Source organism: Castanea sativa, chromosome 4 (genome assembly GCF_040712315.1).
Source record: "Castanea sativa cultivar Marrone di Chiusa Pesio chromosome 4, ASM4071231v1".
Classification (NCBI taxonomy): domain Eukaryota; kingdom Viridiplantae; phylum Streptophyta; class Magnoliopsida; order Fagales; family Fagaceae; genus Castanea; species Castanea sativa.
In genome coordinates, this window is record NC_134016.1 from 5174265 (window position 1) to 5246353 (window position 72089).

The following is a 72089-nucleotide window of genomic DNA, read 5'->3' on the forward strand; positions in this document are numbered from 1 at the left end:
GCGCTAGACAAACAAAGAGGAGCGAGATTCTCATGGGGATAGAAGACGTGTGTGATACATGAAAGCCCATGAATAATATACTAGTGAAGGGAAAGGCCCATTGGACCCAACAAGTTTGATATTGCCTCAATTAAGAGAACTTTACACAATAATTTGATAAAGTAAGAGCATTCACAACAGTGGAGCTAAAATTTTAGCAATTTAGTTCCACAAAAATTAATTTATCTACTCATTTTACAAAACATGCTGCAGCAGTGAATCTATTTTAGCTTTCAACACAATAAAATAATATAAATATCACAATAAAATAATATATCTACTATAATAAAATAATATATCCCACTACCCAAAAAATATTCAATCACAATTTAATTGGAAAGGTGAATAATTTTTTTTTTTATAGCTCTCAGCTACAGTGCTCATGTATTGATACATGAGCACTGTAGTACTTTAGCTAAATTTTTTTGCTTTACCTCCACTACTGCAGGAAGATTTTTTGTGTTTGAGTGAAGCTAAAATAGCTATATAGCTATTTAGCTCCACTGCTGCGATTGCTCTAACAACTAAAGGAAATTTATACTCAAATGAATGAAGACTTACAATAATTTACTTTTGAATAAGACAAACTCAGCAAGAGATCTCACTCGATCTTTCACTACAATAGTCAAAGTAACTGTTATACCATTCCCCAGTTGAATTCAATAAGGTTACTTGTTTTTGTTTGATTCCAGAATCATTACACCACATAATCTTGGGTTTTGAAAAGAATAAGATAGGAACTTATTAGCAACCCAAGTTTGTTGACTCTCAAGGTATTCACCTTTTTCCCTCTTTTACTTTTAGGGTTTTGCAAACTACTGCAATACGCCAATACCATCCAATTGTTCTGATGGCCAAACACTGATGTGATTCTAATTTATAAGACCTTAGTAAAACCTTAGAAAAAGATTGGATGTGGAATCCTTAAGGATCTCAACATTCACCCGTGGGATAAAACAAATACCTGGAAACTCTTTCCAATTTTATTCACTAGTCATCTTAATAATATAAAAAAAATATTTGGGATTCTACAATTACAATGATATCCATCAACACAATGCAATTGAAACTTGAAGATTAGAGAATTACGAGTTCCCTTTACTTGCAATTTATTTCCACCACATTACATTCTACATAGATGTATTCATTAAAATCACCAAGAAAAGGCCAGTTGAGTTACATGATTCCACATAGATGCCCTTAAGAACACAATAATAATCTGAACTTTACATCTCATGTCAAACTACGTTGCTTTATAAGACATTTTGTTTTTGGTTTTTTAATGGATACAACAAAATTTGAAACCTATGATACTTGTTTCATAATTTGCTCTTACTATAGGGCAAAGGCATTAATCTGTTTCTTTTTGATGTAAATGCAATTTGAATTTAGAATCTTAGATTCCTTATTCAATGATATATATATATATATTTTTTTTTATCAATTCAACTAATTGAAACTAAAGTAAATGGGATGAATACGTGTAAGTGTAAGAAGGGCACAATGCTACAAATAATTGTGTATCCTAAATGAAATTTTATTTTAGTGTAGAGTTTTATTTATTTATTATATTTTTTATTGAGAAGAGTGAAGAGTTATTTAAGATTGATAATGAGTTGTCAATACAAGACTTGATGAAGAGGTTTTATGGTAGGCCAAGGACCTCTAGAAGATTTGATTTTGAGCATTGGTTGAGAATAGTTTATATAGCTGAAATTTAAAATTTATTACTGAAAATATTATAAATAAAAGTAAAAGTTAGCTAAAATTGTACACTGAGACCCATGAATAGTACCAAAAAGTGTAGTAGGACTCATAAATAGTAACAAAAATAAGCTGAATAGTAAAATAAGCTGACAAAAATAATCAATGCCAAACATACATTGAATAAAGGTGGAAGCTATCCACTGATATGTTGTTAAATGAGAGTTAAGTTTCAAACTTGTTATAAGTTTTAACTTAGGTAAAGAAAGGAGCTGATTTAGTCACAATTGAGGAAATTCGTTAACTAAATCTGATTGACTGAACTTATGAAATAAATCGGCACACCTAGGGAAGAAGCTAATGTGTGGCAACTTCATTATAAGTAAATAAATGAAGCCACATGTTTTTTTTTGGGGAAAATATGAATACATTTGTGATTAAAATTTTTTTTTTCTAGGAGTTCATTTGCGACTGTAGTAAGCATAGAGTAAAGCAAACATGATTTCATTTGCGTAGAAGTGGCTAATTTGTGATTTCCTTCATGGATCTTCATGTTTTGCAAGTGGTCCTAATCCACTAAACAAAACCTATGCTTTGGGTCAAAAAAGAAAATCTAAAATAAGTCAATTTAAAAAATAAAAAAAAAATTATCCAACCACACCTTTTTTCCTTTTTCTTTTTCATTCAAAACACCGCACTCTCTTGAATCTCAGTTTTTTTTTTTGGTTGCCCACAGTGTATCCTCTTGAATCTCAGTTATATCTATCAAATTATTATTATTTATTTTGTCACCAATTAAAAAGTTTTTTTATTTTACTTACACCAATTAAAAAGTTATAGGGCTATGTTTTTTATAAAAAAAAAAAAAAAAAAGGCTATAGGGCTATTTATGGATATTCGGATTTTCCCCCTCATTTTTTATTTATTAATTTTTATAACACGGTACTCGTCGCAAAAAGTTGCAGTGAACTAAAAGCGCACCGCGCTCACAGAAGATCTCACTGTTCGACGTCGTTTAGTGCCTCTCCAATTCCCGTTGATTTTCCGCCGGAGCTTCGACTCTGGCATCACTCTCTCCGGCTCCATCCTCCGATCCCGGTACCTCTCTCTCTCTCTCTCTCTCTCTCTTCTTAAACCCTCGATGTTTAACTTCTATGATTAAACCCCGTTTGGTTACTGAGAAAACGTAGGAAAAGAAAAGAAAGTGAAAATCTTTTGAATATTATACTACTTCATTTTGTAGTATTTGAGGATTCAGAAGCTCACAAAATGAGTCCGTTTCGATTTTCTGGCTTAGCCACTTAATGTAATATAATTTATTTATTGGAATTGTAGAATTTAGGCTATGAAATTCATGCTTAATTTGAGAGTGAATGCTTGAAATAAGCCCATTGAAGATTGCAATGGCAGGGAAATATGTTTAAGAGGTAATATGGATTTGAAGAAAACCTTGTGTTCTCTTTGTGGTTTTAGAAGTGATAGAATTTGAACAAGTTTTGTATTGGTTACTTGTTGTTTGTTATAAAAGGATTGATTTTGATGCCGAATGTGAGTTATATTTTGATGTTTTGTTTTTCTTTGTGGTCTGGTTTTAGTTCTATGGATGAGTTATAAATTTAGTTTAGTTGGTTGTTTATCTTTTGAGGCCTTTTTTTTTTATTTTAAATTATTGGTAAGTTAAATGCACACCCGGTGGGTTTTGAACCTAGGATGGACCGACCCTACACCTTTTCTTATGGGAGGAGGAAGTGGCATTTGTGACTTTAGAAGTAATAGAAAGAAAGAGAGAATTTAAATGAGTGTGTATTTGGTTACTTGTTTTTTTTTAATATAAAAAGGGTTGTTTTTGATGCCGGATGTGAGCTATTTTTTGGAGCTGTGTTTTTTCATTGTATAAATTTAGTTTAGTTGGTTATTTATCTTTTGAGGCCTTTCTTTTTGATTTGTAAGTTAAACAAACACCCATTGGGTTTTGAACTTAGGACGGACCTACCCTCCACCTGTTCTTATGGGAGGCAGAAGTGGCATTTGTGATTTTAGAAGTAATAGAAAGAAAGATAGAATTTATACAAGTGTGTTTTGGTTCCTCATTGTTTTTTTTATAAAAGGACTGTTTTTATGCCGAATTTGGGTTATTTTTTATGCTACGTTTTCATTGTCTGGTTTCAGTTCCATGGATGAGGTATAAATTTAGTTTAGTTTTTTATTTGTCTTTTTTTATTATTGGTAAGTTAAATGCGCACCCGGTGGGTTTTGAACCTAGGATGGACCAACCCTACTTTGTTCTTATGGTAGGAGGAAGTGGCATTTGTGATTTTAGAAGTAATAGAAAGAAAGAGAGAATTTAAAAGAGTGAGTATTTGGTTACTTGCTTTTTTTTTATTAAAAAAGGGTAGTTTTTGACGCCGAATGTGAGTTATTTTTTGGTGCTATGTTTTTTCATTGTGGTCTGTTTTTAGTTCTATGGATGAGTTATAAATTTAGTTTAGTTTTTTATTTGTCTTTTGAGGCCTTTCTTTTTGATTGGTAAGTTAAAGGTGCACCCATTGGGTTTTGAACTTAGGGCGGACCTATCCTCCACCAGTTCTTATGGGAGGAGGAAGTGGCATTTGAGTTAGAGCTCACTAGCCCTTTCCGAAATGGTATGATAACCTCTGACCCAATAATTCTTGTGCACTTGAATTTATACCTCCACTTTAGATGGAAGAGAAGTACCGCTAGGTTCAGGGTCATTGACCTGTCTTAAGCTGAATTCTCTGCCTTTTTGTGCGTGTTGGGGGGGGGGGGTTGGTTGGGGTTGGTAGGTTTCATGTGTAATTATGCGCACCAAATAATTGAGTAGGAATATTAATGTTAGTGGCGGTAAACCAAGAACAGGATGAGAGAAATGATAAAAGAAACATGCCTGAATACCAAATTGGATTGGAAATGAGATGCTTATGTTGTTCGAGATGGTATAGTTTTATTTAAAAGAAGTTACTTCATGTGTCTTCGAGGCCAGGAGACAGTTGTTTGGTTCTGTGCTAAATTTCACAGAAAGTAATGGGATATTTTAGCCCTAGGATAACAGTTGAAGTAACAAATACTCACTTAATGGGATATTTTAGCCCTAGGATAGCAGTTGAAGTAACAAATACTCACTTGATGGGAATATTGTCTGTGGGCTCAAACTGATTCAGTGGAAAGCTTTTTAATATTATCTTTGCTGAAGCAAAATTGTTTTTGAAACATATGTGCCTAACTCTGTCTTTTGCAGTCATTTTATCAACAAGGTAGCCTCTCCTTCACATATACCTCTGTCAGCTTGCTATGGCTGCCATTGACCGTTCACCGTCTTTGAAGATTTTAGGTAACTAGTTATATTTTCCCGAATAATTAGCTGTATATTATTTCTCTCTCTTACTCTTTTTTCCTCTTCTCCCAGTTCGGGGACCAGAAGGGTTCTCGCTCTGGAACGGGCCCCCATTCAGCAATGGTGAACCTGGTATCAAGATTGAAAAGGTTCCTTGCTCAAACGTCAATTTCAGTGAAGATGGATCCAGACTCATGGTGTTGAAGCCTGACTCTGTGATTAGCATAAATGATTGCAGCAGCTACAAAGAAATCAGATCTTTTCAAATCCCCAATTTATCTGCAGCCTCTTTGTCTCCATGTGGGACCTTTCTTCAGACCTTTCAGAAGGCCTCAACACCACAGGAAAAAAATGTGATCTTATGGAATACGGAGACTGGGGATCCTGTTTATCATCAATTTCAAAAGAACGTGACAAAAGCCACATGGTACATCTAGTAATTTTCAAGGCCTAACATTGTCATAAATTCAAAATGTTTTGCTTAGTTCCGACTCTTTTCCTGTGCACAAGTCATGGTATACAATATGATTTTACTATTGTAACCAATAGGACATTTAAGCTCAACTTTTGAGCAAAATGGAGTTCATGTATGTTTTAAATTCAGGTTTGTTTTACGTTTAGTATTTTCAATAGTTAATTGTTCTGTCTTTCAGGCCCTCAATTCGATTTAGCTCTGATGAAGTTGTTGCATGTCGGTTGGCAACTAATGAGATCCAATTCTTTGATGCTCAAGATTTCTCCAAGGGAGTTGTCCATCGGATAAGAGTTCCTGGTCTGGCTGCAATTGAGCTTTCTAAGACACCTGGGTCCCATGTGGCAGCATTTGTTCCAGAATCTAAGGTGTGTGCTCCACAAGCGCAGGCTGAATTTGGGTATCTTTTCTAAAGGGATAATTTGGAATCATACAAGAATGTTTGGCGCAGTACACTTATAAGCATATTTTGCTTACCTTCCCATAGATGGTTGCAGACTAGAGTTACTGCCTTATCGGATCCCCCTTCCCACCATACAAACTGCAAACTGGATCATGTGTCCTAATTTGTGGCAGTTCCACATTTCAATCCCCCATAGCTGGTGCTCCTGGCCCAATGTACCATGTATTGGGTATCTGAGCATACCTGTGCTAAAACCCAAACATATCATGTTCCAGAAATTTTATTGCTGAATGTGGTTTCTGAATTTATTCACTTCATTGGATCATAGCCATGTCACTATTGAAAATATTGATTCCTTTGTCACATTTATTCCCAGTAGAAATTTGATTTCTTTGTCACATTCATTTGGCATCTAGAAATACTACTGATATTTAGCATTCATATTCAAGGTTTTCTTTTATTATTATTTCATTCTGAAGTTAGATTTTCTACCCATATAGGGGGTTCCGGGTAGTATTCAGATATTTTCTTGCGGAAAAGATTCAGAGAGTCAACCTATTGCTCGTCGAAGTTTTTTTCGATGTTCAACTGTTCAATTGAATTGGAACCGTGGCTCGACTGGGCTTCTTGCTGTTGTGCAATCTGATGTCGATAAAACCAACCAAAGTTACTATGGAGAATCAAAGCTAAACTACTTGACAACAGACGGCACCTATGAAGGAGTTGTATCTCTTCGTATGTTCTAAATTTAATTGTAAATCAAATTTTGATTCTAAGTGAGTGCAAGCAACTGATTGTTGAATTAATTGGCAGGTAAAGAGGGGCCGGTTCATGATGTTCAGTGGTCTTATTCTGGTTCAGAATTTGCTGTTGTTTATGGATGTATCCTTTTTCTCTGTAAGATTACATATTTTAGAGAGTCAACTGTCCAATAAGCAGATTTGGTGAACCTATTAACCATATCTTTGAGTTTCTTTCATATATTTTTATTAACAATGTCTGGCGTGCTGATGATTAGTAGATTTTCACTGCCTTTCAATGGTCTAGCTTTTGATTAAATTATGATCTTGTTCGGGGTTTTTGTTTGAGATTTTCTAAAAAATTTCTTAGGCCTGATGGCACGAAATAAATTCATAAATCTCTGGATTGAGTAAATGCAGGATTTTTATTTTTTAATTATATTTTATTATGATTTTTTTTTTTCATTTAAATTCTTGTGGGGCAAAGATGATATCTGGGGTGAGGTGCCTCCACTAGTGGATCCTCATGTTACATGCCATGCATCATTGCATCTGCTAATAAATATTTCTAGTCGATGCAATGGACCAAGGTTATGAACTCTCTGGAAGGATTTCCTTTTCTTTATTTTGGATGCCTATTGTTATGCATATGTTTGGATCCTTATGTTCTGCTTTCAGCTGTTTATGATCTTCTTTTGCAATTGCTGGCATGATTATTCTACCCCTTAACTTATTATAGTTATGCCTGCTAAGGCAACTGTGTTTGACAAGAAGTGTAATCCTCTACTTGAGCTCGGAACAGGACCTTACAATACTATCCGGTGGAACCCAAAAGGGAAATGTATCCTCCAGTGAAAAGAAAGATCTCATATACTTCTTCAGAATATCAAATTTATATATTTTTTCAGATTTCAGAAAAGCTTGTTCTTCCTTTTAATATATGTATTTGTCAAAAATTGAAAAATACTTTTTACATAAGTGGCCTTAACTCTCTGGTTTGTAGTTCTATGTTTGGCAGGTTTTGGTAACTTACCTGGTGACATGGTATGTATTCTTAGATGCTTTCGCTTTCTTTTCTTGCTCTTTTGTCGGCTGTGATAAAAATTAGTTTGATTTTGTCTTTCCCACGACTTGGGACACTTTTTCTTCCAAAATAACCTAATGTTCCATGATATCTTCTTCTTTGTACTTTTTTATTTTTCAAACAATTTTCACAATCTTCCCTGGGCTTAAAAAAGATTCTAAAATAGAATTCTTAATATTGACCAATGTAATCAGTTATATTGGCAGGAAATGTGATTGGTCAATAACTGTTACATTTACTTGTTTATTTTTTGGGAGCCTTTGTGGTGAAAGGATGGCTAGATCTTTTTACTAGTCTTCAATGAAGATATCAGAGTTGAGGTGAAAGAATATTATGTTTCTGGTTTCCGAGACTCAGGATTCTGCTTCTAGTGATATTTCGGAGATTCTTCATCCTGGGACTGTGACTTTGGGAAGCCAATTATTCTCCTGTTGTCTCTCTTACTTGTTTCCCCCATTTGGTGCTTTTCCAGATTTTCCCCTCCCCCCGTCCCCCTCTTCAAATTGTGTTTTCCCTCATCAATAAGTTAAAAGCAAAAGAAAGGTTGAAAACTAGAATATTGTTTCTACAAAAACGCCATACATAGGCACCCATAATGTCAAAAGGTTATTTTTCCTTTTTCTTTTTGGCTGAGAGAGAGGATAATCAGATAATGGTTCTCAGATCTGGAGTTCATTTATGTATTTGTTTACCCTCTAGGCATTTTGGGACTATAAAGAGAAAAAGCAGCTTGGAACAACTAAGGCTGAATGGTCTGTGACAAGTGAATGGTCCCCAGATGGACGCTATTTCATGACTGCAACTACAGCTCCAAGACTACAAGTTGACAATGGGTATGTTAACCTTTGTTATATTTTGGCATTTTGTTGATTGGAAAGAGGGGGGTTATTGGGTAGTAGGTACGTGTCACAAATTTTTGGTAAAAGTCTGGAAATTTAGTGAAGACGTAGCTTGTATTTTAGTTATTTGAGAGTACTTTTCTAGATTCTCCCAATTATCATTGTGAAAGAGCATTTGTCCATGCATGGGCATAAAATTCTGTTCTTGCTTGTAAAGACCATTCAGATGGCTGGCCTTATATTGATTTTTTTTTTTTTGGTGAGAAACTGGCCTTATATTGATTTGATTGTTCTATTTGGTTGGTCATAAATTAATGACACGCCAATAGAATTATTGAAATACCCTTGCTGATTGGTTACAGTTTCAATTTATATTATTTTCTTTGGAGGGGGGGGGGGGGTGGGTTTGTATTTCCAGAAATTTATGATGCTTAAACTACAAGGTCAGCGCTCAGGCATTTGTTCTAAGCCTTGTGATTGCCTGTAGAAAGTAGTCCTTTTGTTATTTGAAAGGAAACCTTGGATTATTTCTACTTTTAAAGCATCATAAGGATGTCTTAGCATATATATTTTTTTCCATACTGGGTTTTTTATGTACATGCGATCCTCTAGGTGGATGGGATTCAGTATGATGATCTGGTCCTCAGACACTTATTGCAATTGAATCATTTTGTGATTTTCTTGTTCTTATTGAAGGATTAAAATTTTCCACCACAATGGATCTCTATACTTCAAGAGGATGTTTGACAAGTTGTATCAGGTCAGTGTTGATTGCGACCCTTTAGATGTTCTTATATCCATTAGCTATACTCAATTGATTTTTCAAGGGAACTATCTGTACAGGTTGATTGGAAACCAGAGTCACCTGAAAGGTTTGCTGAAATTGTTGATCTCATCAAGTCTATTGACTCTCTAAAGGTTGAAGAAAAAAAATCACAAGGTTCTGTCTCATGCTTAGTGCTTTGAATATCTATTTTTTTCTGGATTTTTACTTGTATAATTTTTTCTCTTTTTAATTGAAGAGTCAACTATTTTCAGGACAAGGGTCAAAATCCTCCCAGGCTTCCACAAAAACCACCTCCGCTAACCCTCCTGCACAGAAGCCTGCTGCATATCGGCCACCACATGCTAAGAATTCTGCTGCCATTCAGGCAGAGGTATACATGATCCATGTCTTGTTTCTCAATCATTAATTGTTTTGTTTCCTGACATCAAGGGTCAGGCTCTTCATATAGTTGCATTTGGCATTCTTGCTTGGACCAAATTCTTCCCTGCATTTGGTATCAGATTTGATAAAAAATGTTCTTCTTTCTTATTTATAATACTGGAGATAATTTTATTTTGTATTTAATGAAATTAAAACATGTTTCTTTGGTAAATAAAAATAGGGTAAAAATTAAAACAAGCTTTAATTGCGTACACTGAATTTCAGTTGGATTATGTTAATTGCTCTATGTGGTTCTGATGATTTTAATTATTTTGTATGCAGCTGTTTGGAGAGGCTCCTAAAGAGTAAGTACCCTACTTATCTGTTTGTTTGTTCTTTATGTTCATGGTTTGGATTTTATAAAACTGATTCGGTCATCAAAATGCTTATTCGTTGATTAATTTAGAGCAATGAGCAAGAATGCACTGCGAAACAAGAAAAAAAGGGAGAAACAAAAGGAGAAAAAGGCTAGTGAGGATGCTGGGGGTTCATAATTGAATGCGGGAGTGTTGTTAAATGGCTCCTAAATCCATTATATACGATTGATGCACCTGAACATGGACTTTGAGGCTCCTGTGTGAATCTTCCTGCAGTTGATCCTTGAACAGGTCTAAGCGTATACTGGTTCTTGTGCGAGATTTTGGCTTGCATTTTCCCAAACAAATTTGAGGCGGTCAAAGTATTTTAACATTAAGAGTGTAACTTTGTTTATGATAGTACATGCTTTGTAAGTTTTAATTGGAAATATAATGATAAGGGGGGGGGGGGGGGGCGACAAGGGGATGCCCCCGTTTTGGAAGACATGGAGCATTAGACTATAGGAATGCGTTTGGATTCAGCGTTTTGCCACTTTTTTTTTTTTTTCCCAGCCGCACTTGTTGACTGTCCTACGTTTCTCCTCTTTTTTTTTTTTTTTTTTCCTACAACAACACGCTTCTCAGGGACAAACGGCTACTGTTCATGAATAGTAGCCGTATATATCTGACTTTTTAGCTGCTTTCTGCCGTGAACAGTGCATTCGTGTACTATTTACGGACCCACAAATTTTATTTTCAGTTATTTTTTTTATTCAAAATGGGTCCTACAATATTATTTATACATTTAAAAATTAATTTACTACAGTGTTTTCAGTTTTCAGTTTTCAGCAATAAGTTCTATCCAAACGGACCCTAGATAATGGATGTAGTTCTTTTTGGTAATAGCAAAGTTGATATTTAATGTTTTTTTTTTTGTTGATAATTTAATAATTGGGGAAAGGGGAAATTTGAATGCTTTAGGGCTGTTTGGTACATGTGTTTAAAACCTGAAAATTGTTATTTGAAAACATTTATGAAGATACGTGTGGGTGAAAAAGTGTGAAAATACGTGTAATGTTTAAAAATTGAAAATTGTTATTTGAAAATACAAATCAAACACCTCTTAATGTCTTATTTGGAAATTGAAAGCTAAGATTTGTGCAAAAAACACGAGTTTGTTTAGACTCCCAAATTAAAATTACGGCTAGATAGCTTTTACTTTAACTTATACTAAGTGCGAAACAAAAGGTAAATAAGCGCAAATAACCGTTATTGCTTCCCTTAAGCCATATTCATCCATTATTAACAATAAAAAGAGTAGGAAAGAGATGCAAACAAAAGATAACACCAAAACGTGTTATCGAAAAGGAAACTGAAGAACTCGGTAAAAAACCTCTCCGCGACCTTCCAAGTCGAAATTGATCCACTAGAGAATAAAGTTAGAGTATACGAATAACAAAAGACCCTCCAAGTTTCATCTACCTTATGTACTTGAGCTTTTCAAGCTCTTGCTACTAACTGACTTATCGGATCTTTGTCTTCTCTAACTTTTCGGATCTTGCAATTCAACCTGATTGTATCTGCCAATGAATGGCTCTTTCCAATACTTCTTAACAGCACTAAAATCTCACTTTACACTCAGAATATGTGTGGTAGGTATTTGGGCTAGCAACTTCGCAAGGATGTAGAGATAGAGAGGTAGGAGTTGAGGAAAACCACAAGAAAATGTGTAGATGATTGTGAGTATAACAATTTCTAATTCTCAAGTGTATTTTCTACGGTTTTCTCTCTGAAAAACACACTATACAATTTGTGGGTAATGAGGGTATATATGTGGGTAAAGATATGGTAAAGCAAAATATAACTTTTTGCCAAACAGAGAGTTTCGCAAGTCCTTCGCGGGTTGGCCTTACCCGCGAGACACTTGTGAAATCGTACAGCTTGACATGACTCTTCATCTTCTAGTCATGTGCTCTACATGTGGCTTTTTTCACGAGTAAACTTCTCGCAAAACACTCGCGAAATCTACTTGTTCATCCTTTGAAGCTTGAGTCTTCACAATCTCTCATACTCATCTTTTATAATTAAAAATCCATATACATATAAGGAAAAATGATTGAAAAAATTACAATAAAATTTGGTACGGAATTAAAACGAACATAACATAATTGGAAATATCAGGAAACATTTTTGGCGGTATTTAATGATTTCAAATTAGAGCTGCATTGATAAATGATGGTTTGCCAGCTAAGATTGTGTTGTCACTTGTCATCATCTGGTTCCTGTTATAAATTACTTATGTCTGTGGTTGTCTTGCTTCTTGTTGTCTTTTAAGTATTGGATAGAATGAAAGGCGAGCTGGTGCCTTCCCTAAGGAAGGTTAGGGCCTAGGAATTGAAACAATGCCCTGTAGTGGCCTTCTGTTACACGTTAGTGCACACAAAATCATGCATAATTGCTGTTTAGTCATGTCGTTTAGAGAGATTAACAACAAAACATTGAAGTGATAGAGCTTCTCTCACTCGAAGGAGTCAAATTGGAACCATCGGCACTGATTGTTGCATAGCCATCACGAAAACCAATTCTTCCTTCCATTACACAAGCTATTGTCCAAAGGAGCTGCACCATTGTGACCAAGCACAGTTCTCATAGGTTTTCCCCTGAATTTATTTATATCTATATAATGTCTAAAGGTTGAAACGTAGTATTTATTATTGATAAGTTTCTATTGAACTACATCAGTGATCATATTATTATTTTTTTTCCATCATTTCTTAAAATAATGAAAAAGTTAAAGGTACTATAAATTTTATAACATGAAACTTACAAACAGATGTGACAATGAATGTGATTGGTGGGTTTTCAATCACCTCATAATTGAATTTTAAATTGTCTCTTTCGAATTGGTGATACATTAATTTGTAAGATCAATGTAATAATATTTGTAGTACATGTATTACTACTCTAAAAAAAATGTATATATATATTTTTTTTGAGAAAGCCACGGATTGAACACACACAGGGGAGTGGGAAAGCAATCACCAATTGTGTGTGTTCAGTTCGTGTCTTTATCAAAAAAAGCAATCAAGTGGGTTTGTCCCACATCGCCTAAGTGTGTATCTCCCAAGGGGTTTAAAGCCTTCACACAGTATTCAAGAGTTACCGGCTTTTGTATGTTGTGAGTTGTGTGATATTAAACTCGAGTTCCCACTCCTCTATGTGTGTGTTCAGTTCGTGTCTTTCTCAAAAAAAAAAAAAAGTATATAAATATTAATGTATGTAATAATGCATTTTGCCTTCACTCATTTTCAAAACTAATTTTAACTTATCAATCATGATATGACCATCACTTTTCACCACCATGATTTACACATTCTTGAATCTAAATGTAACTTGTAATAGAAAATATATGTAATACAAACATTTTAGGTGGAGATTCCATTTAGTTATTTTTAGTTTATACTCACCTAGAAAAAAAATCTTATTTCACCACTATATATATATATCCGTATGCTAATGTAGTATTCAAGGTTAGGTTGAAAGGTTCGATTTTACTTCTACTTAGAGAACCATACGTCATTTTTATAAACTTTAAGAGATAGAGATAATAAAACCCTTAACAAATATTTTTTTCTTTTATAAAATATTTCATGCAACTGGTTTTCCCTATAATTTTTTGTGGTGTAACAACTTTCTCTATATGGTATTGAATTCAACTTGAATAAAACCTTCAACAAGCACATAGATATAGAATCACAAACACATACATACTAATTTAGTCAAAAATATTAAATTGATAACAAATTTGATTGATGTTACTTCAACAACAAACCACTTCCTTCACATTGGAATACATTATTTATCATAGATTATGGTTTTACATCACTTTATTATTATAATTATTATTAATTTTTTGAGTTATGTTTAATAATTACGGTTGAGAATTTGGTCTACTTTGGTCCATTTTGTTCCACTTCAGTCTAGTTTGATCCATTTAGTCTAATATAGTCCACATTGGTCCAATTGATCCATTCAGTCCATTTGATCAACTTCATTCCATTTCAGTGTACTTACTAAAGAACGAGAAAATGCAAGTTTGGGTTAAGAGTACTATCAATTGTAATTATATGATAACTTTTAATTATTACGATAATCTCCTTAAGAGAATGAGAAATTTAAATAATAATTTTGAAACTTAAAAATTTAATTGTACCAAAAGAAATTATGAAAATATAATGCATAATAACAATAGTTAGAAGAATATGGATCATTAAAAAAAAAAGAATTGTGGGGGGTAAAAAGATCCTGATGGGAACATGGGCCTTTTGGGCCGTGTTAAGGAGGGCCGACCTGACCCTGGGTTTGGAAATTGTTAATACTATGGGTCGGCCCATGCGCTGAGGGTCCGAGGACCCAGCCGAGGGTGAACTTACCCTCGGACTGACACCAGAGAACCCGGGACTTCATGGTACAGGTTAGGGAATGACACGGTCAAGACCAATGGTTAAAAGGGGTGAACCCTTGAATGCCCCAGAAGCACCAGTGTTGAAGAAATGTCAAAGACAAAGGCTGCTACCTCCACATTAAAGACCCTGCACCTACCACCCATGCCACATTAATGGGGAGGTGACACTTAAACGATGAAGGGAAACTCCTAGTTCCGTTCAAAGGCACTAAGAAAAGAAATATCTATACTAAGGGAGGAGTTGGGGGCAACACGTGTATAAAGTATTAAGAAGAAGAGTATTTAAGAAAAGACCTAGAACAGAAATGTGGACGGAACTTTTTGTAACCTAAAAAGAAAAAAGACAAAGAGAGAGATAATATAAGAACAGCTCTCGGCTTACGTCCGAGGAGACCTATTTACATTACTCTTTGCTGTTTCCTAATACTGGCAATCTTTAGTTTGTCATTTAATCTTCACTCACTTCTAACCTGGGTTTCAAGCCCACTCTCTACAAATTTTCATTGTTTAAGGCTCATTGGGCCTGAGCCCATAACTGTTCTTGGGTCCAGGTGCAATTGTGCACTTACAAGAATAATATCAATCGAAAATACCATAAATGAGAGAATTATATATTTGTAAGAATAGAGAGAGAAATTATTTTTAAAAATTCTTAATTTTTATTTTTTAGGGAGAAAAAATTATCTATAATATAATTTAGAAAATACATTATACGTTATATCACATCTCAAAATAGTTATATATTTGTAAGTTTGTGACTGGTTGTTTAGTAATTGTTGGCTCCAGGGCAAAAAATTGGGTTATAGATGAAATTTGCTTCTTTTGTATCTAGTTGTGGTTCTTGGTTTGTTAATTTTCAAGGATGCTGACATTTTTTGTAATAAAATGTTTTTTGTTAGCCTACAAAGATATGATTGTTTCCATTGAATTTTGAATTTGAGAAAATTTGTGGACAACTTGTGCCAATACTTTGATATGACCAATTATGAGTGATAGAGAAAAAGTGATGGATTCATGTAAAAGTGATAAACAATCACTCACAGTTACATCAGAGTTGTGGCATAAAAGTTTTGATCTAGATCTCTAAAAATTTTAATGACTGCTTTTGCTAATTATTATTTAGCTTAAATTTTAATGACTGCTTGTGGTTACTACTTACTAGAAAGATATAGTTGGGTTTCAACTCAAACTGAAAAAAGAAACACTGAGATTACTTCGCAAGGAGAGCAACTTCAATTCTTTTACTACGATTTTTCTTGTCTTTCCTACGTTATAAATTTATATAATTGATTAATTTCCAAGTGGAGAGATGCAAAAATATATTAAGATTTCAAAAAATTCCCACCTTTTACTTGGGGATTGGCTACTGTGCCCAGGAACACCTGAACCCCTATAAAACAACTTGAAGAAGGGCAGATTAGATGCATTTCTCTGTTTACTGATGAGTAATACTAGAGTTACAAACATCTTTCATAACTGTTGACATAGTCTGATTTGATAGAAGCATCACTTTACTAAGATTTATTACTGATATCATTTTTATTATACAACAATATACAACAATCACAATAAGGCATATCAACTATTGTGACAAAAAATTGTATCCTTCAACTTATCGATACTTGACCCTGTTCAGTCAATGGAAAGTAGTAAAATTGCACAGTACTCACAGTCCTCAGATTCCCTTTCAGACGTAAACCTCATTTGGATTTAGGTCAAACACATGCAACCCAGCTGGGGAAACCAGCCAAGCTTGCATAGCTATATATAGGGGCCTAAAAGTGCACTCAACAGTGCTAACATTGGCTGGGAGCCTGGGAATAGACACATGAGCTTGAGTTCAAGGTTGACCTATTGATAGGAAACAAAAACCATTGCTTTCTCAGATTAATCCCACAATTGTGACAAAGTATAGAGGATTAGGAGAAACATGAATACCCAAATGCCAGTCATTATTACAATTAGAAAAAAAGTGGGGTAAATGCAATAAAAATTCCAAAATGTGGGAAATATGAATATCGCCTTAGAATCATACTGCAGTATATAAAGCATTAGTCAGATTGCACAACTGATTACAATCCTCAAGCTCCTCTAAGTAAAGGTTCCACTAGACCTGTAATCATGGCTAAAAAGAACTATTAGAACACACCAAAGGAAGCTACTCATATGGAGCTGTATCTTGTGCCTCAAAATTTCACATCCGTTGTCCATGTACCCTGAACGCTAGGGTGTTTGGTAACATGTCTTGTCCTCAGTTTCACAACCTTTCTTCCCAATGCATTCCTTAGCCTAGTTGCATGTAGAAGAACCTCTTCTGGATCCATATTCTTCACACATACCACCCATTCATTTTTGTTCCCTGTGCATTTGGCAAAAGAAATCCTTAATTACACTTCACATGCATGAGAGAGAGAGAGAGAGAGAGAGAGAGAGAGAGAGAGAGAGAGAGAGAGACTTACGATAAAAGGCTTTCAAATGTGGATGCTGACCACGAATGAGTTCAGTAGCAACCTCTAACTGAGGATTTTTCTCTTTAAATGCTGGCAGATGCGACTCCATAAATGCCCTGCCATACTGATTCTTATTAATCATTAAATAAGCAAATGAAGGAAAACACTAGATTTTTAATACTTTATGGAAGAACACAGGTTTTGAGAAGTTTGGCCAAATATATTATACACAGAAGATTGATGCCCCTGTAAAGAGGAAGGGGAACCCCACTAAAGGGTTTTTTTTTTTTTTTTCAAATTTATTTATTTATTTAAGGTTGTATGTGGGGGGGGGGGGGGGGGGAGAGTTTAAAACCTACATCTACTCAAGCATGTCAGCTAGATAATATATATGAAACAATGAAAAAGAAATTGTAGAGAGTAAAATGCCAAAACAAGTAAAAATAGCCATGGCCTATGTTTAGCATCCAGTTTCTTTTCACCAAACGAACCCTGCTGGATGTCCAGTTTTATGATTACCTTCAGAGATCTTAACCAATTATTCATCTCAGATCCTAGATATTACTATTATTCTCAGTGGTGCTTGTAGCGCATTGACCAAAAAAGCAGTCAGTAAATATAAATAATCCTACTAGAAAGAACGCAGAATAGAAAGGAAATATACAACATGGTAATTTGTGCTTCCATCAATAGTTTACAAAACTTGCATAACCAAACCAGCCAACAAAAACAAACCAAAAAAAAAAGAAGAAAGAAAAAAAGAAATATACATAATTAACACCATTTTTGACACCAAACCTAAGCTAGATTCTTTCTATTTCACAGTACGTGATTTCTTGCCACCATATCACTAAAAAGTAAAGTGTAATGGAAGCAAGGAAATGGTTGGGATTTTTTTTTTTGATAAGTAAAAGTTTATTGATCTCAAAAAAAGGTGGAACACCCTAGTACATAGGGAGTGTACAAGGGGTCAAACAATCAAGAACAAAAATTACAAGAATCTAAGAAATCAAGAAAGGATGAAAAAGATTGGTTCTGTAAGCCAGCCAACCAATCCATTAAAGTTCTAAAGAAAAACAACTTCAAGTTTGATATGGATCTCTCTTTATCTTTAAAGCACCGACTATTTCTCTCCCTCCAAAAGCACCACAATAAGCAATGGGGAACCATAAGCCATATATACCCATTTCGATGGCGGCCAAAACTGCCTTGCCAACATGCTAGAAGCCCCACTACAGATTGCGGCATAACCCAGCTCACTCCAAACAACCCAAACACCATAGCCCACATATCCATTGCAACCGGACAATGAAGAAAAAGATGATCAACCGATTCACCATTACACTTGTACATATAGCACCAATCCAATAAGTATTGCCTCCATTATGCCATTGGCAATTTATCAATATCTTGATCACAAAACCGTAATGCAATTTTGCTAATGAGCTTTGCTGGCACCTCCTCCCCTTAATAAGTGCTAAGTTGAGGGTGAGAGTGTGGGTTCAAGACCCATTTGATGCCTATATAAACTTACCAATAAAAAACTATAAAGCAATTTTGAAAAAAGCACCCAGGAGTGATTTGGAAGAACTAGCGAATGAATTTACCCCCAGAATACCAAATACTGCTAATAACTTCCAGAAAATCTAAAGAAAGCCTCAAAACAAATAAGTTATTTGCTATCCCATCCATTTGCAATTGCAAGATAACTTCATTATGGTCCCATTATAACAAAGTTACATGGGATAAATAAGTATCTTTCTTCACTCACCTTTAATGTTCTTTGATAGGTATCACCCACCTTTTCTTCTTTTTGGTACTCTCAACTTTAAAACTCCATGGAAATACCATATGAGAAACTAAAGCAACTTCATATTCTACCTAAAAACTCTCTTGAGAAAGTTAACAGCTCTGAAGCCCTCATGAGTCTAGATAAAAGATAAATAGCAACTGTGAACAATGCTCATAGCCCAATGGGTTCCGAAATAGCATAAAGCGGGACTATCCAAGAAGTTCCTATTGGCAATAGATAACACTCAGTCCAGTACCCCATAAAATGCAAACTTTTTTTGATAATCTGCCATTTCATTAGATTAAGAAGAACAACAGGAGGTACAACAATCTTGCCTACATGCTTTCAAGATAGGGGAAGGCAAATCACAGTTATTACACAAGAAACCTACTTTAAGAGCAATAGCATATTTAGCAGCTGAGTGAGCTGTAAAATGCAAACTTAATTTGCTAGAACACATAATACTCAATCCAGTACCCTGAGAAATGTGAATTTAACCTGCTATAAAGTATACAGAAAGGCCTGGAGTCACAGAGTCTAGGGCAATTCCCATTGCCAAATTGTAAAACCACCTTAGACCGCTATCCTTTGTATAAGTTAAACAGACTGACAGTAAGGACATCATAACATAATTATCGCGTCTTCCCCACCAAAGACAGTAGTTCTACAGTGTCTGGCATAATTATGTCCTAAGGGTACACATCACTACCATCAAGATGAAATCTTTTTTGATAAGTAATAAGTTTCATTAAAGTTAATGCAATAAGGGACATAATCTTAGCACACAAAATGTACCAAAAATTTATTCTCTTTCTAAGGAAAAAAAAAATCTAAAATTCAAATCAACCAAGAAACTTTCTTCACTCAAATTACTTTTTGTTTCTAGCAGAAAGTTCTAAGCTAAAACTATCAAACACCCAATTTCACACATGCATTTATATATAAATATAAAGCATACCTGATGCCCCTACTGCTTCCTCCCCAATCAGAATAGCTGACAACCAGCTTTTGAAGTTGCCATACACCTCTCAAAGCCATCTCACTTCAAAACCAATACAACAACAACAACATAAACAATACTTATAATAAAATCATCTCAACATTCAAAAACAAAAGCACTTTTTTTTTTTTGGGTTGTCCCAAAACTGAGGAATCTAAGTGCTTTATACTTCATACCAAAACCTTATAGTTGAACCTGATTTTTTTTAAAAAAATGATTTTCATTATTATTTTACTCAGTATAAATCTTCTTTTACATTATTTTCAAAACCAAATCTTGTGGGTTATTTTTGAAGACTATCGGCTCTGTTTGGTTGCCCGAGAAAATGAAAGAAAATTTGAAGAGAATCAAATGAAATGTGAGAATGGAACTAACCTTTTTGTATGATTTGAGACTCGAGTGTTTGCTCTCTCTTCTCTTTGTAAGGAGGGTTTTGGCTGAGATTTCTGAGAAAGAAAGCTCGTAACTGATGGGTATTTTTGGTATTTTCAATTTTGTTATGTGGTTTCGGTTTTTACCCGACCCGACATGTAAGATCAAGATTCAAGAAGGTGCAACTAGGGATGGCCATGGGTAGGGTATGGGTATACCCGATCCATACCCGACCCGAAAAGCTTACCCATGGATACCCGAATATCAATATCCATTAATATCTATACCCGAATCTTACCCGAATTATTATCCATGGATATCCATACCCTACCCGAAACCCGAAACCTTTTTTTTTTTTTTTATGCAAATCATTTTAACTTAAAAACTAACCAATAGCTTTATCTTAAAAAATAAAAAACTAATTAATAAAAAATTAAAAAAAATTTATTGATTAGTTTGTATCTACTTCTTTTTTTTTTTAGAGAGATATAGTTTCTTCCACCCTGCTCTCCTCCATTTTCTCAGTGCCATTTCATGCACTATGAACTCTAAATGAAGATTCCAACACAATGTCCATAGATAGAGCAGAGACAATACATGATATCATGAAATTCAAGCACATTAATTATTCTTTTGCAAGCCCCTTGCACAAGATAAAATTAGAGTGCATAGATATTGAACTATCCTCTGGCTCTATGCCAAAGCCAAACAAAACATGGAAGGGAAATAGATGCACATGAATGTCACTCATCATCATTTGATAAGCCACAGTAGATCAGACATTTGAAGCACCCGAGTCAATGAGACAATAATCAAAATTATTGGTTGCACAATGCACAATTTTTAATCTTGGCATGGAGCAGCCCAAAATTAGTTGTACAACATTAATGAATTTCAAGTAGTATAATTTATTCAGCAATCTAACAACTCTAATTAGCTAAAATGACAACCCTTTATACAGATAAAAAGAACATACTTCTGTGTTGACATAAAAATGACAACCCTTTATACAGATAAAAAGAACATACTTCTGTGTTGACATAAAATTGATCTTCCACCTTCCAACCTTTCCCGATCCTTGTTGTGTCGCAGCTCTAGCAGGCGCGTAAATGACAACCTACAATTGAAGAAAAAAAGTACTTTTGAAAGAAAACCTTAACCCATCAGTACTAAAACGCATTACCAATCCGTCTAAATATAAGCATTTCCAGCTCCCCTCAATTCCCGAAACACAAGCACGTAATATACCCAGCTCACAACTATCAAATTATCCACTCACACACACACACAAAACCCAGCTCAATTTTCATGTTTGAAATTGAAAGGCCCCCAAGTCTACTTAGCAAAAATTCAATCTCAGCAAGAAAAACATATACCCAAATCCCAAGAAGTCAAATTTTCATTTCATATATTAAAAATTAATGATCTTATTTTAAAAATGGTTTGGTGATCTTATTTTTTGTACTGTTCACTTTATCCATTTTGTGCGACAGTTTTGAGTAATTAATTTAGACTTTCAGTAATCACGATTTGGTTTCTGCACTATCCATTTCTAAAATTTTAAACATCCATTGCTTAATTAGTTTTCACAGTGCAAAACTTAGCTCTCAAATCAGATATACAATATCATGAAGAAAGGTTCAGCCATTAAACAAGAAATTGAGAATGCTTGAAGAATTACCAAGTCTTACATATCCCCAAATAGAATCAAACACCTTAATGCAATCAAAAACCAAATCTAACACATACCCAGTTGATAAAATTCAATCAAAAACCAAATACAATACAACAATCCCAACAGAACCCATTTTCTAAAACCAAAAACGTATAATTGTTCATTAAATACTCCTAAAATCTAACAAAGACCCAGGAAAAAATATTTGTGCAAAATAATAAATAAAACGAAGAAATTGGGCTTGCCTGAAATTATGATTTTGGAATCAAAAGCGAAGAAATTGTTCAACTGTTTGTTACGATTTTGGAATCAGAAACCCCGAGGCCTCTGAAGACGCACCCAAACCCACCTTCCCCAATCAACAACGACCTGCTGAACCGATTTTGGTCGCCGATTTCAGCTCCGAGAAGCTGAACACTCGCAGAGTCGCAGATCGTTGGCTCAAGGACTTGTTGGCTCAGAAACACGGCTGAGTCAGAACAGAGAGAGAGAGAGAGTGACGGTGAGGTGAGGAGAGGAGAGGCAGAGAGAGTGTCTGAGTGTGAGTGAGACTGTGAGAGAGTTTAGGGTTTTTTTTTTTTCTTTTTTTGGAGCCCGTTAGTAGCTTATTACATTTTTTTCTTTTTGGAAATTTTTTGAACCGAGTCACCGGCATTGGCAAGGGTTATGCAGATTAATTGGTAATTGTTATTATCGTTTTCTAATAAAAACTTTTAAAATTCAAATATTTCTGATTGTAAATATCAAATTATAAAAAGAAAGGAGAAAAAAGAATATATGGATTGCTTCTTTTCTTTTTCTTTTTTTGGTTAAAAGGAGAATGCATTAAAACTAACTGATCAAAGCAGTCATAGTAGTGGTAGGTTGCCTTAATGTAAGGATTGCTACTAATATGACAATGTAATGTTTCTTTTTTTTTTTTTGGGTAAATTATAATTTACTATTTGATAATGTTATAATTTAATCTACAAAAATTCAATTATTACACTTAAATTTTAAAGTTTGGATTAAAATGAAATCACTAAATGCATGTTTTTTTTTTTTGAAAGAGTTTCAACCTATACGCGTTTGATTCCACTTTAAGGAGTCAAAAACACATTTTTTGAAGCTGGAATTTCAAAATGAGTGTTTGGTAACATAATGCAAAAAAGCTTTGGAAGAAAGTTACATTTTCAAATACAAAGGACTTGCCTATTAATATGTGGACAGCCAGTATCAACAGTTGCAAAAAGTCATAGCCCTTTATTAAATACTAGTTTGTAACCTTATGCATATGCACGGATACACTTAAAAATATACAATAAGATGCATAATATAATTCCTATATATATAATTTAAATACTATTGATAGTCATTTTTATATTTTGTTAACTCTTTAAAATTTTTTGTAAAGATATTATTAGGTATAAAATGTAAATTGTCCATTTTTTTTATTATTATTGTGAAACATTTTTTTTTAATGATTCATTTATTCTAGACTCTTTGGTTTTTGTATTTAATAACTCACTTGGATAAATATTTATAATGTGATCTCACATTTGATTTTGAAATTAAGGAAAAAAAAAAAACTCTTTAAGAATAAATAATTTATGACACATGGTACAAAATTGGAACTCTAATTTGGAATTCTAATATGAGTTTCTCTCAGTTTCACTTACTATTATTATTATTATTATTATTATTATTATTATTATGACTTATAAATTTGAATTTTTTTTAGTTATATGATTATGTTTTTTATAGTTTATTATATTGGACTCCTCGTTTTCTACACTAAATTAACTAATTTGGCACAAAAATTTAAAATTTTAGATTAGATAGGACACATGGCGCAAAATTAAACTCTAATTAAAATTCAATTTTTACACTAAATTAACTCACTTGGTACAAAATTCTAAAATTTAGATCAGATGAGACACACAACGCAAAATTAGACTCTAATTGAATTCTAATTTGAAATTTAATTGAATTTTCTCTCTGCTTTACTTATTATTATTATTATTATTATTATTATATAGATTACCGTTGGAATGGTAGGATCAATTCCCAAACGGTTCACATGTTTTCTTAAAAACTTAATTGTACCCTTTGATAAATCAACAAATAACACCATCTGTTATCCTCTTTGTAACACATATTTTATCATCTTTTTTATATTATCATTTTGTGCTCCATAATGATGATGATAATTTTTTAGATTTAATTAATATTGATAAGAAGTCATTAATAGTAATAAAAAATAATTATGACACTAAAAAAAACTAAACACAAACATTATAAAAATAATACGAATAATATTTTATTATTATTATTATTAATAAGTAGTTGATTTAAGTATGAAATAAACTCCCTTATATATACATTGTCCTTTTGGTAATTTACAACTCAAACCGTGCGCTTTTATAAGTGCTAGTCAAACACTCAGTTTTTTCAAAAAATATTTCTTTAATAGCTTTTACTAAACAATTAGCTTTTTATAAAAGCCGAGTTTCATACCGCACTTTTTGAAACCACCACTTTTCAAAAAATACAGTATCAAAAAGCTGAACCAAATTCATCCAGCTCTATAAAAAATAAATGTTTTCTTACATATACTACATGTGTATACATATACTACATGTGTACAATTATTTTCACAATACTCTCTCTCTCTCTCTCTCTCTGAGTTGTGACTGTCAATGATATCCTTGACGAAGAAGTGATGGGTGTTAAAAGATCTTTTTGACTATTGAGTATGGGTTTCAAACCCAAACCGTTCAAAGAACCAGTAAAGAAAGAAGTTCAAAGTTTTAAGATTAGACCAAGGTTCGATCGAAATTGAATTGTGATGATGTTATAATTAATTTACTAATTAATAAAAATAAAAATAATTTTATTAAATTTGTAAATATTAGCAAAATTAACTAAAAATATCTAAACAAAAATTGAAACAAACTTTCAAATAAATTTTCATGATATTATAAGGTTAATAGAAAATAGTACAACATAAATAAGCATGATTTTTTTTTTAATAATATACTTACAAGTAGAAATCAGTTTGATTAATAAAAATCACTTTAAAAATAAATTCATAAACAGCAAATTCCCATGTAAAGGCATTATTCTTAATTGACAAGTTAATTTAGCAATGAAAATAAATTTAGTAATATTTAGTACATTGAGAGAGAGGTGATAAAGAAGTAGAGAAACTATAAATCATGTAAATATAATATAAATGTAATTGTGGGGACCCGAGGACCAAATATGAAGACCTGAGGACCAAGGCTGAAGACCCGAAGACCAAAGATGAAGCTTAAAGAACAAAGGAGATGGTAATTAGGATGAAAATCAAGGACCTGAGGACTCGAGGATGTAGAGTTGTGATTGCCTGGAGTACAAGGGGTAAATTGGTGATACATGGCAAAGAAGGTGAAAATATCAAGTTGGAGGGTAGGTAGCTGTGAGCGCCGCATTGAATGCTTTGCACCAAGCTTTCTAGCTGTATTAAATAAGGAACACCAGCTTTATCAGTTGCATTGATGTAGAGGTGACCTGAACAATACAAATCACAGCTAAGGAGCTTCTTTCCATGACCTTCTACAAGCAAATGTACAAGTGTCAGCAAAAAAATATAGTTAGGTGAGAGATGAAAGGTTGGGATAACAAAGGCAAGGAGTATAAATAGGGGTGAAGGTGGCTAGGAGAGACGGATGGTTTTTGGGTGGGAAGAAGATAGAAAAAATATTGACAATTGAGTGTAATAAGATCTTTCCTCTGGAAAAATTCGAGGACAAGTATTGATTGTTCAAGTGAAATCCTTAGGACGCCACTGCCCTTTGTTGTTGTATTCCCTCTCTACAAATTCTTTGTTTTGGACCTTGATTTATTGGATCTATGTTGGGCTTTTAGGTCTGTGCTTGATTTTTGGTCCTTACAGTAATAATACTTCATATTTGCTTATAAGGAACTTACTTAGTCAAGTATGTTGTTAAGACAATTTTCTCAAACTAGTAGGGCACAACATTAAGTCTTGGAAAAATTTTAATATGGAATTTTTCTCAAACAATTAATTATTTTGTAGTTTCTAGTACACTTAATCTAATTTAATAATTTTATGGGGTTGAATTTGATTAAATTCATTGCCATGAATTGATCACACAACTCGCCAACCCCCAACAATAAGTCTTGGAAAAAATTTAATGTGGAATTCTTCTTCTAAGGAGAAACAATTAATTGTTTTGCAATTTCTAGTACACTCAATCTAATTTAATAATTTTATGAGGTTGAATATGATTAAATTCATTGCCCCCCACCCCCAAGAAAAGAAATAGAATATACAAAGTTATCTAGACCTAATCAATCAGTGGGGAAAGCGATCCCTATTGGTTCGATGGCATATTTAGAAAAAAAAAAAACCGCACCAACCAGATCACGTACATCCCTACCCACAAACCCAACCTTTAGCTAAGATTAAAAACAGACAGGAAAACTTAACATTAAAAAAAAAAAAAACACACACACACACACACACACACAGAGTAATGAATTTTAGATCAAGAAGTAGGGTTTAAGTGAGGCTGAGAGACAAGCTAAAGAGAGAGGGAGGGAGAACTCGTAAATGAAAATTTATTTCCATTAGGTGCTATCATGTCAGATTTTAGTGAGATCTATGCTTTTCAAATTATTTACCGTAATGTCATTGAAATATGTTTTTGGAGGTGCTATCATATCAGATTTAGGTAAGATCCACGTTTTTTTAAAAATATTTATCATAATATCATTGAAATATGTTTTTAGAAGGTGTGATTGTTTTTAGAACACATGTTTTTAACATTGGAATAAAAAAAAATACCGTTATTCTGAAAATTGTATTCACAATTCAATTACCAAATACATGATTTAAAAGTGACCCACCATTTTCAGGTTTTAAGAGCAACCATATCAGCTCGTTCAAATTTTTTGTTTATTTTACATGAAAAAACCTACTTTTTCTATTTTACACCTCTACTTTTACAAAACACCCACATCAGTTTATCTATTTTACACATTTATTCAATAAAATATTCATTCTTTTTACATTTTTTATTATTTCTTTCCCTCCCTCACTGCGTCTTCTCCGACTCCCTCACTGCGTCTTCTCCGTCGAGCCGCTTTCCCTCCCTCACTGCGTCTTTTCCGTCGAGCCACACACCCAACCAGCCACCCTTCAACAAAATCCTTCAACAAACCACACCCACCGAGCCACATCCACACACACACCCACACCCACACCCACACCCATCTTTCAACAAACCACACCCACTGATCCATTGAGCCAAACCCACCGATTCGTTGAGCCTCACCCACACCCAAACCCATTCATTGCCCACCCAATCGGCGACAAGATAATCAAACCCACCGACCCACACCCACAGTCAACCAAAAACCAGAAAAAAAAAAAAACCAATGAATCGGAGCAAGATCGACGCCTCGCAGCACCGCCACCTCCTCGCGATGGCCGTCGGCCTCAAGCTCAACAAAAAATGGATCAAAACCCACAAGATTCTAGGCGACGAACCCATCAGAAAACTCCGTTCGTATTGTAGGCGACGGACTCGTTCGGTGACTCGGCTTGCTTGACCTTGTTCTTATCGACGGCGATGGCGATCGGCGGTTAGAGGAAGAAAAATGGATGAGATGAGAGAGAGAGAGAGAGTTGTACTGTGTCTGAGAGAGAGAGAGAGGGAGGTGAGAGTCAGTAGGGAGGAGAGAGAAAAAACTATTAAAAAAATCAAATACACCTGCTACAATACCCGTGTAAATTTACACGGTACTGTAGATGAGTTTAGAGGCACTGATGTAGAGACTTTTTTGCTCAAAATGTGTAAAATTAATGACTTTTTTTTTTTTTTTGCACATTTATACACATTTATCCATCCACTGATGTGAATGCTCCAAGGACTAAAAATTGTTTTTAAATTATATTGCCAACAACCCCTCTCTATTAATTTGGTTTTCAAAATGTCCAAAGGCCCAATTTATTAAGAGATTAACTTGAGTAAACTAAATGCTAGTGTACCAAATAGGTTGAACTGGACTGGACTTATATGTTTCTAAGTGACTAGTTTTAGTGGGGGCCTAGTGGCACATTCATAATGATGATGCCACAAATTTTAGTTACTAATTTAACCAATGAAAACTGGAAAGACAATGATAATGATGATTAAATTAAAAAGAAATACTATCTGTTAAGATGTAAATAAATGATCGACATGTCTCTTCCAATCCAAGATTAAATTAAAAAGTTCAGTTTTACAAAAAAAAAAAAAAAAATACCAGCTTAAATACACCAGCATTTCTCTTTAGTTCTTCCAATCTGCTGTCCATTCCAAAATTTATCAGCTAGCAGCAACTCATGTCATGTCTATCTATAAAGAAACTTGCAGCAGTTGTAAATAATGCGCCTCCACCCCCCATCCATTCCCTCTTTCGGGACCGTATCTCGTGCGGCGCCAGGCGCATATGAAATTCCCCCCATCTTTCTTCTCTTCTTCAAATCACACAAAAACAAAACCCTTGTAGAATAATGAATGTCTTCATTCATACTCTCCTAGTCTTCTCGTTGTTTGTTCATGTAGTCCTCCATGTGGCAAATATTAAATCAATAACTTCTGCAAATTAAAGCCCAATCATCAACACAAGTAAACCAATCTTGGGCCTCATTTTCACAACATTCAAGCTAACAATACCATGCTTGATGTAACTAGAATTCAAAATGGCATGAAAATAGACCTTTGTGCATGTGTGTGCGCATGAGCGTCCGGGCAGACATGTAATTCCTAAAATCAAGCTTGTTTACAATTTGTTTATTATATTTTTTATAATTCGATAATTACAACAATGGGGAGAATGGATTTGAACCTTGGTTTTCCTCATAAAGGAGAGCAAGCATCACCATTGAGTCAAGGCTCTCGTAGCTTTTTTGTTTACGCTTTATTCATTGGCTTTATTCATGAATTAGTTCACAAACTTCGTTTGCAAAACCAAACAAGCTGAGCTTTGCCTTTGCTCAAGCTGGCTCATTTATTAAACAAACATTAATTTCAAGCTTGAGCTTGTTTATTTAGTAAATAAACATATTCAAGCTTCTCATGACCTCAAGCCTAATTTGACTAGGAACATTCTACATTTTTTTTGGAAGAATGACTTAGAACCTCAAACTAGCTCATATAAATAATTGTACGCTGTAAAGGTAACACATACCAAAAAAAAATTGGTCTTTTATTGTTTTAGTTTTCTGGTAAACAGGGGTGAGTTGAACTAATAATGATAAGGCATTAAAGAAGAATCCTATATCAAGACATGTACTCAACTCTCAGCTAAGTAAGCTGGCATTACATATAGATTACCTTCCTAGACTTTTTCACTATAAACATGTTAAACTAATCACTAACGTTCTCTTTATTTTGTAGTTATAAATATAATACAGCAAACATTGAACCTTCCTAATTTCCTATCTTTTCATAAGCAATGAAAAAACTAGAGAGGGAGAGGAAGAGGATTGACCGAACAATGAAATTATTTGGGCAAGCATGTAAGAGACTGGAAAATGTTTCCAAAGCAGCACTGTTCTCTACAGATGAAATCTTTTGCTTGGAAACATGGCATAAGATCAACCATTGTGACGAGAATAGCAAGGGACAGGAGAATGGTCAACCTCATACGTTATTTGGACAGAGTAGAATAGTAGGTCAGGAGCATTTAGTTTCTTCATAGTATTTAACATACCACATCAATTCTTGACTATATTTCAGCATAATAAGTTTGAAGAGGCCAATAATACATTCAAATAGGGCAAAAAGTTTGCACTTGAGAAGAGGTGAAAATAAAAAACAAAAACAAAGCTACTCCCATAAATCCAACAACCATAGAGAAACTTTCAGCTTTTCATTCTTAGACATTTCCAACTTTCCTTGTGTTGGATCAGTTTATCTTCTCATATTTGAAAAAGAGCCTAGTTTGGGACTTGCATGAAAATCTTCTCCATATTATTAAAGTTGTATGCATCAGTTTTCAAACAGTGTGCCTGAGTTTTGTATAAAAGACCGTAATATAACCTAGGATTATAATACCAATGAGCTCTAACACAATTGGCACCTCTTCCCTATATAAGTACTAGGTGCATGATTAAGTTGTGGGTTCAAAACCCATCAAGTGTGTGTATAACCTACCAAATAAAACACTTGGATTATAATTACAAACATCATGAAATTTCACCCTTACAAAAAGCCAACTAACTCTCAAACCCAAAAGAAGGGAATATAAAGTGAGTGCAATTCCACTCTATGAGATGCCCTAAGGGTCCATTTGGTTGGGGGTAAAATGATAGAGGGGGAGAGAAAAGGGGAGAGGAAGGTGTTTGGTTGTTTTGGGGTGGGGGGGGGGGCACGGAACCGCCATTTAAGAGGAAAAAGTTTTCTCCCCAATTTAGGGAGAAAACTAGAGAGAAAAGTGGGAGGGAGTGGGTTTGATGTATAATTACCCATCTAGCCTCCCCTTTATTTATTAATGTTGCTGCTTTTTTTTGGAAATTTTACTGCCGCTACTGCCTCTTTCTTCTTCTTTTTTTTTTTTTTTTTTTTTTTTTCCAGGTAAAGTGCACACATTGGTTGGCTCTTTTTCTTTCTTTCTTTCTTTCTTTAATATTAAATGCAACTTCTTCTTTTTTTATTAGTTTTTTTTTGCTAGATGTTTTACTAGTTGTGTTAGTTTGTAAGTTTCTAGTAATTGAAAAAATTGTTTTTATGTGCTAGGGGCATGAAAGCAAATTTATACAAACTGCATTTTCTATCCTCCCACTTTTCTACTCAACTAAATAAAAAAGTTTTTTCATTTTTCCACTTTTCAACTCCCTCAACCAAACACACAGAGGGAAAACTAAATTTATCTTTACTTTAACCAAGAGCCTTGTGACTCAACTGTCAGTCTAGCACTGTTCCAAGGTTTAAATCCCTCCTTCCCCAACAACAACATTATCATAAAATAAAAATAAAAATAATTTATCTTTACTTTAAAAATTTATTATATGACAATGAACATGAAGAGACATCTTCCCCTTTACTTTCTTCCACTTTGCCACCACTTCATCTCTTTGCAATCTATTGTACCACCCTTGCAACTGAAAATTATATCCAATCTCCAATCTTTTAGGTTCCGAAACATAAGGTATGATAAAGACATATAACAGAACATATATCAACAAAACTGTTTTCTATTAACTCTCTATAATCCCCTGCTATCCTGTGTCTTTCCTTATAATGAATTTTAACCAAAATTATATATCCTCTATTTTTTTAGAAAAAGAATTTTCTATTTTTAGCAATAGATCCACATCTACTTTCCATGATCTCCTTGATCCACCCTAATAGAGGTTTGTAGTCCACTGTTCTCCTTGCTAAATAAGTAAGGAATAGTATGATCCAACCCACAAGATCTCCCTGCCTTCTCCGTTTTCCTCAGAGCAAGATTTCAATCATATTCATATAATTCCATTTCTGTAAAGTGGATTCCACATACCCCATCAATTATATAACTGTTATATTATTGTAGGGGGACAATTCTAACTACTAAGATGTCAATTTTGATTATATTACCAAATAAAAAGTTTGCTTGAAATCAAAGCCGACATTTTTGGCAATATAAACTAGTTTGCTTCTAACTTCTCATATTACTGTAATACATGAATCAAAATGCATTGAAAAAAATAAAAGAACAAGAAGAAGGAAGGAAGAAAGAAATGGATTAAGCTTTGTATGAGGGAAGGCCTTAAGTCGAACAGTTGGCATGAAAAAATAGAGATGAGGCCAAAAAGTTTTATTAAAAAATAAGAAATTAAAAGGAATCAGATTAGCTTATTGACTCTAAATAAGATTGATTAAATAGCTATAGATGAGATCAAGAAACAAAGTGAAAAAGAAAAACACAAATCAGAGATACATAGAAAAAACCCATAAATCCAAAACTAAATCCAGACAGTAGCAATAGCAAATCATGTAAAACCACCAAATCTAGTATAAGCCAATAAATTCAAACATTATGCAAAAAAAACCATGAAATCAAATTTTGGATACTGATTTCCGTTGTTGACCAATATTCTCAGATTTCCATTGTTGACTAATGTTCTCAGATTTCTGTTCTTCCTCACTAGTGGTTGAGCCACGATTTGGGGTTCAAAATATCTGGGCAGATCGTTTTGTGAGAGAGAGCTCCGTCGATTTTGTGCTTCATCGTTGTTTTCTGATGAGAAGAAAAAGAGAGAGTTTCTTTCTATAGAGAAGCAAGAGAGAGAGGGAGTGTAGGAGAAAGAGAAAGGGAGGGAAGAGAAAGAAGTCTTTTTTTTTTTTTTTTTTTTTAATTCAACTGGTATTATTTTAAGCTGATATATTCTTTAGATATGCTACAATGTAAGCTACAGTACTCTCCATGTTAAGAGAGCTACTGTAGCAAATCTAAAATTTTTTTTGGAGTTAGAGAGTTTGTTAGAGGTGATTTTTTGTGGGTTTGCTCTCTAAATTAGGCTTTAGAGAGTCTATTGGAGATGTTCTAAAGGTGTTTTAGGGCCTATTTGGTAGAAGAGTTTGAGTAATATTGTTTGTAATTTTTTGAAATACGTGTGGGCGAAAAAGTGTGTGAAAATACGTGTAATATTGTTTAAAAACTGAAAATATGTGTTTAAGATGCTCCACCAAATGGGGCCTTAATTTCCTTAAAAAAGAGTGTTTCAACTTTCATCACATAAATGGAAAAAAATATATAATGTTAGTTTGGGAACAATTTATTTAGCTGAAACTGAAATTTTTTTGCTAAAAGTGTAGAAAAAAAAAAAGGTTAAAAACTAGTTGAATAGTCATGGTTTTAAAAACTGAACTGGGAGCTGAATCGCTTTTAAAAAAATTATCGGTTCAACCAAGTTTTTGACTGGTTTTAGGAGTTTTTACCGGACTAGACTAGCTCTCGGTTCCCTAATGAATACTGCCAAAAAGTATAACAAGACTTGCGAATAGTACTAAAAAGAAGCTAAAAACTAAAATAATCTGAAGCTTTCAGCAAAGTGGACCGAATGAGGTAGAATGAATCGAATGGGACCGATATAGACGGAATAGGACCAAATAGAACCAAAGTATGCAGAATGGACCAAATAAGATCAAAGTGGACAGAAGAGGACCAGTGTGGATGGAATGAACGAACTGGACCGAAAAAAACTTTAGTGGACAGAATGGACTAAATTGGACCAAATTGGACGGAAGGGGACAGCATGGAATGTATAGAACCAATGTGCACCGAATAAGACTTTTGAATATTTATAATTTTTATTGCAATTTTAGAGCTCATATTTCTAATTTCTAATGTCTATTTTAATATTTTATTTGTATTTTTTAACTCAAAATTAAAGAGTTTAGCCCATATATAATAAACTTTCATACTTTGCATCTCAAAAATTAAGAAAAAAATGAATTAATGAGCTAAATTTGGAAAGAAAACCTACAAAAAGAATCAATAAGGTCCAATTAGTCTAAAATGGATTGAAGGAGGACCAAAATTTGCCGAGTGGACCGAATTGAACCAAAGTAGACCTAATTGGACTTGAATATAAATTGTTTAATTTTGAAGGAGAACAAGTTATCTTCAAAAAATTTTAGAGAAAAAAATTATGCATCATATTACAATACAAAATAATTATTTATTCCCACATATTGCGTGACCCTACAACTAGTTGTTTAATAATTGTTGGCTCCAAGGGGGAAAATTGGGTTATAGATGAAATTTGCTTCTTTTGTATCTAGTTGTGTAACCTCGTGTTAAGTTGAGGAAGATAGTTCTTGGTTTGCCAATTTTCAGGTATGACATCATTTTCTGTAATAATATGTTAAATTGTTAGCCTACAAAGACAGTGGTTGTTTCCATTGAGTTTTAAATTTGAGAAAATCTGTGGACAACTTTTTTGCCATTACTTTGATATGACTAATTGTGAGTGATAAAAAAAGTAATAGATTCACGTAAAAGTGAAAAGCAATCACTCATAACCGCATCAAAGTTGTGGCATAAAAGTTGTGATCCTAGAACTCTTTCTTCTCTTCTTCAAATCACACAAAAACAAAACCCTTGTAGAATAATGAATGTCTTCATTCATACTCTCCTAGTCTTCTCGTTGTTTGTTCATGTAGTCCTCCATTGGCAAATATTAAATCACTAACTTCTGCAAATTAAAGCCCAATCATCAACACAAGTAAACCAATCTTGGTCCTCATTTTCACAACATTCAAGCTAACAATACCATGCTTGATGCAACTAGAATTCAAAATGGCATGAAAATAGACCTTTGTGCATGTGTGTGCGCATGAGCGTCCGGGCAGACATGTAATTCCTAAAATCAAGCTTGTTTACAATTTTTTTATTATATTTTTTATAATTCAATAATTACAACAATGGGGAGAACGGATTTGAACCTTGGTTTTCCTCATAAAGGAGAGCAAGCATCACCATTGAGTCAAGGCTCTCGTAGCTTTTTTGTTTACACTTTATTCATTAGCTTTATTCATGAATTAGTTCACAAACTTTGTTTGCAAAACCAAACAAGCTGAGCTTTGCCTTTGCTCAAGCTGGCTCATTTATTAAACAAACATTAATTTCAAGCTTGAGCTTGTTTATTTAGTAAATAAACATACAAGCTTCTCGTGACCTCAAGCCTAATTTGACTAGGAACATTCTACATTTTTTTTGGAAGAATGACTTAGAACCTTAAACTAGCTCATATAAATAATTGTACGCTGTAAAGGTAACACATACCAAAAAAAATTGGTCTTTTATTGTTATAGTTTTCTGGTAAACAGGGGTGAGTTGAACTAATAATGATAAGGCATTAAAGAAGAATCCTATATCAAGACATGTACTCAACTCTCAGCTAAGTAAGCTGGCATTACATATAGATTACCTTCCTAGACTTTTTCACTATAAACATGTTAAACCAATCACTAACGTTCTCTTTATTTTGTAGTTATAAATATATTACAGCAAACATTGAACCTTCCTAATTTCCTATCTTTTCATAAGCAATGAAAAAACTAGAGAGGGACAGGAAGAGGATTGACCGAACAATGAAATTATTTGGGCAAGCTTGTAAGAGACTGGAAAATGTTTCCAAAGCAGCACTGTTCTCTACAGATGAAATCTTTTGCTTGGAAACATGGCATAAGATCAACCATTGTGACGAGAGTAGCAAGGGACAGGAGAATGGTCAACCTCATAAGTTATTTGGACAGAGTAGAATAGTAGGTCAGGAGCATTTAGTTTCTTCATAGTATTTAACATACCACACCAACTCTTGACTATATTTCAGCATAATAAGTTTGAAGAGGCCAATAATACATTCAAATAGGGCAAAAAGTTTGCACTTGAGAAGAGGTGAAAATAAAAAACAAAAACAAAGCTACTCCCATAAATCCAACAACCATAGAGAAACTTTCAGCTTTTCATTCTTAGACATTTCCAACTTTTCTTGTGTTGGAGCAGTTTGTCTTCTCATATTTGAAAAAGAGCCTAGTTTGGGACTCGCATGAAAATCTTCTCCATATTATTAAAGTTGTATGCATCAGTTTTCAAACAGTGTGCCTGAGTTTTGTATAAAAGACCATAATATAACCTAGGATTATAATACCAATGAGCTCTAACACAATTGGCACCTCCTCCCTATATAAGTACTAGGTGCATGATTAAGTTGTGGGTTCAAAACCCATCAAGTGTGTGTATAACTTACCAAATAAAACACTTGGATTATAATTACAAACATCATGAAATTTCACCCTTACAAAAAGCCAACTAACTCTCAAACCCATAAGAAGGGAATATAAAGTGAGTGCAATTCCACTCTATGAGATGCCCTAAGGGTCCATTTGGTTGGGGGTAAAATGATAGAGGGGGAGAGAAAGGGGGAAAAGGGGAGAGGAAGGTGTTTGGTTGTTTTTTTTGGGGGGGGGGGGGGGGGGGGCACGGACCCACCATTTAAGAGGAAAAAGTTTTCTCCCCAATTTAGAGAGAAAACTAGAGAGAAAAGTGGGAGGGAGTGGGTTTGATGTGAAATTACCCATCTAGCCTCCCCTTTATTTATTAATGTTGCTGCTTTTTTTTGGAAATTTTACTGCCGCTACTGCCTCTTTCTTCTTCTTTTTTTTTTTCTTTTTTTTTTTTTCCAGGTAAAGTGCACACATTGGTTGGCTCTTTTTCTCTCTTTCTTTCTTTCTTTAATATTAAATGCAACTTCTTCTTTTTTTTATTAGTTTTTTTAGCTAGATGTTTTATTAGTTGTGTTAGTTTGTAAGTTTCTAGTAATTGAAAAAATTGTTTTTATGTGCTAGGGGCATGAAAGCAAATTTATACAAACTGCATTTTCTATCCTCCCACTTTTCTACTCAACTAAATAAAAAAGTTTTTTCATTTTTCCACTTTTCCACTCCCTCAACCAAACACACAGAGGGAAAACTAAATTTATCTTTACTTTAACCAAGAGCCTTGTGACTCAACTGTCAGTCTAGCACTGTTCCAAGGTTTAAATCCCTCCTTCCCCAACAACAACATTATCATAAAATAAAAATAAAAATAATTTATCTTTACTTTAAAAATTTATTAGTAGCCTTGATCCTCGTAAAATTTTCTTTTACAATACACACGCATACACACAAGTTGATTATTATTAACATATAATTTTTTTTTAAACATACCTCATGTTCAAACCTCAGTTGAACCCGTGACCTCTAAACCTGTCACTTTTGAGGCTCCTTGAATGATCAGTATTAAAACATTGGTTTTATCCATGTGTCCTTCCATTCCCCATGAACATTTTATACATCTTCATGAAATTGTTAAACAGAAATCTTTCACAAAACAAGGAAACAGTACCTTATTCCTTGAACCTCAGGTTGATTGTATAACAACAAAAATGGCAATAACCATATCAAGATTATAAAAAAGACCACAACGCTCTAACAACACATGAAAAATTAATAATTCGCATCAGTTCAAGCAAAAAAAGGAACAGAAGTACAGAACTTCTGTCAATGCACTCAACCCTACCACATTCTTTTTCTTTTTAATTGGTAAGCTACACATACACAAGGTGGTCTTTGAACCCATAACCTTACCCTCCACTAATTTTTATAGGTGAAGGACCTGCCATTTGACCTAGAGCTCATTGGAATAATATAGGGATTTTAGCAGCAGCCTACACGGCTTACAAAAATTTATCAAGTACTTCCTAAGGTGCTTAATTTGTCCAAAGAAAGGGATTTATAAATCATGTTAAATCCGACCAGGAAAATAGTTAGTCTGATCCAGATCTCATAATACCCAATCTAATAGCTTCTCTATACAGACAACCGATTCACACTTTTGTTTGCAGCAATCAAAGGGAGGAAAAAGGATAGAGAAAAGGGATAAAAGAATAACCCACAAGCAAGGATAAAATATTGTTTCAAACCAATTGAACTCTGTAAAGCCACTCAAATACATTTAGGTGGAGTTTGGATCCAGCTTTTATGCGTTTTGCGTCTGCGTTTTGTTTTTGTTTTTGTTTTTTTCTTCTGCTGCGGGGGGGGACAAGCGCGCACTGTGTGCGCAGTGCGCGCATTGTGCGCGTACTGTGCGCGCACTGTTCATGTACGTTTTTAACAATTTTTTATTAAAAATGGGTCCCGCAGTACTATTTACACATTTAAAAATTATTTTGCTACAGTGTTTTCAGTTTTCAGTTTTCAGCAATAAGTTCTATCCAAACGGACCCTTAGTATCCAAAAACTCCTACTTAAACCCAAATGATGCATAAGTTCATCATACAAACCCCAATAACTCTTTCATGTATACCCAGAATGGCAGATAATTAACAAAATGGTTTATTAATCAAAAAAACCAAAAATACAACATAAATATAGTTATTTAATATACCAAGGCCAAAAACAGATGGCCTAAAACAAATGAGGCATCAAGCTTGAACAGCTACTAGTCAAAAGATGTACTCTATGCAAAAAATCAAGGCTCAAGGTCACTATTTTTAAAATTAAAAAAAAAAAAATTATATAAGAAGGTCACTTTTTAATTTTAATAACATCAAATGGATCATAGAAGCTGTGAATCTTAGAAATTAATCTTACTGAAATTATACAGAGGAATTAACAAGTACCAAAAAGACATAAAATAAAATAAAAACCAAAAAACAAAAGTTTCAACATATCATAGTATAAAGATTTTCTTTTCTGTGTTTATTTGTTTTAATTGTTTCCAGTGACAATTAAAAGCAAATTAGTCGCAAAGGAACAAGCAACAAGAAAAAATATATGCTTCATTTCAATGTTGAAAAACTAGATACTCCCAAAAAGAATTACCTGTCTACTGCCTGAATCACAGCTGAGGTTCAGTGCTTTGCTTTGCTTTTAGATTTAGAAGGTATCTTTCCATATGCAACAAGCCTTGAGTGCGATAGTTTAAGTTCAGCTTGCCGTCGTTTTCTCTTAGCTTTCTTGGATGAATTGCTCATATCACCATTTGATCCCACAGATTTTACTTTCCCAGTTTCCATGGTATTCGTTGATGAAGTTGATTTTTCTGCTTTACCCTTTGACCTCTTCTTCTCCCCAACCTTCTGGTCATCCACTTGCCCACCTCGGAGAAGTTCTTTAGTCCTCATTTTTAGTTGGTATCTCTTTTGCTCATTTAACTTCCACTCCTCCCTATAAGGAACAATCTTTTTCAAAGAAACATACTGATTTAACTCCTTCTCATTCATCAACAACAACTCTGCTGGACTCAATCCAAATCTATTGGGTTTTATTTTCGCATACTTGAACCTTGTCTTTAAGTCTCCAATTGTATCCTCATAATCCAACTTATAATACTCATCCATCATTGCCTCTTTAGCTTTCTCCAAAAGAGCAATGCTTTTATGCATCCTCTTCCTCTTCCGCTTACCTTCCTCAACTTTCTCTTTCTCCTCCTCCTCCTCCTCTTCTTCTTCTTCTTCTTCTTCTTCTTCTCCTTCTTGGACATTTTCATTAGCATTCTCTGCCTTGCTCTTCAAAACCTTTTCCCTCACAGACCAAAACCCATCACCAGACCCACACACATCCAAACCTTTTGGAAGCCCAAGAAAATCATCCTCCTCCTCAAAATTTGGCTTTTCAATCTCACCCTCATCTTCATCCTCATCCCCACCACTCCCAAACTCCGAGTCCATGTCGTCATTTGCATAATACTCCTCCCCAAATGCCTTCTCCATGATCCTATCATACTCCTCCGGATCAAACTCCTCCTCCAACTCCTTCCTACTCAAGGCCACAATCTCATCCTCCCTAATCCCTGCTGTCCTCATTATCATCCTCACCTTCTCATCCATCTCTTCCTTCTTTAAATTCTTCAAATGCTTCAACTCTTCCTCCCTTTCTACCCTTGCTGCCTCCATCCTCTCCTTCTTACTCATCCTCTGGTCCTTTCTTGCATTCGCCTTCTTCCTGACTGACCCCTCTACCTTCCTTGAATGCCCCATCACCCTATCCCCAGCATTCTCTTGAAACCTATACTCATACTCCTCCTGTCTCTCTATCTCCCTCTCGTCCTCTGAAATGTGCTCCAACTCCTCCTCCCCGACCTCCCTACTCTTTCCTTCCTTATCCATCCACATCCTATTCCGAAAAAACTCCTTTAAGAACTTGTTCCCCTCATCCTCCACTTCCTCATCACCTCCAAAATACTCATCCAATTTCCTCACAAACTCACCACTCTCCTCTTCCTCCTCATCCTGATCACCATTCTCCTTCATTCTCAGTAACTGCTCTTCTCCAACTTCCTCTTTCTCTGCTGCCTCTGCTGCTTTCAAAAAGTCTCTCCTTATCTCCTCTTGCTCCTCCTCATAACTCTTCTTTTTCTCCATCTCACCATCCTCTTCTTCAAACTCCGGACCCTCCTCTATCAATTGCTTCGCCACCACATCTTTCAAATACATTGCCTTCTTTTTTTTATAATTATTATTCTTATCATCATCATCATCATCTTCTGATTCTTCAGATTCGAAGAACTTGACGTCTTCATTCATGATCATAGGGTCTTGCTTCTTGACCTTGATCAGCGCATCAAAGAATTCTCTATCTCTCTTGCTGGAATTGATAAAATCATCGTCGTCAGATTCGGAGACAGACGAGTCGGAGGAGGATTGGATGAGGCCTTTCTTCTCAAGCTCATGGAGGCGCTCAAGGGCCTCACGCTTCTTGTTGTGCTCATACCTCTTGGCATACTGCTCGTCAACCTCAATATTCGATATCTTTGATACATCGTCATTTTCAGAGTCACTGCCTTCAAACAGTTTTTTCAGACCCATCTTCTGGAAAAAGGAGATACATTCTTAGTGCTCTTTTTCCAAAAAAAATTCACCATCTTTTTATTATTGACATGCAAGGTTGAATAATAATAATAAGTTTAGAGACAAATCAGAGCTCTAAAATAAATATGAAGTAATATTGGTTCAGCTAAAGCTAAAATAAAACTTCCATAACACAAAAGGAAATACAACAACTCTATCACAAAGCCAATACTACTACAACAACAACAACATAAACAATAAATTTAATAAAATCATCTCAATCAAAAAAAAAAAGAAAAAGATTTTGAACTATAATACAAAAAATCAATCGGCATTTCCAACCCATAGCCTCAGATGGAAGCTCAAACATTCACAACCTAAACCTACATCCACAAATCCCACAGAGAGGACCACAAGCCCAAAACCACAAAGAAAGAAAAGTAAGAGCTAATAATACCTTAAGAATCAGAAAAAGGACTCAATCTAATCAAAGGAAAAAAGAACTGATTTGAGTGCATCCAAATCTCAATAGCTACCAAGATTTAAGGACTGGTGGCACCAGATTTCGACAGAGAGATGGTGGCAGCTTGCAGTGAAAAGAGAGAACTTGCTGCGAAGCGTTAACTGTGAATCTGTGATGGGGTTTTTGTGGTTTGTGTCCAAAAAACAAAACTCATGTAGCAAAGTAATAAACAAACCCATAAAGACTAAACCCATAAAGAATAAAACCTAGCCAGACCCAGTAGCCTCCACACCCTCACGCTTTCTTCATTCCTTATCTCTTCTGCTGCTCACTTTCATCTCTAAGCTTTGTCAGTTTGTCTCATTAAAAAAAAAAAACTCTAAACTCTGTAACTCAGCATCTCTCTATACGTGTTTGAGAATATATATTAGTATAATTTATATTTAGTACAAATTTTCTTTTACATTACTTTCAAAACCAAATCTTGTAGAGGATTTAAATGGTTTTTGTTTAAATAACTACCGGCTCTGTTTTGTTGCCGAGAAAATGAAAGAAAATAAATTTTGAGAATCTTCAATTTCCTTCATTTAGATAAAATTGAAAAACACATAAATGAAATGTGAAAGGGAACTAACCTTATTGTATGATTTGGGAGTCGAATGTTTGCTCTCTTCTCTTTGGGGTTGCAATTGAAAGTAGGGTTTTGGCTGAGATTTCTGAGAAAGAAAGACGGGTATTTGGTATTTTAATTTTTGTTATCTGGTTTCGGTTAAAAAAAAAAGGAAAAAAAGAATGTCAGACACTTCTACTCTGTGTATGAACTGTATTGCTCCTAATATAACAATGTAATGTTTTTCCTTTTTGGTAAATTATAATTTAGCCCATATGATTTGACAATATTATAATTTAATCTACAAAAATTCAATTGTCATATTTAAATTTTAAAGTTTGGATTAAAATGAAATCATTAAACGTTCTATAAAATAAAAAAATGTTTTCCCACATATTCTACAAATCTGAGCAATTATATTCCCAAAACTTATTTAATCTCTCTCCGAGTGTGGCTAGTGAGTTGTGACTGTCAATGATATTCTTGATGAAGAAGTGATGGGTGTTAAAGGGATTTTTCCTACTATTTAGCATGGTTTTTGGACCTAGACCTTGATCTCTCGGATCTCCTATGGCTCTTCTTCTATAGGTGTTGTGTCTATCTTCTTTGAGTAATCTATACACTGTGTGGTTATGTTTTCTATGTTAGATTGGTAGATAATCGGGTGGGGTTAGCAACATGGAGATGGGAAGAAGAGACAAAGATTTTGTTGTTGGTTCTTGTGGGAAGAAAGAGAGATATTCCACTTTAGCTTTAATAGCTTTTATTTTTTTCATAAAAAATACTTTATCCTCAAAATTGAAACGTGGCCCTAAACAAAACTTTTGTGTTTTAAGTTCTTACAAAACTTGTCATAGTAAAATGGTACCAAACACACATTTTTACTCTGAGCAAACAAGACCTAAAGTTAAAGAAGCCAGTTTGACGTAATAAAAAGTTTGCTTCCTCTTTCTATTAAAAATAAACAAAGAAGGTAAATTATATTCTAACCTAAAGTCTAATATATGACTAGAAAGATTCATCAAATGAACACAAATTTGAGTTCCATTTTTTTTTTTGAGAGAGAGTTTCACCACTCTTGACATCCGCTCCTGATGATAGCCATTTATCATCTGATCAAAATAATAATTGATTTTTGATGTAGGCAGGGATTGAACCCAGATATTTTATTCAACCATAAGATACTTCACTTGAGTTATTTGGAAGCCACAAATTTGAGTTCATATAATTGTCTGATTGTCTGAAGGTAAAAGAGGAAAGCTAAACTAACTATGTCAAAAGGTTTAAAAAAAAAAAAATCACAACAGACTAAGAGAATATTTCTGGCACCTCTTGGTGTTTCTCACAGAGACATCCAAAGTTGAAATCCCATCATCCCCATTGTTGCCTATCAAATTATCCACAAAAAAAAGAAAAGAGAGTCCTGAAGTATCTATCACCTTGAGTTATAGACTAGGTTGTAGATTGGCAAAAGCATACAAAAAGTGTAGGGAGTAGTGATTTTCATTCTGAATCAAACTCTTTAACATAATCAAGTCAATTCGAAACCCGGTTAAGACTAATTTACCCACTAATTAATTAACACACAAGTACAATGTGGCTGTGGATGTACGACATGGATTATGATTTAAACCAATACAAAGCTGATCGGCGAGAGGTGAGAGAGAGAGAGAGACTTACCGGTGGTTTGTCGCGGACTGGGCGGTGGCGGCAAATAGGTGAGAGCTTCAAAGCCGAGACTCTACGAGATGCGTCGGGCGACAGAAAGTGGAGGTGTGAGGAATTTATAGTAGCAGAAAACCTAGCAAAAACGACGACGTTTTGAAGTTTTTTTTTTTTTTTTCCTCATTAAGTGAAACGACGACGTTTTAAAGTGTTTTAAAAAAAAAAAAAAATTAAAACAGAATATCGGTCGGTTCGGCAAGCATTTCAATTTCGGACTGGGTTTGGCTCTTCGCTCGCCGGCCTCGGTTCCGGCGGTCGGCGCCGGTCAGTACTTTCGGCTCAGGTACTGTTTTTCTCACCCCTATCAGTCACTGAATCAAAAACATAGAGGATGACATTGCCATCTTTTTGAGTTCTTAAAAAACTCATATTTCAGGCATCCATGCAGGGGCGGAGCCACTTGGCATGGCCCCCAAAATTTTTCAATTTTTCACTAAAGTATGTAAAAAAATTATATTAGCCCCCCAAAATTTAAGATCCAGCCCCCCTAGACTTTTAGTTCAATAAAACTTCAAACTAAATAAAAAAACCTTGGCTCACAAAATCTGGCTGTTCATAGCCTTATTCAAATTAAGCCCCATCAGCCACAGCCAACCCCAATTTCCAAAGTAAGCAAAATTATCATTTTTTAAACCATTACACTTCCAGCCCAGCTCGTATCCAAAGTCTAAATACCTAATTAAACACAAACAAAAAAATTCAATCCATGAGAGGTAGAAATGCCTTTAGCTAACACAAATCAAAATCATTTATCAAGCTCATAAAAGCACAATATTACGCAAACACATGAAGAAGCTATAAGCGAAAATTGAATTTGGAAGCATGAACTCCGAAAACATTTTTTCTATTTGGCACAAAAATCGAGAAGAACCAAAATCAATCCAAAAGTCAATCAAATGCATTGACCAAAATCAATTTTCAAGACGTTGTGAAAATTAGTCAAATCTAAATGTTTTTATTGTGAAATATGAAGTTTAACAAATGTGAAGATCCAAGTAGAACCATGATTAATCAAAACGAGTATTGGACCAAAACATAGGTGTTTTAATTTCCTTAAAAAACGAGTGTTTCATTTCATCACAAAGGTTGGATGTAAATTGAATAAAATATATAAGTTCGTTTGAGAACAACTAATTTAATTGATACTGAAAACTTTTTGTTGAAAGTGTAGAAAATAATATATAATTATAGGCCTTTGGTTACAAAATTGTTATGATCCGATATGTAGCGATATGTAGGTATGATATATAAAAGGTCCATATATGATTTTGGATGAGGGATAGCATGAATGGTTTATATAAATAGTGTAAAGAACTCCACTCATTTTTCTTATGCTTTTTCAATTGAACCAGGATGGATTTTGTTCTCCAACTTAAAACGAATGATTGACTTTTATGTGCTACACCTATTCTTTAAACTTGCTTTCAAGTTTCATATGATTGTATTCTTTAAGAAAACATCTATTAAAAATTTGTTGTTTTTTACCTTCTGGAATATACTTTTACATCCTTTATGAGATTTTGTGTTACCAACATTTGCTATAGCTTAGTTTGTTGTATAGTTTACAGTGGTGGAACAACTGAGTGTGTATTTTGGTTTCTGCAATGAAAATAGTTGGTTTAACATCTCTAAAGATGACAAGAATTATCTGCAAAGTTGTGAAGTTTGTTTAATTATTCATATTATTTTTTTCCTATAAAGTTTTTTTTCCCAAATTGTCACCATTAGCAATTCATTACTATTTTTTTTTTCTCAAAGTCATAATACATTTAGTGTTAATTTTGTGATTTTTCTTGGGTTGTCCTTGATTAATTTAAGTTGAATCTTTAAATTGAATAGTGATTTTTCCTGTTACATTTGTAGTTTTGCAATGATTTATGACTATTATGCTACTGTTTTAAAGTTAAGTATGGACTATAATGTTCACTTTCATTAAGTGTTGTTTCTTTTACATGAACACAAGGTGTTTGATGAAATTTCTTATGAGTTCTAGGAGCCATAATACATGGACAGTCGTAAGGAGGAAGATAGGTAAGAAATGTGATGCTCTATTGTTGATCTAATCAATGTAAGCTGTGTTTGATTCTTATTACCATTTATCAATTAAAAATGTATTGTATTCTAATCAAGAGGTTGCTGATATTTCTTAGAGGTATGAAAGGTTTGATTTAGCATTGACAAAAAGTAGATAACCCAATTCAATTATGATCCTGCTTTTATGGAGGAAATGAGGACAAGAAGAAAAACATCTCATGAGTTTCACATAAACAGTTGCAGAACCAATTAATAAACCATAGAAGTATGGAATATGCAAATGGACAAATGTCCATGTACAATGATAGATTTGCTAAGAAGTGTTCATAAAAGAGATATTCAACTTGTGGTGGTGTTCATAAAAGTAACGATTAACTAGCATTGATAACACTGACTCTTCTAAGCTTATGAAATTTTACATGTATTACTTTTGTGATCTTTTGAAATTATGTTGTTTTAGGCTTCTACAAGTTGTGTTTATTTTTATATTTATGTGGACTTTTATTTTGAACAAATTGTTTTATTTTCATATATTTTCAAGTCAATACCTTGAACAAAATAAATATATTTAATTTCTATTTAACTATCCCGTGTATCGCAAGGGTTAGCGATTAGTTTCCTTAAAAAAGAGTGTTTCATTTCATCACAAAGGTTGGATGTAAACTACAACAAAAGTGGGTTATTGTGACAAAATCTAGTGAGGATAAACAATTTCATCACTGAATGTTAGCATTCGGTGACGAAAAGAAGATTTCGTCACCAAAAATTCAAAATGGGTGACGAAATCAATATTTCGTCACTAAAGATGTTCAAATTGGTGACAAACTATTTATTTCGTTACTATAGGTCATAAAAAAAAAACACAAATGTAAGGAGACGAAATATTTGCATCACCAAAGGCTTATCTTGGGTGACGAAAATTCTATATTCGTCACCCAATAAGATTTAGGTGTTTTTGGTGACAAAATAATTTTTCGTCACCTATCACTACAAATAATGAGGTTTCTTTTTAATTTAAAAAGAGTTAAGCACAACAAGGGGGATCGAACCCATGAGCAAGGGTCATTCCACCTAAGACCTAACCAGCAGATTGTTGCACACAGTGTTTTATTTATATGAATATAAAATTATTTATTCTAAAACTAGTAGATATTTCTAGTGTTAAAAAAAAAAAAAAAAAGACCAAATATCCTTGAAACCTAAAAAATGACCAAAATATCCCTGAAACCTAAAATTGATCAAAATTAAGGGCGTCAAATGGGTGAGTTTGGGGTGGGCATAATTGGGTTGGGTATATAAAACCTATGTACCCATTAAAACCCATTTAACTAATTACTTCTAACCTAAACCCAACCCAACCAAATTATTATGGGTAAACCCCAACTCACCAAATTATCAAATTATCAAAATTACCAAAATACCCCTAAAGTGAAAATGACCAAAATACTCAAAAAACCTAAAAATTACCAAAATAACCCTAAAACATACAAAATGACAAAAATACTCCGAAAACCCAAAAAATGACCAAAATTCCCCCCAAAACCCAAGAAATTATCAAAATACCCCCTAAACCTAAAAATGACCAAATTACCCCCTAAATCTAATAAATGCCCAAAATACGCTCTAAAGCTAAAAAATGATCAAAATACCCTCGAAACTTAAAAATGAACTGAAATACCCCTGAAGTCTAAAAATTGACCAAATTACCCTTGAAACCTAAAAAATGGCCAAAATAACCTTGAAGCCTAAAAATTGACCAAAATAACCTAGAAACCTAAAAATGACCAAATCACCCCTATACCTAAAAATGACCAAATTACCCCCTTAAACCTAAAGATTGACCAAAATACCCCCTAAACCTAAATAATTATCGAAATACCCCAAAATACCCGGGTTATTTTGGTCGTTTTATAGGTTAAGAGCTATTTTGGTCATTTAAGAGGTTTCAAGGTATTTTTGGTAATATTAGAGGTTTTGGGTTGTTTGTGGCCATTTTAGAGGTTTTGGGTTTATTTGGGTCATTTTAAAAGTTTAGGGGTATTTTCGTTACTTTATAGGTTCGAGGTTATTTTGATCATTTTCCAGGTTTAGGGGGTATTTTGGTCATTTTTTGGGTTTTGGGGGTATTTTGGTGATTTTTAGGTTTCAAGGTTATTTTTGTCAATTTTTAAGCTTTGGGGTTATTTTGGTCTTTTTTAGGTTCCAAGGGGTATTTTGGTCATTTTTAGGTTACTAGGTTATTTTGGTCGTTTTTAGGTTGCTAGGTTATTTTGGTCAATTTTAGGCTTCGGCGTTATTTTGGCCATTTTTTAGGTTTCGAGGGCATTTTGGTAATTTTTGGGTTTTGGGGGGGTATTTTGTAATTTTTAGGTTTCAGGATATTTTGGTCATTTTTTGGGTTTTGAGGGTATTTTGGTATTTTTTGAATTTTAGGTTTATTTTGGTATTTTTTAGGTTTCGAGAGCATTTTGGTCATTTTTTGGATTTTGGGGGTATTTTGGTCATTTTTGGATTTTGGGTGTATTTTGGTAATTTTTAGGTTTCGAGAGTATTTTGGTCATTTTTTGGATTTCAATGGTATTTTGGTCATTTTTGGGGTTTTAGAGGTATTTTGGTCATTGTTTAGGTTTCAAGGGTATTTTTGTAATTTTTAAGTTTCAGTGGTGTTTTGGTTATTTTTTGGGTTTAGAGGGTATTTTAGTCATTTTTTAGGTTTCAGGGGTATTTTGGTAATTTTAAGGTTTGGGGTATTTTGCTAATTTTTTGGGTTTTAGGAGTATTTTGGGTGGGCAAATGAGTTTGGGTTGATTTTGCCACCCCTAGATTCAAAATACCAAAAAAACCTAAAAAAATAACTAAAATACCCCATAAACAAAAAAATTACCAAAATACGCCCCTAAAACCAAGAAAATGACCAAAATATCCTCCAAACCTTAAAAATTGACCAAAACACCCCTAAACGTAAAAATTTACCAAAATACTGCAGAAACCTAAAATTGAGCAATATACATCCAAAAGCTAAAAATTGACCAAAATACCCCATAAACCTTAAAAATAACCAAAATACCCTCGAAACCTAAAAAAGACCAAAGTACCCCTTGAAACCTATAAAATGACCAAAATACCCTTAAACCTAAAAATGACTAAAATATCACCCTAAACATTTATAAAGACCAAAATATCCCCGAAATCTTAAAAAATGACCAAAATACTCCTGAAACCTAAAAAATGACCTAAATACCCCTTAAACATAAAAAAAAAAGGTCCAAAATACCACATAAACCTAATTAAATTTCAATAGAATTTCAATTAGAGTTTAATTTTGTGTTATGTGTCTCATTTAATCTAAATTTTTAAATTTTTGTGCCTAAATCGTGTGTGTGTGTAACTGCAATTAGTTTTAATTGTACACATGCTTATGTACGGGGTTACACACTTGTTATACATGTAATAGCAATGTATTGCGAAACTTGACGTAACTAATATCATGAAAAATTGAGGAAAAACCATTTTAGTACATCTAAATATCCTGATTGAACCAATGTCTTATATGTTTAATAACTCAAGCTAACATCAATAGTACCACTTCAATTGATTAATCTCGTGTGTAAACACGAGTTACATACTAGTATTAATTAATTTAAACTATAATTTGAATTTACTATTTTTGTTATCATAAATATCAATGTTTGGAAGCATATTAAAATAATGTGTGTGTGTGTTTTTTTTTCCTTGAAAACTTTAAATATCTAGCATTGTTAGAATACATTAGTTTAGTTTCCACATGTAAATAACATGTTGTTTAGTAGTCTACTGGTAGCACTTCATTGTGGACTAACATTGCCTTAAGTGTTCAAATACCAGCGCCAACATGTTTTTCAGCTTAATTTTTTTTAGCGCCATTCCCAATTTTTCAGCGCCAATTTTTTTTCATTTATTTTTTATTTGAAAAAACAAAACCCTAACCTATCTCTCTCGCTCCTCTACTCACACGTTTCTGCCTCCCGCAGACCTCACACCTCTCCTCCCTCATTGATCGGCAAGCTCTCTCTTTCTCTCTCATTGATCACCATTGTTGATGAGTAAGCCTTTTATATCACTTTTTAACTGTCTCTTTGTACATTCACATTCACTTCTCATGTCTTCTTGTTTCTTTTCTGCATATGGTGACTTTGGAGTTATTGTTTTGTGTTTCCATTCGAATCAAATATGAATGAGGATTAAGATTTTGATGTTTTCAAATGATTCTTTTGTTGATGCTGTTGCTGAGAATCTGTTGGATCGCTTGGAGGTAGTAATAAGCATCTTTGGGTAAATATTTGTAATATGCAATGCTAATTTCACTTCCAAAGTTTGAGTTTCTACTACTTGGAATTCAAATGCAAGTCTTAAATATTTTATGCTTGTTATAACTTCAAAATTGTTTCCATTAGATTTATGTTGGCTATGTGTTTGCCTTTTGCCGGATTGTAAAAAATCATTTCCAACAGCATTATGTTTGGGTGGTTCATTGGAAGCTATCAGGCGTCTATTAGGTGGCCGTGGTAAGAATTTAAAGTTTTGTTTTTTTTTCTCCAACCATTTATCTACCTTTTAATTTCTATTTGCTGTGTAATTAGTTGTCTGAAATCAATTTAAAAGATTAAAGAATTATTTGGGATGTGAATTAGGAAGGACTAGGATGTAATGGATGTGATACTTTGGAGTTGATGCCTTGATGGAATTATGGGCATTAGAATTTGCATTAAGGCTATCCTTTTAATTGCATAGGAATTAGTATAGTGGTTTTTTATTTTTTTATTTTTGTTGGACAACATTTTAATGCTCTATTGAGGAAGCTACCTGTGCAAATAGGGCAAGGTGTTCAGTTGTCTTTTTAGTGATCATTACAGCAATATTGTTTTTTGTTTTACCTGTCTTTTTTTTTTCCCCTTCTTCTTGTACGTTATTTTTATTTCCAAGATGCTCCCACTAATGGATTGTAATATTGATTGCAAGGTGGTCCATTATGCAAAAAATCCATTAGAATTTTGATTGCAAAATTTAATAAGTTCTTTAATATAATGGGAAAGTTGTATTGGAACAAATGCCTAATCATTGCATTGTATGTTTTATTTCTTTATGCTGTCAGAAGCACCAAGATCAAGTACATATACGAAAGTTTACATGTTGTAAAAATAATAAGCACCGGAAATGCCTCTAAAGCTATCAGTTGGTCTTCATTTTGATTTATTTTCTTTCATTGATTAAAAAACTTCAAAAGTTTTCAATCATAAATTAAACACAAAGAAATATCAGGTATTTCTTTATTTAGCAATTTGACCGCCAAAGGTATCAAATGTGTATACATGCATTGAACAAAGAGCAGTTCAATTGCATGTGCACACATAGATATCTATTAATAACCTACATGGTTTTAAAGAAAATTAAAACCTTTTATTTTATTTTATTTGCAACTTTTATATATATATATATATATATATATATATATATATATATATATAACCTACATGGTTTTAAAGAAAATTAAAACCTTTTATTTTATTTTATTTGCAACTTTTATATATATATATATATATATATATATATATATATATATATATATATTGTATCTCTCCTTGTACCAATGATATAATGGAAGCCAGAAATATGTTAAAGCTGACTTAAAGGCTTGAAACCTTGTGTGAGTCAAAGTTGTCCTTCCATCTTTCCCTCCTAAATTCTAATCCTTTCATATATGTAAAGGGATCCTTGCTGGATTCATTTCTAACAAATGTTTATCTTTGCCAGTGTAGATTAGCATTGAAGCCGGATGGCATATTTTTAGGAGCTATTCTTGGTGGAGAAACCTTAAAGTTGCTATTCTTTTTCATTTATTTATTTTTTTACTTATCTTAAGTTAAAATTATACATCAATGCTTGAAATGCCTGGTTGATTTTTCTAATTGCTCATACTTGTGACTAGGGAGCTGAGAATAGCATGCATTGTTGCACAAATGGAGCGTGAAGGAGGCATCAGTCCACGAATATCACCTCTGGCACAAGTAATTTTTTATTTTTTTTGAAGAAGAATTTGTCTCAGTTTCTTTATTGAAAAAAATATATTTTTATTTCTTTTTCAAGTGAATCCATGCAGTTGTATTTCTTCATGATTAATGTTGCATCTAATTGTCTTAGCTTCCATAACCACTCACAATTAATTTTTTTTCAATAATTTTAATTTGAAAATTCTTGAGAAATGAACACAAACTTAATGCCCTATTTCACATTGTGAACCAGTTAACATATTTTTTTCTTATCTTGTTTAGGTGCGGGATGCAGGCAATCTTTTGTCTAGGGCTGGCTTCACCCTGCCAGGTGTTGATGCTGATGAATGCATTGTTAAATATCAAAGTGGTAAGAATTTTCTCATCCTCTTGTGATGTTTATTTAGCATAAAAATGTAACTTTTAAAACAAAAATTAATTGCTGGTTTACAATTTCAGTGGCCAATGAACTAGTGTTCACCAAAATACCCTCTATTGTATATGAACTACAAGCATCAAATGAGTTCATGGCTGGGTTTTTTGTTTATGTTGGTGGCTGTGTTTTTGTGTTAGTGGTGGTGGTTGTGCTTTTTGTTTAATGGTGGTGGCTGGGTTTTTTGTTTAGTGGTGGTGGTGGGTCTTTGTGTTTATGGTGGTGGATGTGTTTTTTGTTTAGTGATGGTGGTGGGTTTTTTGTTTATGGTGGTGGGTGGGTTTTTTGTTTATATGGTAGTGGTTGGGTTTTTGTGTTAATGGTGGTGGCTTTGTTTTTTGTTTAATGGTGGTGGTGGGTTTTTATTTTTATTTTTTTTTATGGTGGTGGTTGTGGTTTTTGTTTAATGATGGTGGTGGGTTTTTTTTTTTACAGTGGTGGCTGGGTTTTGTGTAAATGGTGGTGGCTAGTTTTTTTTTTTTTTAAATGATGCTGGCTGGATTTTTTATTCGTTGTGGTGGTTAGGTTTGTGTTTATGATGGTGGCCGGGTTTTTGTCTTGGATTTCACTTTATTTGCTTTGTTTTAAATTGGGATTTTTCTGCATTCTTTATGATTTCTCCATGGTTTGTAATGCGGGTTTAGTTTTTACTTGATGAGAATGTTGTGGGTCTTCTTTCTTTGATAATTTGGCTTCATATGAATTTTCATTATGATTGTTTTGTCTAGTTTGTTATTGGGTTTTTTGTAGACATTTTTTGCATTGTCATACTAATAATAATTTTTTTGTTGTTGTAGTACATCTTATTAGGGATATAAGTTTGTAGTCTAGTTTGTTATTGATACATTTTCCTTTATACTTGTGCAGATATGGGATTGGTGGCAAAAAGATAGCTTTTGTAGAACTACTTGAACTCAAATAATTTTCTGTAAAGTTTGGAAGTGAAGACATCATTTGTATAGAAATGATTGTAATTACTTTGTGAACATCTTTATTGCATTTTTAGTATGAATGTTTTTTTTATGGATTTGGTTAGAAATGAATGGATTTTTTTTTTTTTTATTGATTTGGTTAGAAGTGAACAGGTTAATGTAATGACAAGTTAATAAAAAAAAAAATTGGTGACGATAATTTTCATTGCCATATCTAATTATAAGCAGAATTGGTGACGAAATAATTTGTCACCTGATCTATAGAAATTAAAAAAAAAAAAAAAAAAATCCGTGACGCAAAACTTCGTCACTAATCTATTGAAGTTGGAAAAAAAAAAAAAAAACACTTGGTGACGAAATATTCCGTCACTAAAAATAAGGTTTAGTGACGAAAAACTTGTCACCTATTATTTTTTATTCGTGACGAAAAAATTTCGTCACCTATCATTTTTTTATGGGTGACGAAACATTTTCGTCACCAATACATTCTGTGACGGAGCTTAGGTGACGAATGCTGTTTCGTCACCATATGTATTCAGTGACGAAATAAGGGTATATTGTGACGAAAGGTTTCGTCACCATAACCCACTTTTGTTGTAGTATAAATTGAATAAAATATATAAGTTCGTTTGAGAACAACTAATTTAATTGACACTGAAAACTTTTTGTTGAAAGTGTAAAGCTAGTTGAATAGTACAATGAACTCATGAATAGTGCCAAAAAGTGCAACGAGAGCTATGAATAGTATAAAAAAGAAGCTAAAAACTAAAATAAGCTGAAACTTTCAGCAAAGTGGACTGAATGGCCTAAATAAGACCGAAGTGGATCAAAGTAGATAGAATGGACCGAATAGGACCAAATAGAACCAAAGTATACAGAATGGACTAAATAGGACGGAAGTGGAATAGGACCAATGTGGACCGAATGAACTGAATTGGATTGAAAAAAAACTTTAGTGGACAGAATGGACTAAATCAGACAAAATTGAACTGAAGAGTACAGAATGGAATGGATAAAACCAATGTGGACTGAATAAGACTTTTAAATATTTATAATTGTTATTGCAGTTTTAGGACTCATATTTCTAATTTTTAATGTCTATTTTAGTATTTTCTTTGTATTTTTTAACTCAAAACTAAAGAGTTTAGCTCAAATATAATAAACTTTTATACTTTGCAGCCCAAAAATTAAGAAAAATAAATAAAATTTTGAGTTAAACTTGAAAAGAAAACCTACAAAAAGAATCAATTTAAGATCCAATTAGTTTAAAATGGACTAAAGGAGGACCAAAATTGGCCAAGTAGACCGAATTGAACCAAAGTAGACTTAATTTGACTGGATATAAATTGTTTAATTTTTAAGGAGAATAAATTATCTTTAAAAAATTTTAGAGAAAAATTATACATTATATTACAATACAAAATAATTATTTATTCCCACCCATCGTGAGCCTGCGACTAGTTGTTTAATAACTATTGGCTCCAAGGGGGAAAATTGGGTTATAGATGAAAATTGCTTCTTTTGTATCTGGTTGTGTAACCTTGTGTTAAGTTGAGGAAGATAGTTCTTGGTTTGCTAATCTCCAGGGATGACATCATTTTCTGTAATAATATGTTAAATTGTTAGCCTACAAAGATGATGGTTGTTTCCATTGAGTTTTGAATTTGAGAAAATCTGTGCACAACTTTTTTGCCATTACTTTGATATGACTAATTGTGAGTAATAAAAAAAAAAAAAGATTCATGCATAAGTACAACCACACATAGCCACATAAGAGTCGTGACATAAAAGTTATGAACCTAGAACTTTTAAAATTTTAATGACTGCTTTTGCTAATTATTATTGAGTTTAAATTTTAATGACTGCTTGTGCTTATTAAAATGATGTCGTTGAGTTTCAGCTCAAACTAACTTTGCAAGAAGAGCAACTTCAATGCCTTTACAACGATTTTTATTGTCTTTCCTACGATCTAAATTTATATAGTTGACTAGTTTCCAAGTGGAGAGAAGCAAAAACATATTAACCCCGCGATTGTGACAAAGTATAGAGGATTAGGAGGAACATGAATACCCAAATGCCTGCCATTATTACAATTAGAACAAAAGTGGGGTAAATGCCATAGAAATTCCAAAAATATGGGAAATACGAATATCCCTTTAGAATATTGCAGTATATGAAGCATTAGCCAGATTGCACAACTGATCACACTCTTTAAGCTCCTCTAAGTAAAGGTTACACTGGACCTGTAATTATGGCTAAACAGTACCATTAGAACACACCAAAGGAAGCTACTCATATGGAGCTGTATCATGTGCCTCAAAATTTCACATCCGTTGTCCATGTACCCTGAATGCTACGGTGTTTGGTAACATGTCTTGTCCTCAGTTTCACAACCTTTCTTTCCAATGCAGTCCTTAGTCTGCTTTGGTTGCATGTAGAAGTACCTCTTCTGGATCCATATTCTTCACACATACCACCCATTCATTTATGTTCCCCGTGGATTTGGCAAAAGAAATCCTTAATGACACTTCACATGCATGAGAGAGCGAGAGAGAGAGAGTCTTACAGTAAAAGGTTAATAAGGATGCTGACCACGAATGAGTTCAGTAACAACCTCTTGCTGAGGATTTTTCTCTCTAAATGCTGGAAGATGCGACTCCATAAATGCCCTGCCATATTGATTTCTCATTAATCATTAAATAAGCTAATGAAGGAAAACACTAGATTTTTAATTTCCAGTGCTTATGGAAGAACATAGGTTTTGAGAAGTTTGGCCAAATATATTAATTATACACAGAAGACTGATTAGCCCCTGTAAAGAGGAAATGAAGGGTGGTGGGGGGGAGTTTAAAACCTACATCTACTCAAGCATGTCAGCTAGATAATATATATGAAACAATTAAAAAGAAATTGTAGAGAGTTAAATGCCAAAACAAGTAAAAAACACAAGACCTATGTTTAGCATCCAGTTTCTTTTGACAAAATAAACCCCGCTGGATGTCCAGTTTTATGATTATCTTCAGATATCTTAACCAATTATTCATCTCAAATCCTAGGTTTATTCTCAGTGGTGCTTATAGCAGCATTGACCAAAACGCAGTCAGCAAAAATAACTAAAACTACTGCAGAGAATGCAGAGTAGAAAGGAATTATACAACATGGTAATTTGTGCTTCCATCAATAGTTTACAAACCTTGCATAACCAACGCAGCCCACTAAAACAAACCAAAAAAGGAAATTCACATTATGCACTCAATTATTGACCTCCTCTATGATGATACACCTCTGATATTTTGTCCAAGAACTGGAAGAGATAGGTGCTACAGAATAGTCGGGGCACTCCTAAACTAGCAACTTCGTTGAGATGGATGCAATTAACAGATATTGGACAACATTTTTTACACCAAACCTAAGCTAGTTTCTTTCTATTTCACAGTACGTAATTTCTCACAACCATATACTTAAAAAGTAAACTATAGTGGAAGCAAGGACAATGGCTGGGATTTCTAAATTGGGAAAATAAGTTTTGCCTCCATTATGCCATTGGCAATTTATCAAAATCTTGATCACAAAACCATAATGCAATTTTGCCAATAAGCTCAAGACCCATTCAACGCGTGTGTAAGCTTACCAATAAGAAAAAAGATAAAACAATTTTGAAAAAAGTGCCCAGGGGTGATCTGGAAGAACTAGCCAATGAATTTACCCCCAAAATACCAAATACTGCTAGTAACTTCAAGAACATCTAAAGAAATCCTCAAAGCACATAAGGAAGTTATTTGCATTCCCATCCATTTGCAATTGCAAGAAAAATTCAATATGGTCCCATTATAACAAAGTTACATGGGATAAATAAGCATCTTTCTTCACTGACCTTTTTTTTTCTTTTTGACACTCTTAACTTTATAACTCCATGGAAATACCATATGAGAAACTTAAAGCAACTTCATATTCTACCTAAAAAATCTCATGAGAAAAATAACAGCTCTGAAGCCCTCATGAGTCATGACTCTAGATAAAAGATAAAAAAGCAACTGTGAAGAACTCTGCTTGTAGCTCAATGTGTTCTGAAATAGCATAAAGTGGGACTATCCAAGAAATTGCTATTAGCAACAAATAATACTCAGTCCAGTACCCTGAAAAATCCAAATTTAAACTGCTAGAACATATAACACTCAATCCAGTACCCTGAGAAATGCGAATTTAATCTGCTATAAAGTATACAAAAGACCTGTAGTCACAACCTCTGCCAACTTGTAAAACCACCTTAGATCACCATCCTTTGCATAAATTAAACAGACTGGTAGTAAGCACATCATAAAATAAATATCTTGCTAAATTCCTATCATGTGAATCAGTGCATAATTTTGTCTGAAGGGTACACATTGCTGCCACCAAGAAGAATTTCTTTTTGATAAGTAAAAAATTTCAGTAAAATTAGTGCAATAAGGGGATTGTTGGATATATTTCAACAATTTACTTTGTGATTAAGCAAAAAGAACAACATACAGATCTAAATATAAGCAATAACACAAATAGATATGATAGGCAAAAGCAAAATATAATATATTAGAAGAAATCTGCAAATAATTAAAAACTCACAGACCAAATGCGTGAAGGATGGATGATTCAGATCAAGTCTTGTGTTTGACACAATCTCCTTAAAGCAGATTTCGGCCCTCACACAATCACTGTGGTGCTTTGAGACTCACGGATGTCTGCCTTCCAAGATAAAATGATCTATAGTACGAAAACGAAACACACAAGATTGTGCTCTGTGAATTACTCAAAATCTCTTTCTTTCACTTTGACATAAAATGAAAAAAGCACAAAATATTTTCACTATGAGAGTTTTTTGAAAAGTAGTTTTTATGAACGAGGGACTATGAAAAATTTTACGTTACTGAACTGTGCACAAATTAACTGACTCAAAAATTAAAATAATAGAATATTATTATTTGGACAAATAGGCCCAGTCCACATATGCCAAAAGTCCAACCTAATGTCTTGCTCATGACTCATGAGCGTATAAATTCATATATTATCTCTTTCCTTTCCTAGCTATATGGGACTCAGGATTTGTACTATTTTTAATAACATCTTCAAGTGAAGCTGATTTGATAAAGCTGATTTTGTGCTTGACAGTGTTGGTGGTTTTGATTATATTATATAATATTAGGCTTATTTTGTCTCTTACTTGTCTGGCTTTTTAGATTCTTTTTTTTATTGTGTTCGCATTGTGCCTGCTCAGTTTTTGCAGTTAGCTTTATAGGATATTTGGCTTTTAGCATAGTAAGGGAGGATGAAATTGTAAGTTAACATGTGTTTAACAGCATTTTGGAAACTAACATCTCGAGTTTTAGAAACTTGAGATGTGACATAAAACTCGAGTCTCAAAGACTCGCATTGGGCCTCTTTGTAGTCGATGACCTGGACAGTAATGCCACATAGATCTCGAGTCTTAAAGACTCAAGTTCTGCCAAATAAAAATCGAGTCTCTAAGACTCGATTTTCTACGCGAAAAGTATTTTTGACACATAGATCTCAAGTCTATAAGACTCGAAATCTAATTAAAATTTACATAGATCTCGAGTCTTATAGACTCGAGTTTTGCTGGGCAAAATTTATTAAAACTCACACCTGATACACAGTTGTTCTTTGCTCTCACTCTCTCACCCACTCTCTCACCCACACTTAGCCTCACACTCCTCACTGCCTCACTCACCCATAACTCATACTCTCACTCACCACATTGCCTCTCCCACTGCTCCTCCCTCTCAACAAATTCATATATCAAGTAAGGGTTTTTTGAGGACTTTGTCATTGTAGTTGGGTATTATTTGTTGTTGGGTGTGGGTTAAAGAGTTTGACTATTTATTTTGTAGATAGTTAACATAACTTAGTTAAGATACCAATATTGTGAATTATAGAATTTTGTTTTGCTAGTGTTAATTTTTTGAGTATTTGTTGGCATTGTTTTTGTTATCATGATTCATCATTTGTAGGCTCTTATTTTTATCATGATCGTTTTTGTTAACTTTATTCATCATTTTTTTGGGTACGAAATGGGTAGTGAATGAATTGTAATGAAATGGGTATGTAATTCATGCCCTTTGGATGGGTATATGGGTATGAAATGGGTATGTAATAAATGGTGTGACTTACTCATGCCCTTCGAATGAATTGTAACGAAAATGAGTATGTAATTTATGCCCTTTGAATGTGTAATGAAATGGATCTTTTTTTGTATTGGGTATTAAATGGGTAAGTAAATATGATTAGATAATTTTGGCCTTTTTTGTTGTTGTATTGGGTATGAAATGGGTAGACTTAGCATGACGAAAAAATGATTTGGCTATAAAATGTGTAACGAATGTGTAATGACATTCATGCCCTTTGAATGAATTGGAATTTGTACTTTGTGTAGTTTGACTAGATAAAATGTTTTTTAACTAAACTTGACTCGAACAGGTTCACAATGACTGTAATTGATATAATCCTATACCACGGTGATTCGCTTAAGAATACTAATGCGGACAAGGGATTGCCATTTGAAGGGCCGGGTATAAACATGGAGTTCACCTAAATTGATCATAGGTTGAAGACCCCTGATGAATTGAAGATGACAGTTATGGAAGAATTGTGTGTGAATCCTACTGTGCACAACATACAAATTACTTATCGTATGCCACATGAAGTCTTAAAGAACCAGATTAATTACAAGTATATGGCAATAAAAGCAGACAAACATGTAAAGATGATGTTTGACAAGTTAGAGAGAATACTCAAAGTAAATGGTATTGAGTTGTACATACAATTGGAGCTGCGTGCAGAAGTTGGTATCGAGAAATTCCAACAACCAATCACAAGTTTACAGGTTATAGTTCCGGATGCTCAATATGAGTATTCTACACATGTAGAGGATGAGGTTCATGATGATGATGACAACGACTATGTTGATGAGATTACTTCTATTAACGGTGAAGATTTTGTCGATAGAGATGAGTTTGAAGAGATGATTGAACGAGGGGACTTTGAGAGGGACATTGATGACAATGAGACATTGGACGGTAGTGAACCTGATGCAGACAATGTTATTAGTGTCCGAAACATTACGAACACAATCCCTGCCTACGCACCTCCTGCCTTGTCATTTTCTGCAAATACTTGGGAAAATATGATTGATCCTTCACATATTGAGATACCATTTGTGTCTACTTGGAGAGAGGGGATGAATTTATGCAAAGGGTTAACTTTTGCCAATAAGGTGGAGGTGCAGCGCGCATTAACAATTTGTGCCCTCAAGGAAAAAAAATATTTTATGATCAGTAGGTCGACGAAGAAAAAACTTTGTGCGAAATGCGTGGATGAGTCATGCAAGTGGTATGTCTACACAGTCATGAAGCCCAATCTCCACGGACTATGGATGGTCACCGTGTATGTGGGTCCTCACACGTGTATACCGATTGGGGTGCGAAATGATGGTAGAATGATAACTTGTAATTTATTGCATCAGACATCCTTAAGAAGTTATGTGAGGATCACACTACCCTAATTAAGCATCTCAGATCAATGATAGAGTCGAAATATGAGGGCTATAAGCCTTCTTACTACAAGGTATGGGATGCGAAACAAAATGCGATTGCGAAGATGTTTGGAAATTGGGAAGAGTCTTACCAAAGGTTGTAAAAGTTGCTAATGGCATATATTGATTAGGATCCGACTACCCAAGTGTTCTATCGTACCACAGCCACTGATAAAGATGACACCGTATTGTTGCATTATGTGTTTTGGTCTTTCAGTCCATGCATTGATGGATTCAAATATTGCAAGCCGGTTATCAGTATTGATGAGACCCATCTGTATGGTAAATATCAGGAAAAGTTGTTGGTCACAATGGCAATTGATGCTAACAACAAGGTATTCCCTCTCGCCTTTGTTGTTGTGGATTATGAGTTAGGGTCCAGTTGGAGATGGTTTTTACAATGCCTCAGAGATACGATTAGAAACGTGATACCTGACGAAGGCATTTGCATAATTTCTAACCGACATTTCAGTATTAAAAACGCCATTGCAAATGGGTCTAGAGGAGATGATGGAAGAACACAGATATTTCATAGATATTGCCTTCGACATGTTACTAGCAACTTCAACACACATTTTCAACACTTGACTCTAAAATTAGCAACGTTGAAAGCGGGATATGCTACTCAGGTAGTTAAATTTGATACCATTATGGAGTCCATTAAGCAGGTAGAAATTGAGGCCATTAGGAATAAGAAGAAGGTGACGGGGAAGGATGGCAAGGAAAAAAATCAAGATTATCTTCCATACACATACCTAATGAGCGAGTCTGTGGATATGTGGACCCAGTCACATAATGGTGGGAGACATTTTGGGGTAATGACAACCAATATATCAGAGTGCTTTAATGGTGTACTGAAAGGTGCACAAGGCCTTCCTATTGCCGCAATGGTTGAGTTCACTTGGTCCAAACTTGTTGAATATTTCCACGACTGGCACAAACAAATTACTAATGAGTTGTTGGAGGGTAAGAAATGGAGTACATATGCCTTCTCCATGTGGGAGGGAAATAGGCGTAAATCTGAGAAATGCTATCTCAAGGCATTTATCAATCAACATAGGATATATCAGGTAGTTACTTTACTCAACATGTGTAGCACAGGAAGGGGAAACCACAGTTATGAAGTTCGGTTACTGGAAAGAATATGCAGTTGTGGGAAATGGCAAAACATAGGGATCTTGTGTTCACATGCAATTAGAGTATGGGATGCGGTAAATATTGATTCGACCACATATATTCACCAATGTTATAGTTTGGACTATGCCCTTAACAATTACTCACATGCATTTGCGGTTCCTAAGTCACAGTCATTGTGGAGGGATCCCACGGGGCCAAAGTGGTTGCCTAATCCAGCATTGTTGCGGGCCAAAGGTCGACTAGTGAAGTCAAGAATGATAGGCCAAAAACGTATTGACCCCTTGTGATGGATTAATTAATTAATTGGCCAAGTTTAATTAATTAACCAATTTAACATATAAACGCGTGGTAGAACAAACAAATCACCAATAAACTAAAGTGCAGCGGAAAATAAATTGACACGGTGATTTGTTTACGAATGGGGAAAACCTCCAAGGCAAAAACCTCACCGGGTAATTTTAAGATCACCACTCCAGAGAATCTACTATTATTAAAACAAGCGGTTACAAGTAAAGGAATCCCAGTACCTTATACCAACCTACAGTTGAACCCTTACCCTAATACCAATTGGACTTGTTTTGTAGTGACAATCTCTCCTTTTAATGCACGGCTCCCGGTACGTGACTAACCAATTTGCGCAGATCTCAGTACGTGACTTTAATCACCAACTTGAAAAAGATGTTGGCTGCAAAGTTCTTTAGTTCATCCACACAATGAAAATCAAGAAGATGCTTGGTTACAAAACCTTATGGTGCACAAACACAACAGCTTCTTCACAATAGAGATGAACTAGGACAAACTTTGTCTCCGGTCACAAATTGCTTGAATAGACTTTGCTTAATGCTTGTGCAACTTGTGCTCGCAACTGTGTAACCAGATATGGCCCTAAAAATAATCCTTTTATATGTCTAAGATTATGAGAAAAGAAGGCCCAAAGATATATCCACGGATTGGAATCAAAAAAAATTTGAAATTCTGTTTTTCTTCAACCTCGATAGATACCCTATTTGTCGAGCTGTTGTCGAGCCACAAGCTTCAACAATTCTATAAATCTCGATAGATGCTAGCTGTCGAACTTTAATGAACAACACTTTCTTAGATTGAATCTTGGGCAGACTTGCATGGTTTCAATACTTGGACTTGAACTCTTGTTTCTTGAAATATTAAACACATCCTAAATCTACCCAATTACAAGCAAAGTGCGTTTTGTCAAAGGATTAACCAATTACATAAAAGAATGACATATGTTCTTAACAAGTGAACCACATATGTCCTAACAAAGAATAAGTAATGAGATGGATGGAGTACGGAATAAGGATCGAGAACCGGGATGGCGGAGGGAGGATGCAGATTTGATAGAGAGTCAACCCAAGCAGACATGTGGACTGTGTCATGCTTCTAGGCATGGAACTCTTCTGTAATTGAGGATTCAATCCAGCCTTGCTCTTTTCTGTCCCTTGATTTTTTATTCATTTGAGTTAAGCTGAGTGGTACCAAGTTTGTACAATTAATTCCTTTTTTCTTTTCCCATAAAAAGTTTATAAAAATATTCCTAAACCAATTCCCCATAATAAAATGAATTATAAAACATAACAAATTATTATGTTACACATTTGTATCATTAAAATAATCTAAAATAAACTATGATTTTTAAAAAAAAATTTCTTACTTAGGTAATAAATTTTTAATTGGAGTATTATTTCAAATTTCTTAACATTTTAGTAATAAAGCTTTGGTATATAAAACCTTGATTAGTGACCACATAACAAAATTATACTATACAACACGAAACACTTACATTGAGTCACTTGACACAACCACATCATGTAAGAAGTAACTTTTGTTACTAATAGAACTAGCTTGTATTGTCAGTGCACGCGGCTTTATTTACATCAGTGCTTTAATATTGTATATTCTTTTTTGAAAAGATTTAATTTTGAATTTTTAAACCTGAATAATCACTTTTTCCAAAAAAAAGAAAAGAATAATCAAGAATTTAATAAAAAATGCATGTAATTTAATAATTATCACAATAAAGTCTTCAAACTATGAAAGGTATAAATCTATTCACTATTCACCAACTGAAAAAAGAAGTAATAGACATGTTTATTCAGATAAAAGTGAAGGTACCATAATATCCAATTATAAAAAATTGTAATTACAATCTAAAATAATTCTATGTATTATCATTCTCCTTAACATATAAAATACTTGGAATAGTTTAGACTTTATGGCCTGTTTGGATGTTTAAAAAAGGAGGGAGGGTAGAGTAGAGGGAGGGAGAGTAATTTAAATCCCTTATTTGGAAGTTTTTTAAGGAAGGAGGGGGAGGGATTTGGAGGAGTTTGGGGGGGGGGGGGGTTTCAACTACCTCTAACCCCTCATTTTTAATTCCCCCAAATTGGAGAGATTTGGAGGGAGAGTAGAGTAGATAAATTATTGACCAAATAAATTCTCCAATTTACCCTTTTTAAATTAACAAAATTACAAACCAATTAATCATAGACCAATGTTGCAATTTATTTTCAAATATAGGTAAATTGTCTATTTAATCATTTCCTCTTCTCTCCATCCCAATTTTAAAAACATCCAAGCAAGGGGAAGGACTAATTACTCCCTTCCCCCTTACTAATTTTAAAAACATCCAAACAAGGTGGAGGGTAATCATTTCACTCTACTCTCCTCTCCTCTACTCTCTTCCCTCTCTAAACTTCCAAACAGGCCATTAGAGTTATACTAATCACCAAAGAATTGTAACCGATAACAGTTTTTGTATATCACAAAAATAATATTGCCATTAACTTTTTTTTTTAATGAATATATTGTCATTAACTAATTCCAAAAGAACTCTCCAAATTTATACCTCACAAAAAAAAAAAATCAATAACTAATTCCAAAAGAACTCCCAAAATTATACCTTGGTCTTATTAGGAAACAATAACCTATTCCAATGAACTTAGCCATAAAATTGACAAAACTATAAAATATTGAATCAAACATAGCATTTTCGAAGACAAGGAAACTAAAAGATATGGTATGAGTAAACACCAAGTCCTCTGTTTCAGCGAAGAAGAAGAAGACAGACATTTGATTACACGTTAACAAAAACACTAATTCCTTTTCCAAAAAAAAAACAAAGAAAACACTAATTCAAATATTCAATTACCTAACTAAAATATATATGAGTAAAAAATGTTACACACTTACCACATCACATTCAAAAAAATTTAAAAATAAATTATAATTTTTTCTAACTTTCGATAATAAAATTTTATAAAAAAAAAACAGCAATAAAGTTGTCAAAAAAGAAAAGAAAACATACATTTTTTTCACTGGGAGCATCTCTGGTGAAACAATGTCTGAATTTGTGGTCGCTGGTGTCTGAAGGACAAGAGTGTTTGAAGGAGTGTTTGAGGGTGAGAGTGAGTGATTTGGGAGGGTTTTGGCGTCTAAAGGAGGACAAATTTGGGTGTGTGAGAGTGAGAGAAACGGATTTGGGTTTGAAAGCTTGGGAGTGAGGAGTGTCTGAGAGTGAGAGCTTGAGAGTGATGAAAGCTTGAGAGTGAGTGTTCGAGTGAGGCCAAATTTTAGGTTTTAAGTGGTAAGGAAACGTGTTTCTGAAACTTGGTTTTAGAAGGGGGTTTAATATACGTGGATTAGAAATCGTGTATTAGAAACTCGAGTTTATAAAGCGAGTTTTATAAACTCGATATCCACGTGAATCAGACTCATCTGTTTTATAAACTCGAGTTTTTTTTTTTAAAACTATTGGCTCTATTTGGTTGCCAAGAAAATGAAAGAAAAGAAATCTCGAGAATCTGCCTTTTCCTTTGTTTAGATAAAATTGAAAAACACAAATGAAATGTGAAAGGGAACTAACCTTTTTGTATAATTTGGGAGTCAAATGTTTGGTTTCTTCTCTTTGGGGTTGCAATTGCAAGTAGGGTTTTGGTTGAGATTTCTGAGAAAGAAAGATGAGTATTTTGTTATTTTAATTTTTGTTATTTGGTTTCAGTTTTTACTCAATCTGACATGGAAGATCAAGAAGGTTTATTTGAGTTTTTTGGAGCCCGTTAGGAATAAAGTTTCTCTCCAAACTAGTTTGGAGAGACTCTACAAACTCATCATATATCTTTATATTGAGTGTGAATTTTGAAAATCTAACCATTAGATTGCATGTTCTTATTACATTCTTAATGATTACAAAATTTCAAGAAGATCAAAAATCAATTGCTATGTCATCAAATAAATATTATAAATTCAAGTTTTTGTGATCTAAAGTTGCATATAAAAAGTAAGTTAATTGATTAAATAGTAAATAACATCCAATTTGAACGAAATTTGATACCTATGTTAAGAACATAAGGAACATGAAATTCAACAGTTAAATTTTCAAAATTCACACACAAATAAGAAATATATGAGAAACTTTAGAGAGTTTCTCTCCAAACTAGTTTGGAGAGAAACCTTGTTCGCTTGTTAGCTAGCTCGCCTAAATTTTTTTCTTTTTGGAATTTTTTGGAACCCAGGCACCTGCAGTTAAGAGTCATGCTGATTAATTGGTAATTCTTATTAATGTTTCTGATATACAAATCTAAAATTCAAATATTTCTCATTATAAATATCAACTTATAAGAAAGAGGAGAAAAAAAAGAGAATGTCAGACACTTACTACTCTGTGTATGGACTGTATTGCTCCTAATATGACAATGTAATGTTTTTTTTTTTTGGGTAAATTATAATTTAGCCCATATGATTTGACAATATTATAATTTTATCTACAAAAATTCAATTTTCATATTCAAATTTTAAAGTTTGGATTAAAATGAAATCATTTATGGTCTGTTTGGATTGAGGGAGAGGGAGAGGGAGAGGGAGAGGGAGTGGGAGTGAGAGTAGAGTAGAGTAGAGTAAAGTGAATTTGACCCAAAATTAGCTTATTTTTAGCCAACTCTACTCTACTCACCTTCACTATCCTTCGTTCTCCCCTCAATCTAAACAGGCCCTAAGAGTTCTATAAAATGTTTTCTCACATATACTATACATGTGAGCAATTACATTCCCAAAACTTATTTAATCTCTCTCTCTCTCTCTCTCTCTCTCTCTCTCTCTCTCTCTCTCTACGAGTATGGGTAGTGAGTTGTGACTGTCAATGATATCCTTGACGAAGAAGTGATGAGTGTTAAAGGGATTTTTCGGACTATTTAGCATGGTTTTCAAACCTAGACCCAATCTCACTGATCTCCTATGGCTCTTCTTCTGTATGTGTTATGTATATCTCCTTTGAGTAATCTATACACTAAAAAGTTATGTTTTCCATGTTAGATTGGTAGATAGTCGGGTGGGGTTAGCTAATGGAGATGGGAAGAAGAGGCAAAGATTTTGCTGTTGGTTCTTGTGGGAAGAAAGAGAGAGATTCCACTTTAGCTTTAAATAACTTTAATTTTTGTCATAAAAAATACTTTACCCTCAAAATTGAAACACGGTCCTAAACAAAACTTTTGTGTTTTAAGTTCTTAAAAAAAATTTCATAGTAAAATGGTACCAAACACACATTTTTACTCTTACCAAACAAGCCCTAAAGTTAAAGAAGCCGGTTTAACCTAATAAAAAGTCTGCATCCTCTTTCTTCTAAAGATAAATAAAGTACATTATATTTTAACCTAAAGTCTAATATATGACTAGGAAGATTCATTAAATGTACAAAAATTTGAGTTCATTTTTTTTTTAAGAGAGTTTCATAGCCTATGGCGTCTGCTCTTGATGATAGCTCTTTTTCATCAGACCAAGATACCAATTTGTTTTAGTATAGGCGGGAATTAAACCCCAGATCTCTTATTCAACCATTAGAGACTTTATTAGTCCAGCTAACTGGAAGCCACAAATTTGAGTTCATAAAATTGTCTAATTGTCTGAAGGTAAAAGAGGAAAGCTAAACTAACTATGTCCAAAAAAAAAAAATCACAATATTCTAATAAGAGACAATATTTCTGGCACCTCTTGGTGTTTCCCACATAGACATCCAAAGTTCAAATCCCTTCATCCCCATTGTTGCCTATCAAATTATTCAAAAAAAAAAAAAGCCCTGACGTATCTATCACCTTGAGTTATAGACTAGGTTGTAGATAGGCAAAACCATACAAAAGTGTAAGGAGCAGTGATTTTCATTCTAAATCAAACTATTAACATAATCAAGTTAATTCGAAACCTAGTTAAGACTAATTTACCCACTAATTAATTAATGCACAAGTACCATGTGGCTGTGGGTGGGCGACATGGATTATGACCTAAACCAATACAAAGCTGATCGGTGAGAGGTGAGAGAGAGAGACTTACTGGTGGTTTGTCACAGACTACGCGGCGGCGGCAGGTTGGTAAGAGCTTCAAAGCCAAGACTCGACGAGATGCATAAGGCGAGAGAGAGTGAGAGAGAGAGAGAGTTTATTATTTCTCTTCAACGTTTAATTATCTTATCAAGTGTTACAATAGTTTAGTTTAAGTAAAACTCTATTAGATATATGTTTCAAGAGCTTGAAAATCCTACTTCAACTAAAATTCTATATCTTTCTCAAAAAAAAAAAATTCTAAATTGATGGTGCACTCCCCCACATAGATAGTAGGGACAGACCCAGGTGGGGGCCTAAGGGGGCCGAGCCGCCCCTGGGCCTAAAAAAAAAATTTTTAGTATGCAAAATTTTCAAAAATAAAAAAAGGCTTAGGCCCCCTTTGGTTTTTAGCTCAGGCCCCCCTCACCTCAACCATCCCTATCCTAGCCGGCCAGCCCAGAGGCAAGAGCCCATGAAAACCTTTAAAAAAAAGAAAAAAAAGAAGAAAAAAAAGGGGGAAAACCCAGCAATCAGTCCTCACCTCAGGATTAGAAACCAAACGGAAAAGCCAAAAAACGAAGGAGAAATAAAAGAAAAAAAGAAAAGAAAAGAAAAGAAAGGGAGAGGCGAGACAGAGAAAGTGACGCCGCCGCCGTGACGCCGTTGCCCACGCCCACACGAGAGAGACCCATCAGCTGTCGCATACCCATATCGCCATCAGCTGTTGCATACCCAAACCGCCATTAGCTGTCACATACCCAAACCGAAAAATGGCCACACCAACGCTGCCACTCGAGACCAGAGACCCATCTTGCCTCCACTGCCAGTTGCTCGATTTGCCCAGCCCAGCTTGGCAGCTTCGTTGCTCTATTGCTCCAGCCCAACTTTGTTGCTCCACTACTTCAGCATTCATAGTTCACACTACAAAAAAATTGGACTATTGTAGCGGTTTTTTTGTGGCGGGTGCAAAAAATGCCACTATATGTTGCCTATTGCGGCGTTTTTTAGGACCGCCGCTATAGGTATAGTCTTTTGCAGTGTCCTACAACGGCAGGACATACAACCGCCGCCATATATATGTTTTAGTGGCAGTAACGTAGATATAGCGGCGCTCCTGAAACCCGCTGCAATAAATACATCATTTTGCACAGATGCTATAGCGGTGATAGAGAAAAACACCGCAATATGCGAGCTGTAGCGGCGTTTTGTGTGACTGCCACAATAGGGACTCCTTTTTGCAGAACTTTTTCTTAATTATAGTAGTGGGTTGGACCACCGCAATAGACCTTTAAATTTTCCTCTATTTTTTTCACCTTCCCACTTAAAGATCAAATGGTAAATTATACCCGATTGGCATGAAAATTGGCATGCATGTTAAGAACATATAGAAAATGTAATCCAACGGTTGGATTTTCAAAATATGAATTCAATAATAAGTTATTGGTTGGTGTAATATTTTTTAGAGTTACAATAGGTGTAACTTGAACCCAACCCTATATTTCTTAATTCAATGTGAATTTTGACAAATCTACTGTTAGATTACATTATCTTCATATATTTTTCATGGCTACAAAATTTTAAGGTGATCAAATATTAATAGCCATGTCATCAATCAATTGTTTAAATTCAAGTTTTTGTAGTTTAAAATAACGCATAAAAGATGAGTTTAAAGATCAAATTGTAACTTACATCCGATTTGCATGAAAATTGGCATGCATGTTAAGAACATATAGAAAATATAATCCAACGGTTGGATTTTCAAAATATGGATTCAATTATAAGTTATTGGGTGGCGTAACATTTTTTAGAGTTACATCAGGTGTAACATGAACCCAGCCCAATATTTCTTAATTAGATGTGAATTTTGATAAATCTACTGTTAGATTACATTATCTTCATACATTTTTCATGCTTACCAAATTTCAAGGTGATCAAAGATTAATAGCCATGTCATCAATTAATTGTTTAAATTCAAGTTTTTATAGTTTAAATAACGCAAATGGTAAATTATACCCGATTGACATGAAAATTGGCATGCATGTTAAGAAAATATAGAAAATGTAATCCAACAGTTGGATTTTCAAAATATGAATTCCATAATAAGTTATGGTTGGTGTAACATTTTTTAGAGTTACATCAGGTGTAACTTGAACCCAACCCTATATTTCTTAATTCAATGTGATTTTTGGCAAATATACCGTTAGATTAAATTATCTACTCATATTTTTGCATGCTTACAAAATTTAAGGTGATCAAAGATTAATAGCTATGTCATCAATCAATTGTTTAAATTCAAGTTTTTTGTAGTTTAAAATAACGCATAAAAGATAAGTTTAAAGATCAAATTGTAAATTACATCCGATTGGCATGAAAATTGGCATTCATGTTAAGAACATATAGAAAATGAAATCCAACAGTTGGATTTTCAAAATATGAATTCAATAATAAGTTATTAGGCGGTGTAACATTTTTTAAAGTTACATCAGGTGTAACATGAACCCAGCCCTATATTTCTTAATTAGATGTGAATTTTGAAAAGTAAACATAATTTTTTTTATGGGAAAAATAAATGTAGTTAGTCACATATTAAAATTCTTATATAAATTTAATATATAATAACTATGATAATTTTTTTTTAATTTTTAATAAGGTAGAACGTGTGATAATTTTTGTTGTGTGGTTTTTTTTTTTTTTTAAGAAAGTTGTGTGGTGATTTTTATTGAGTATATGTGATTTTTTTTTAAAAATTTTATTTCATAGCTCATTAATATTATATTTTTAATATTTTGTACTCATTAACTCACTTAGATATATAGATGTGTTTGATTCATGTACAATTACAAAATGCATGACAAAATGGTAATTGCTAGTCAAAAATGGTAATTTATTTACTATAATAATTTATTATAATTCATATATTTATTATTACATTTTATATAAATTCAAAAATATATAATTTATATAAATTATTATAATATTATATAAATTATAATTATTATAATATATAATTTATATATATTTATTATAATAATTTATATAATAATAATTATATATTTTAAATCGTAATAAAATATATAATTAATTAATTAATTAATATATTTATGTAACTTTAATGTATACTTGCATCACTAGCTTAGTGGTGTGCAGCGCGTGTTTTGCCCAAATGGTCTGTAGTTCGAGACTTGACTTTGCTTATAATTTTGGAAAAAATGTACTTTTGGTCCCTATATTTTAGGCTGTCGTCAACCTACCGACGGAAACCTCCGAATTAGTAGACGGAGTGCCCTATTTGCTGACGTAGCCATTAAAATATTATTAAAAATAATTATTTGGCATTATTTTTAATGCCACGTCAGATTTAAATTAATAAAACATTAAAAAAAAGGCCAAATCAGAAAATTCAAAAAAAATTTAATTCCTCAATTTTAGTCTTAATTAAAAATAAACAAACAAAAAAAATTACTTTTTTTTAGATTAAAGATTGAGGCAGAAGAATTGCCTCAATCTTTAATGATTCCTCTGGAGGAAGAGATGGAGAAGAAAGTAGAGGTGTGGAGAGTAACGAGGTGGTGGAGGGCAAGTGTGAGGTCCAGCAGGTTCGACTGCGTGTGGTTGGAGGTGTTAGCCAAGGAAGAGGCTGACTTGGCTATGGCCTTGAGGTACTTTGTGGCCACCACGGTCAGAGCGTTGAGTGCGGAGAGCTGGGTGGCCTTGTACCCCACTGACTGGCAAATCTGCGAGACAGCTATTCTGGCTATGGCGAATGAGAACTCTGATGGGTTTTGGGGCTCTTCTTGATGAAGATGAAGATGGGTTTTTGGTTTTGAAGGTGGCTTTGCTTTCATGGTGATTTGTTGCAGAAGAAGAAGAAGAAGAAGGGGAGAAGGGGCTTCAAACCCTAGGCAAGGCTACTTTTTAATGGGGGAGATTTTACATTTTAGAGCGTCACTTTCAGAGTGGCACAAATCACAATTCACAATTCACAAATCCGTGTGACTGAGACCGGGGCTTAGGAATAGAACCTACAACCTGAGGAATAAGCCCGTGACTTTTGGCCCATGCCATTGAGCTACGTTTGTTGATTGCTTCTTCAATTTCCTTTCTCTTTTAGTTTTTCTAGGTTTGAGACTTTTTTTGTTTGGGTTGGTTATGTTGTATTTTTGGATTAATTTGGTACTTTGGGGCTTTGGGATTTGATGACTTTGCTGGTGTTTGAAAAAATGGTGGATTTGAGATTTATGATTTTGTTTTTGAGCTGAATATTTTGGGTTTTTTTTGTGTTTGTTTCTTAAGAAATATTTTGGGTTTGCTAGTTTGTTTGTCGAGGAAGAACATGAAGCTTATGTTCTGGAAAAGAAGAAATGTTCTTACCAAAAAAAAATGTAAAAAATAAAAATTTAATTTAATTATATTAATGTTTATTTTTATATTAATGTAAAGAAGAAATGTTTTTATATTTAATTTAATTTAATTATATTAAAATTGAGGAATTAATTTTTTTTGAATTTTTTGATCTGGCCTTTTTTTGAATGTTTTATTCATTTAAATCTGACGTGGCATTAAAAAAATGCCA

The 72089-nt window shown here is 33.8% G+C and overlaps 3 protein-coding genes across 9 annotated transcripts; 1 reads left to right on the forward strand and 2 right to left on the reverse strand.

Annotated features, from left to right (window-relative positions):
* Positions 1-2691: 2691 nt before the first annotated feature.
* Positions 2692-10639, forward strand: LOC142631653 (uncharacterized). The gene is made up of 14 exons (XM_075805877.1): positions 2692-2841; positions 5000-5092; positions 5168-5522; positions 5749-5935; positions 6471-6705; positions 6784-6852; positions 7450-7551; positions 7714-7754; positions 8494-8627; positions 9330-9393; positions 9477-9573; positions 9672-9790; positions 10123-10145; positions 10247-10639. The coding sequence occupies exons 2-14, from the start codon at positions 5053-5055 to the stop codon at positions 10332-10334; spliced, it is 1554 nt and encodes a 517-aa protein (XP_075661992.1). The 5' UTR covers positions 2692-2841; positions 5000-5052; the 3' UTR covers positions 10335-10639.
* Positions 10640-16435: 5796 nt separating this feature from the next.
* LOC142631654 (large ribosomal subunit protein mL43-like) lies at positions 16436-20402 on the reverse strand. Its single transcript, XM_075805878.1, has 4 exons — positions 20219-20402; positions 19802-19885; positions 17061-17167; positions 16436-16960 (listed from the first exon to the last, which is right to left on the reverse strand). The coding sequence occupies exons 2-4, from the start codon at positions 19879-19881 to the stop codon at positions 16788-16790; spliced, it is 360 nt and encodes a 119-aa protein (XP_075661993.1). The 5' UTR covers positions 19882-19885; positions 20219-20402; the 3' UTR covers positions 16436-16787.
* A 7646-nt stretch (positions 20403-28048) lies between these two features.
* Positions 28049-42021, reverse strand: LOC142631224 (uncharacterized). Of its 7 annotated transcripts, none has more exons than XM_075805343.1 (4): positions 41344-41513; positions 40703-41112; positions 38279-40263; positions 28049-28519 (listed from the first exon to the last, which is right to left on the reverse strand). In XM_075805343.1, exon 3 carries the CDS (start codon positions 40261-40263, stop codon positions 38308-38310), a length of 1956 nt encoding a protein of 651 aa, XP_075661458.1. In that variant the 5' UTR covers positions 40703-41112; positions 41344-41513; the 3' UTR covers positions 28049-28519; positions 38279-38307. The 7 variants fall into 7 exon arrangements, 6 of the variants coding, with proteins under 6 accessions (XP_075661458.1, XP_075661457.1, XP_075661455.1 ...); XM_075805342.1 differs by having other exon boundaries at positions 38279-40266; XR_012843544.1 differs by lacking the exons at positions 28049-28519; positions 40703-41112 and adding exons at positions 33783-34104; positions 36623-36775 and having other exon boundaries at positions 38279-40266; positions 41344-42021.
* Between the last annotated feature and the right edge of the window lie 30068 nt (positions 42022-72089).

Excerpts from the sequence above, each read along its gene's own strand:
- LOC142631224 (XM_075805340.1), bottom strand. The coding sequence starts at position 40,263 with ATGGGTCTGAAAAAACTGTTTGAAGGCAGTGACTCTGAAAATGACGAT.
- LOC142631653 (XM_075805877.1), top strand. The coding sequence starts at position 5,053 with ATGGCTGCCATTGACCGTTCACCGTCTTTGAAGATTTTAG. Across the intron at positions 8,628-9,329 it reads AGACTACAAGTTGACAATGG|GATTAAAATTTTCCACCACA; the intron begins GTATGTTAACCT and ends TTCTTATTGAAG. Across the intron at positions 9,574-9,671 it reads TGAAGAAAAAAAATCACAAG|GACAAGGGTCAAAATCCTCC; the intron begins GTTCTGTCTCAT and ends AACTATTTTCAG.
- LOC142631654 (XM_075805878.1), bottom strand. The coding sequence starts at position 19,881 with ATGGCTTTGAGAGGTGTATGGCAACTTCAAAAGCTGGTTGTCAGCTAT. Across the intron at positions 17,168-19,801 it reads GGAAGCAGTAGGGGCATCAG|GGCATTTATGGAGTCGCATC; the intron begins GTATGCTTTATA and ends TCAGTATGGCAG. Across the intron at positions 16,961-17,060 it reads ACATTTGAAAGCCTTTTATC|GGAACAAAAATGAATGGGTG; the intron begins GTAAGTCTCTCT and ends CCAAATGCACAG.